Source organism: Myxine glutinosa, chromosome 1 (genome assembly GCF_964187855.1).
Source record: "Myxine glutinosa chromosome 1, kmMyxGlut1.1, whole genome shotgun sequence".
In the NCBI taxonomy this organism is placed as follows: domain Eukaryota; kingdom Metazoa; phylum Chordata; class Myxini; order Myxiniformes; family Myxinidae; genus Myxine; species Myxine glutinosa.
In genome coordinates this window covers 26153329-26225417 of record NC_136261.1, presented here as the reverse complement: position 1 = coordinate 26225417, position 72089 = coordinate 26153329, and the positions used below count along the sequence as shown (strand labels likewise).

General features: G+C 50.5%; 2 protein-coding genes across 2 annotated transcripts; both read left to right on the top strand.

Annotated features, from left to right (window-relative positions):
* Positions 1–40466: 40466 nt before the first annotated feature.
* On the top strand, positions 40467–58488 carry LOC137421945 (splicing factor 3A subunit 2-like). Its single transcript, XM_078769902.1, has 9 exons — positions 40467–40599; positions 42967–43117; positions 43226–43297; positions 45803–45849; positions 47246–47355; positions 50375–50424; positions 50591–50731; positions 52707–52775; positions 57348–58488. The coding sequence occupies exons 2-9, from the start codon at positions 42992–42994 to the stop codon at positions 57369–57371; spliced, it is 639 nt and encodes a 212-aa protein (XP_078626028.1). The 5' UTR covers positions 40467–40599; positions 42967–42991; the 3' UTR covers positions 57372–58488.
* Positions 58489–60386: 1898 nt separating this feature from the next.
* LOC137411467 (uncharacterized) lies at positions 60387–61716 on the top strand. The gene has a single exon (XM_078769907.1). It carries the CDS (start codon positions 60388–60390, stop codon positions 61384–61386), a length of 999 nt encoding a protein of 332 aa, XP_078626033.1. The 5' UTR covers position 60387; the 3' UTR covers positions 61387–61716.
* Positions 61717–72089: the final 10373 nt, after the last annotated feature.

Genomic DNA, 72089 nt, shown 5'->3' with positions numbered 1-72089 from the left:
TCTCACCCATTCGTGCACCGGCCCCAGTACGGGGTCTTCCCGCTGGGCCGCGCTCCAAGCCAAAGTTCCGAATTCCTCATCTGCGGTTAGTGGCAAAATTGGCCCTCTCACCCGGGTTGCCCGGACAACGAGGGTCGGGTCCGAATCGCCCAATTGTTCCCTCTCCTCGTGTCTCGCACAAAATTTGCAGTTTTCCCCCAGCCAAGGACGCCGAGAGAGTGCGTCCGCATTACCATGGGCCTTCCCGGCCCTATGGGCCACATCAAAATCGTACTGCTGCAACTTTTCCAACCACCTTGCAATTTGGCCCTCTGGTTCCTTGAACCGAAGGAGCCATTGCAAGGAGGAATGGTCAGTTCTAACCAAAAATTTCCGCCCGTACAAGTACGGGTGGAAATGGTTCATGGCAGCCAGCATAGCCAATAACTCTTTGCGAGTGACGCAATAATTTCGCTCGGGCCTACTTAAGGCCCGACTATAGTAACCAATCACTCTCTCCACGCCCTCCTGTGTCTGAGACAAAACTGCGCCCAATCCTTCCTGGCTCGCATCCGTGTCCAGGGTAAATGCCCCGTTGCTAGTGGGGTAAGCTAGAAGGGGTGCGGATGTTAGACACCCCTTAAATTTTTGGAAGGCCTCGTGGCACTCCCGTGTCCAATTAAATCGCGTCCCCTTCTCCGTAAGCTGGTGGAGGGGACGGGCCAACTCCGCAAATTTCGCCACAAAGCGCCGGTAGTAGGAGCACAGTCCCAAAAATCCCCGCACCTCTTTGATGGTACGTGGTGCGGGCCACTCCTCTACCGCTTTAATTTTGTCTGGGTCCGTTTTTACCCCCTCGCAACCGATGACGTGGCCTAAATAGGCCACCTCCTTGGCAAACAAGGTGCACTTACTCGGGTTCAGCTTCAACCCTGCCTGTCTGAGGCACCCGAACACCTGGTCCAAATTAGCTACTGCCTGGGGGAACGTTTTGGCATGTACTAGGACGTCATCCAGGTACACCAGGCATGATTGCCATGGCATGCCGCCTAGTACATGCTCCATCAATCTTTCAAAGGTGGCGGGGGCGTTACACAAACCAAACGGCATCACAGTAAACTGATACAGTCCCTTACCTGTGGAAAATGCCGTTTTCTCCTTCCCTGCCCTATCCATCTCCACCTGCCAATACCCACTCTTGAGGTCCAAAGTGGAGAACCAATTTGAGCCCGCAACGGCATCGAGGGTGTCATCAATCCTTGGCAGGGGATATGAGTCCTTGAGTGTCACGTTGTTTAGCTGGCGATAGTCCACGCAGAACCGCGTGGTCCCATCCTTCTTTTTGACCAGCACAACAGGTGACATCCAAGGACTTCCCGAGGGCTCGATCACGCCTGCGTCGAGCATTTTTTCAACCTGCCCGTCAGCTTCCGCCCTCTTGCTCCAAGGGAGCCGTCGGGCGGCCTGACGAATAGGCCGGGCCTCACCGGTGTGGATCTGATGTTTCACCAGGCCCGTACGTCCAATATCCTCGGTGGACAGGGAGAAGAGGTCCAAATGGGACCCAACCAGTTCGTGTAAGGCCTCCCTCTGGGTACCTCCCAACTCTACACTACTACGATTTACCATCTCGCAAATGGGATCGGGCCAATTCCTACTTCTTATTGAAGGCTCCCCCCGGGGCCGGCTCGGCTGGACGTTCTCGCCCCTCACTGTCGCGACTTCCACAACTGGGGTGCAGCCAGCTACCCTCGTGCCCCTTACTATAGTGCGTGGTTCTGTACTTATATTTATTACTCGGACGGCCACTACCGGTCCGTCCGTTTTTACAAGGGTGCGGCCCACGATTAAACCCGGTATGGACTGCGCTGCCACCGGTTCGACCAGGCCGCAGGACTCCTGCCATGTTGGGCGAGCTGCCCACCGGGCCGGCACTATCGCCTCGGCCCTTGGGGGAATGGTCACGGCCTCGGAAGCCTCCAGGTCCGCTCTCTCGGCCGTGCTCACTCCCCCTAACGGCAGCTCTTCTACTCCCACCTGCAGGATCCCCCGGCACAAGTCGATTTTACAACCGCTGGCAGTCAACAAATCCAACCCTATTAAACATGGGTCGCACACCTCCGCCACCCAAACATCTATCTCCCTCCTTACCGACCCTAATTTGAGGGTCACATAACCACGCCCTATGATCGGGGCCGTTACCCCGGTAGCAAGTTGCAAACTATAATTTTGCAGGCGCTGGATCTTATCCCAGCCACCTGCGCTCGAATCAAGGACCACAGGGCTGATGATCGTGGCGCTAGCTCCTGTGTCCACTACGGCGTCTACCCCCACGCCGGCAATTTTGCATCTGATTGTCAGGCTACCGGTTCCAATCTGGCCACAATAAATGACCTGTCGCGTCAATGAGGGCTCTCCTCCATCCTCTTCTGCCGAACACTGCCCTACGTGCCCGACACCTTCTAGTTTCCCGGGGTCTGGCGGGGGGGTGTCTGGGGTCGGCTAACCCGCTCCCCCCTGGGCGGAGTTGAGGACCTCAACCGCCGGGGATCATCCCGGCGCGTGGCTCGACAGTGCCGCGCCAGGTGACCCAGACGGTTGCAAGTATAGCACCTCACCTGATAAGGTGCTTGTCTCCGGAATTCCAAATTTCCCCCCCTGAAGGTCCGAATTGGATTACCCGCTCGTGGTCCACCGCGGGCCACCTCCGGGGCCGCCTGCCATGGTCCAGGTCCCGCCAGGCGCTGGTCCACCAGCCTCCGGACCATGCCCGCCAGGTCAGGACCCACGTCGGGGGCGGGCCCCCACGGGGTCCGCCCTCCATCGGGGGTCCCACCTGGCGGACCGCCATTGCGTGACGCTCGCTCCCCCGGGCCAGGGGCCTCACTGCTTACCAACGGGCCGCAGCGTCAGCCGCCTGGCTCAGAGTCTGCGGGCGCCACATGGCGAGCTGTTGCCGGAGCTCAATATCTGGGAGGGCCTGGATAAAATGGTCCAGCGCCAGGCTTTCCCGGGAATCCGCTGCCATGCTAGCATGTGCGATCCCCACTGCGCGGCGAATGTCGTGGGCAAGTTCCCCGATGGCTTCCTGGGGCTTGCGTTTTCGCAGCGCGAGCTGAGCTTTAACAAGCTCGCTCTGCTGTTCAACGCCGAATCGATTAATTAGGGCGTCGCGGAGGGCTGGCAGGGTGAGAGCACCCGGTGGTAATGCCGTCAGCACCTCCGCCGCCGCGCCGCGCAATGCGGCCACCAGGTGTACTCCACCTTCGTCCTCACCCCAACCGTTGCCCTTACACACACAGTCAAACTGCGCCAGGTACGCGCGTAGATCACTCTTGCCATCATACGGCGCGAGTGGGACCTTGTGGGACCACCTCGTATGCGAGTCGTTGCCCGCCTGCCGGACCCCGTGCGTCGCCCCTTGCGGGGTCAGCGCGGGGCCGAACCGGCCGGGCCCCCACAGTACATTACCCCCAAGGGGCTCTCGTGCCTCCCCGGTCCCTCTAAAAACTACCCCTGTTGGTGTCGATGCATGGGTCACACTTCCGCAACCCTCTCTCCTCTCTCCGTCGCTTCTTAATTTCGCTCACCCCTTCTTCCACTTCTTCTAATTTCTGCTTCACCTCCTTCATCTCCTCGTGCGCCCCCTTAAGTTCTTCCTCTAACTCCACTTAATTTTTTTCTATGTGCTCCCGCACCTCCCGCTCTTTAACCTCCATCACCTCTACCACCTTGTTCATTTTCCTCGTCAGGTCCTCATGTACCGTCTGACACTCTTTTTTAATTACCCCTACGTCCTTTTTCATCTACTTCTGTGTCGATTTTAAACCCTCTATTACCGCTGTGTTCTTCTTTACCTGGTCCCCCAACTCCTTTTGTCCCACTGTCAGTTGTTCTACTCCCAGCGTCAACTCCTCTATACCACCTTGCAATTTTACAGTCCCCTTTCTCACCTCCTTCTCCATGCGCTCCTTCCAGTGCCTCACCTCCTCGCGCACTCCTCCGACCTCCTCACTCACACCTCTTCTGATCTCCTCTCCCATCACTTGCATCTCCTGCCCAGATGCCACCCTCATCTGCTCCATTTCCTCCCTGTGAGCATCCAATTTAGTTTCTACCCCCATTCTGACCCCCTCTATCTGCTGCCCCATTTGTTTAACTTCCCTTTCTGCTTGGTGCCTCATGTCCCTCAATTTGCCTTCCATACTGTTTTCTAACCCCTCTAACCCCTTTTTCATCCCTTCCATTTGATTCTCTTGAGCGGCCATTCTGTTTTCTACCCCCGTTAACCACTCCTGTATTTCCCCTAATCTATTGTCTAATCCCTCTATTCTACTCCCTAACCCTCCGATCTGGGCCCCCATGTCCTCCCTCAATTTCTCGCTATTGGACCCCATGTCCTCCCTCAATTTCTCGCTATTGGACCCCATGTCCTCCCTCAATTTCTCGCTATTGGACCCCATGTCCTCCCTCAATTTCTCGCTATTGGACCCCATCCTTTGTTCTAACCGTTGGCTATTGGCCCCCATTTGGCCCTCCAATCGCTCACCCTGAGCATCCATCCGGTTCCCCATTACCCCCAATTGCTCACTCTGCAGTTTGAGGGACGCCTGCATTTGCACCATAAATTGCTCCATGAGGGCCTGCATTTGGGCCATCCCTCCCACTTGTGCAGCGGGTGCGGCCGCCGTAGCTATGTGCGAGGCGCCATTTTGCGCGCCCGCAACCTCGTGCGCGAGGACGCCATTTTGCGAACCTGCCGTCCTCACTGCTTCGCTCTCCTCATGTCCCTCAATTTGGTCCTGGATCGACCCTGCCTCACTCTCCTCTACCGGAACCCAGCCGTCTTGATCCGCCATAGCGCGACTTTCAAAATTCGGGTTTTTATTTTTGTAAAACAAAATCAAATTTCGCCGTTAATAATTTCGAGCGCGTGAAGCGCGCTTCGGGTCCGATCTCACTCCTCGACACCAATTGTTACAGACGCGGTTTTAGATGTTATTTTACCGAGCGGCGGTGTATTACCGCGTCCGAACAGTTACTCCCCGATTAGAACCCGATCCCGCCCAACTCACCCGATTCCACTCGAACGTTGGCCGAATCGCGCTACGCTAAATCAATGATGGAAAGGACACAACGGCTGGGGTAAATGACACGACACAAGGGGTACAGTTCTCAAGACCTCCGGAGGAGGATATAATTGGTGATGCAGAAAAGGGGTAGATTACACGGTAAGAGGTAAAGCACAGAAAAGATGGGCACTTAAACACAGTCTTATCTATCCCCGACAGACCACAGACAAACGGGACAAGACTGACTTACACGGGGATTGATGGCAGGGAAGGACAGGCAGTCGATAGCACAAGGTGCACCTTGGCTCAGGGGCAGAATCAACACGGTCCGGTCCAGAGATGCGGGGAGGTTTTGCAGCGCTCGGAGGTGGCGTCTTCTCTCTCCAAGCTGAGGGCGCATCTGACGTCACCTCCCTCTTCCTGCGCATGCTCAGCGGGGAGTGACACGCCCTCGGCTCGTTGTCTCCGCCCCAGATGGAATCGGTCCGCCGCTTCTATTGGGTGCGGGGGGTTACCGGGCTCCGCCCTTGACGAGGAGCTGACAGCGAGCCCCTGCGTGGTAACCCCGTCGGAGCACATGTTCAATGGCGGCTAACCAAGCCGGAGTGAGGACGCACACTCCCCGCGCCGCCGCCGCTGTTGTTGTTGTTGTTGTTGTTGTTGTACCATGAGGAAGAGCTGCGGGGAGGTATTGGGAGGTCCTAAACTTTCTAACGGTGCCATACAATCACATTCTGGTGCAACGAAGAGTCAGAATTAATGGAAACGAGTCCTTAACTGACATAGACTAAGAATAACTAGCAAGATGTCCTATAGTTGTCTACGTAAGATGCGGTGGACCTGGATGCGACATTTAATGGGGGAAATAGGGGAAGGTCGGGGCTACAGAGTGTTGTTTACAGAAAATGGGACTAGGGAATGGGGGATTGGGGATAGTTGGGAAGTATTGGGGAAATAGGGGAATATTTACAAGCGGATATGGATGGAGGCCAATCTCATATCCGCAACAATGTATATATATATATATATATATATATATATATATATATATATATATATATATATATATATATATATATATATATATATATATATATATATATATATATGGTTAATTTACCATTACCCATTAATATATATATGGATAATTTACCATTAACCATAAATGTATATTTGGTTAATTTACCATTAACCATTAATATATATATATGGTTCATTAACCATTAATATATATGGTTAATTTACAATTAACCATTAATATTGTTGCGGTTCTGAGAATGTGCAAATATTGATCAATAAAGGTTAAAGGTTTGCCCCCATAGTTAGTCCACATGCAACACGTAGGCCACCTTAGAATAATTAGTTATGCATAGTATGTGTAAGAGTAGGCCATTTCCATGAGTGATACCTGTGTTGTGTAAAGAAAGAAATAAGAGTAGGTCCCATCCATTTTGCGGCCCACCCTCCAAATCTACCTCGTTGGGCAGCATCCAGTCTGCGCCCCATTGTTGCTATTGCCCTCGCATTGGGATGCTCAAACCAGAGAAATGCCACGAGGTAGGCCTGAAAAGGGGGAGGAGCGCGAGGTCGGGGTGTGGCCACGTCAAGCAGACGTCAAGGGTGGAGCCGGTAAGAGCCAACGACCAACCAGGGCTCGGGTGGAATGGCATGAGGGGCGTGGAAGGAGCGCGGCTGGCAATTTCGAGAGGGTTCGCTGGGCGGCGCTATATCAACGCGCACGCAAAGCCCTTCCACAGGACTAATGAGAGAGGACTATTGGGAGAGGCGCTTTGTCTAAAGGACTCGTTGAGGATTGCTGTGTAAAGAACTCGCTGGGGAACTTTGACTGTGAAAGGTCTCGTTGAGAATTGGCTTTGATGGACTATCGGAAGTGACCGCCTAGCCCAGCTTACCGTTTCCCCCCCCCCCCCCCCCCCCCGTAATTGTCCGGTCCGCGTCGACGACACGCGAGGAACGCCGCCGTTTGCTCAACCCTCTTAGTCCTACCATCTTCTCCGCTGGGCGAGTCAGGGACCGGAGTGAGCTGTGGATGCCATTCCTGGACTTGGACCATCGCCCTGACCATCTACATCCCCGTGTGAGTGTCTGAGAGTGTGACTGAGTGTGAAACGGGCCCGTGTCCAGGGATAAGTAAGACTGTACTAAGGCTGCACTGTGTATTCTGCTTCTTCTTCTTCACTGTACATTGTGTTAATAAACCAATCTGTTCTTCCTTTCTTCTTAATCCGACCGTATTAGTGATTTCTTCCATTGGGTAAGCGTGGCACGATTACAACCGCTCGGATCGGGTTTAGTACCTGTTAACGGCCCGGATCACGCTCGCTGTTGCTCGACGTTTCCACTACAACCGTGGTTCGGGCGGGCTTATTTCCTTGCTTCCTGGGAGGCGCTGGTAATTAGGTAATAGGAACAATTCGGCCTACCACCCTATTCAGCGCTGACCGGAAGGAATGTAATAGCCCCGGATCACGTCGGCTAGATAAGAGACAAAGGGATTAATCCCCCTTGGTAAGGGAAGGCCGACGTTTGAGATCCGCAACAATTGGTAGTCAGGAGTGGGGATTTGGAACCTGGTACTAAAATTTTAGACCAAATTTTTGGACACCAATTGTGCATATTGGCCCGCAACAATTGGTGTCAGGAAGTGGGATTGGACCCGAAGTGCGCCTAACGCACTCAAAATTACGAGCGGCCGAAATTTTATTAAACAACCAAATTAAATCGTGCCATGGCTAGTCAAGACGGTCGGATGCCGGTGGGGTAAATGAGGAGGTCGAGGAATTAGAAATAACCCAGGACCCCCCGGGAAGAATGGGAAGAAGAGGAGAGCATTGGTGAGGGTGCAGCAGTAGGGGTGGCAGGCAAAGAAAATGGCGGCGCCTCGCACATGGGCGACGAGGGCCGTGCCCGCTGCGCAAATGGGGGTGATAGATGTGCAGGCCTTCATGGCGCAGATACAGGCAGCCATAAAAATGGGGGGGGGGGGACAAATTAGAGGGCCAAATGAAAGAAATGGAGGGCCAAATGAAAGAAGGGTTGAGTAATTTGGAAAACAAAATGGGGGAGCAACTGGGAAATCAAATTGGGGGATTAGAAAGCAAATTGGGTGGCCAATTGAAGGACATGGGGGGCCAAATGAAAGAAATGAAAGAGGGGTTAGTGGGGTTGGAAAACAGGATGGGCACCCAAGAGATCGAATGAAAGGGATGAAAGACGGTTAAAAGGGTGTGTAACAGAATAGGTGGCCAAATAAAAAAGATGGGAAAGAAATAGAGCGCAGGTCGGGCGAAAAGGTCGCAGTGGTAGCGCGATTTGAGAAGCGCAGGGACAGCGAGGTTGAGCCAAACACAGCCGGGTGGACCAGGGTAGAAATCGCGACACGGGGTATAGAAAAGCCAACGGCCGCCGAATTAGAAAGTTTTTTTTGTGTGCGCCAGCGGTCGTCGAGCTTAATAAGGAAAAAGAAATTATCGTTGAAATTGGGCTTGAGGAGACGGCAGAGGTGGTACATGAATTGAAGAAAGAAATGGAATGTACTCAAGGTCTTCTTTTTTTCTTTTTCTTTTTTTGTATACAAGATCGAGCCTCGTGAAAGAGCGAACATCAATCACACAGAAAGACAAACCGACACATAAAACATATAACATCGGGAGCGGTAGACAAGATGGGGAGAGAGGGGAAGGACACAAACACAACATTTGAGAGCAGTGACCGAGAGACATGGAGACATCGAGAGATCTGTGGGAGGGAGAGGGCTTTGGGGGGGGGGGAGGCATGGAAGGGGGGGGGGGGGGATGGGGGTGGGAGAGGAATAAAACATATGGACACTGCCAGGACTTCCAGGAAAGAAGTTGGCATTTCAAACAAGGTGGATCTGGGGTGAATTAGTGGGGGTAGAAAAGATCAAGGTTTTGGATGGGGGAAGATAAGAGATGGTGGTGAACAGCTGTTTTAAAGACCTGGAGGGAGGAGTGTGATTGAAGAGAGTGAGGAGTTTGTTCCAGAGGTGGGAGAAAAGAGGAATGAAAGAGTGAAGGTGAGCAGAGAGCCGAGATTTCGGCAGTTTAACCATCAGAGGGTTGCTGGCAGATCTTGTTAACCATTTACCATTAACCATTAATACATATATGGTTAATTTGCCCTTAACCATTAATTATATATATGGTTAATTTTACCATTAACCATTAATATATATAATGGTTAATTTACCATTAGCCATTAATATATATTATGGTTAATTTACCATTAACCATTAATATATATTATGGTTAATTTACCATTAACCATTAATATATCTATATTATAATAGCCGTAGATGATTCTGTCTGTCTGTCTGTCTGTCTATCTGTTGGGTGTCTGTCCGGGGTGTGGCTTACTCGGTTTGCAGAGTAGCTCCACCCATAGCTCCACCCATTCTGGGAGTGGCTATAAACAAATATCCACCATTTTATTAACTCGCATAGCTTTGAGTCCTGTTTTGTAGGCCCGTGGTGTCTTGCTCTCCCCCAGTTTTATTTCAAATCAAATTCGATAAATCATTTCATTTTTCACAGTCGCTAACATAGTTTTAGACTCGGTTGAAAAAAAAACGGGAAGAAAATCCAATGAAAGTTGCCGTTTATAGAACGAAATGAATTCTCAAAGCCTGTAACTTCAAGGCCATTGAGTCTCTCTCACGCCTTTATCTCCAATCTAACTCACCATATGATTTCATTTTTATCGATGGTTTTACTTTTAGACTCGGTGTCAGCAATAATTGAGAACAATCCACACACGCGGGAAAATGCAGAGATATATTTTTTAAAATCGCGTCATGGTGTATCATACACCGCCCAACATGACACCGCCGGCAATGTGTCGATATATATTAAAAATTCGCTTTTGCTTTTCCGTTATGATATATTACTATTTCGTTTGATGATAGTCGTCACAAAAACGTCAACAATGATGCCGACATATATTTCTTCGTTTTTATTTCATTCAACATATTAGCCGGAAGTAAAATATGTTTCAGGAAATTACCGAGAGATATTTCTTCGTTTTTTTTTATTAGTTATGTGCGCATACACTTTAAATAGGTTTATTTGAAATCTTTAATTTTCCCACAAACATTCCACACACGCGGGAAATGCAGAGATATATTTTTTAAAATCGCGTCATGGTGTATCATACACCGCCCAACATGACACCGACGGCAATGTGTCGATATCTATTTTAAATTCGATATATCATTTCATTTTTCACAGTCGCTAACATAGTTTTAGACTCGGTTGAAAAAAAACGAGAAGAAAATCCGATGAAAGTTGCCGTTTATAGAACGAATGAATTCTCAAATGCCTGTAACTTCAAGGCCATTGAGTCTCTCTCACGCCTTTATCTCCAATCTAACTCACCATATGATTTCATTTTTATCGATGGTTTTAGAGTCGGTGTCAGCAATAATTGAGAACATTCCACACACGCGGGAAAATGCAGATATATTTTTTAAAATCGCGTCATGGTGTATCATACACCGCCTAACATGACACCGACGGCAACGTGTCGATACATATTAAAAATTCGATATATCATTCATTTTTTCACAGTCGCTAACATAGTTTTCGACTCGGTTGAAAAAAAACGGGAAGGAAATCCAATGAAAGTTGCCGTTTATAGAACGAAATGAATTCTCAAACGCCTGTAACTTCAACTTCAAGGCCATTGAGTCTCTCTCACGCCTTTATCTCCAATCTAACTCACCATATGATTTCATTTTTATCGATGGTTTTGGACTCGGTGTCAGCAATAATTGAGAACATTCACACACGCGGGAAAATGCAGAGATATATTTTTAAAAATCGCGTCATGGTGTATCATACACCGCCCAACATGACACCGACGGCAACGTGTCGATATATATTAAAAATTCGCTTTTGCTTTTCCGTTAAGATATATTACTTTTTCGTTTGATGACAGTCGTCACAAAAACGTCAACAATGATGCCGACATATATTTCTTCGTTTTTATTTAATTCAACATTATTAGCCGGAAGTAAAATATGTTTCAGAAATTACCGAGAGATATTTCTTCGTTTTTTAAAATTAGTTATGTGCGAATACACTTTAAATAGGTTTATTTGAAATCTTTAATTTTCCACAATATAATTTACTTGCCATTTATCATTTGATGATTACGAGACAAATTCCTCTTGAGGATCGTGACAATTCATGCGCTGCGTGGAAACTTCTATTTCCAAAATGAATGAGGACGATCGATGAAGAACGCAGACTTGAACAGGATGCAGCAAGAAAACGAATGAGAGGGGCGAACGAGTCCATCGACGACGTCAATGCAAACTTGCGGGGTCACCCGTGGGAATCCACGGGCATGGATGTGTGTGACATTTCGACATATTGAGTTATATGCTGCACATTCATTTTTACAAAATGGTTACTGGCAAGTCATCAGATCCAGAAATGGTGTAAAAACCACCGTTTAGAGGCCATTTTTCCCCGCAAAGCGGGGGTTGGCCTTTTCGGGGACCGTGGTAGTTGTTGTTTTTTTGTCCCCTTTTTGAAGCAATGTTTTACGGCCGGATGCCCTTCTGACGCCAACCCTTTTTGCGCCTTCAACGACAAACAGGGAATTACCAGTGAACTGGTACTCAATTAGCCGACCTCGGAAGGATGACAGGCTGAGTCAACCCCCCTGGCATTAATTCGGCGATCGACCGAGATTCGAACCCAGGATCCTAAGCCGGCACCCTAGCCGCTAGCCCAACACCAGAAATGGTGTCATGAACACAATTATTTACGCACAAGCACAAAAGCAAGACGGGCCGATTTCCGATTCCGACGGGCCGACGGGCGAGACGGGCCGATTTCCGATTCCGACGGGCCGATTTGGAGCAAGAAAAAAGAACGAGACGGGAGAAAAAGGAGAGAAACGGAGACGGGGAAAGCCGATTGGAGAGGCGAGTGAGGGCGATTGGAGAGGAGTGTGAGGCGCGATTGGAGAGGAGTGTGAGGCACGATTGGAGAGGAGTGTGAGGCGTGATTGGAGAGGAGTGTGAGGCACGATTGGAGAGGAGTGATTGGAGGGGAGTGTGAGGCACGATTGGAGAGGAGTGTGAGGCACGATTGGAGAGGAGTGTGAGGCGCGATTGGAGAGGAGTGTGAGGCGCGATTGGAGAGGAGTGTGAGGCGCGATTGGAGAGGCGTGTGAAGGATTGCAGAGGAGAGGAGTGTGAGGGATTGGAGAGGTGAGGGATTGGAAAGGAGAGGGATGTGAGGGTTTGGAGAGGAGAGGAGTGCTAGGTGGAGAGAGGAGAGTGTCAGGTGGAGACAGGAGAGTGTCAGGTGGAGACAGGAGAGTGTCAGGTGGAGAGGAGTGAGGGGTCACATATTATGTGAAATAACTAAATTCACACCATTTCTGGATCTGATGACTTGCCAGTAACCATTTTGTAAAAATGAATGTGCAGCATATAACTCAATATGTCGAAATGTCACACACATCCATGCCCGTGGGATTCCCACGGGTGACCCCGCTAGTCTTACTATAATTCACCAAATGTCCGTCTGTCCGTCCGTTCCCAGGTACCGCAAAAACGGCTGAAACGATCGCAACGATATTTTTGGTGGGTAATCCTGGGACCCCTGGAGTAAAATAGGTTATATTGTTTTTCCAATTTCAGCTTTGGTCTCCAGCATTTTCAGCTTTGGTCTCCAGCATTTTCAGGTTTGGTCTCCAACATTTTCAGGTTTGGTCTCCAGCATTTTCAGGTTTGGTCTCCAGCATTTTCAGGTTTGGTCTCCAGCATTTTCAGGTCCCGCCTAACGTTATTTTCCCACACCTCTGGATACGCTTCGTTTTCTTTTGACCTTACTGGTCGTGACGTGAAACGCAATCGGTGGATAACTCATGACACCCAGGAACATATCGTGCTTGCCGACTCTGTTCACATCACTTCGGGGTACACTTGACATTTTACCTCTGGGTACACCAACACCACATCGTAAGCATTATTCATATCCACGAAACGCCTCCACATTACCTCAGCGTAATTCAAACCGTGAACACAGCGAATATTGGGGAGTCCATTGATCGTGTTCAAGGGATGACACTATTTCCTTATTCATATAAGGCCTTATTCATATATCATATTGAAGGAGCTGTGCTCCAACTCGAATCGAAAGAATGGAAGCGACAAAAAGCTGGAATTCGTCCGAGTTTCTTTATTGCATCAAATCAACTCGGGTACTCTGAAAAGCCCGTTTATTGGGCAGCATTATATACAAGCACTTGAATATCTCATGCCGGAGCGTTTGCCCTTAAAAGGCGCGACTGGGCGTGTCCGGGAGACCTGGGCGAGTCTGGACAAGCCCGGGAACGGCGAGACTGGGTGTTGCCGGACGGGCCGGGCGTGCCTGGACATGCCCGGGAACGGCAAGACTGGGTTTTGCCGGGCGTGCCTGGACATGCCCAGGAACGGCGAGACTGGGTGTCGCCAGACGGGCCGGGTGAGCCCGGGAAAGGCGAGTCCGGGCATGCCCGGGAAAGGCGAGACTGAGCGTCTCCGGGCGGTCTGGGCGAGCCCGGCACAGCGATCGCTCCGTGGTTGCGTCCTCGGCAGGTGTAAGGCGATTGTGTATGTTCAGCGGCAACCGCTACACATGCCCCCCCCAGAATCGACTTGCACCGGCAGGGTCAATTTAAGGGGGGTCCTGATGACCCGGCCGCAGCGACCCCTGGAGGGTCGTGGGGGGGGGGTCCGGTGTGGGGGTGGGTGGTCGAGCGGGAGGCACCGTGGACGGGGGGCGGCCTCGCCGCGGAGGGAGGGCCAACCGAGGTGATTGGTCGATGTCCACGTGCGCCGGCTTGAGGCGGTCCACCAAAATCCGGTCCGACCTGCCACCGACGTCGATGACGAAGGACTTGTCGTCCCGTCGCAGGACCCGGAAGGGTCCGTCGTACGGCGGCCTGAGTGGCCCCTGGTGTGCGTCATGACTGTGCGAAGCACTGGGAAGACGTAGGCCTGGGGGTCACCGTGGTGGGACGTTGGCACGGGGGCAAACCGTCGGGCGGTCTCCTGGAGGTCCGAGCGCTGGCGAGCTGCGGACCAGGGACTGGTGGCGTCGGGCACGAATTCGCCCGGGACGCATAGCGGCTGGCCGTAGACCAGCTCGGCGGTGGACGCCCGGAGGTCCTCCTTGGTGGCCGTGCGGAGGCCCAAAAGGACCCACGGTAGCCGGTCGGTCCAGCCGCCGTCCTGAAGGCCGGCCATGAGCGCGGCCTTCATGGAACGGTGGAACCGCTCGCACAACCCGTTGGCTTGGGGGTGGTAGGCCGTGGTACGGTGGAGCCTGACCCCCAGGTTGCGGGCGACCGCGCCCCGCAGCTCGGAGGTGAACTGCGGCCCGCGGTCCGAAGAGATGTCCGCCGGTGCGCCGAAACGGGCGACCCAGGTGGCAATGAAAGCCTGCGCCACGTCGGCGGTGGTGGTGGAGACGAGGGGAACGGCCTCCGGCCACCTGGTGGTCCTGTCCACCATGGTGAGCAGGTGTGTGAAACCCTGTGATGGGGGGAGGGGGCCCACCAGGTCCACGTTGACGTGGTCGAAACGCCGTTCGGGCATGGTGAAAGGTGCAAGCGGGGCCTGGGTGTGTCGGTGGACCTTGGCCTGTTGGCAGGCCATGCAGGTGCTGGTCCAATCGCGGACATCCCGTCGAAGACCGTGCCAGACGAATCGCGCCGACACCAGCTTCTGGGAAGCTTTCCGGCCCTGGTGGGAAAGGCCGTGGAGGGAGGCGAAGATGCGGCGTTGCCAGGTAACGGGCATGATGGGGCGAGGCTGGCCTTGGGAGACGTCGCAGAGCAGGACAGTGTCGGCGCAGGGGACGTCGGCCAGGCGGAGGGCTTTCACCGTGGTGTCGGTGGTCTGGTCAGCCGCTATAAGCGCGAAGTCCACGCCGAGGTAGACCACGTTCACGCTGGCCTGAGAAAGACAGTCGGCCACGGCGTTGACTTTGCCGGCGACGTGCCGGATGTCCGTGGTAAACTCCGACACGGCGGAGAGGTGGCGCTGCTGGCGGGCCGACCACGGCTCCGTGACTTTGGCCATTGCGTAAACCAATGGCTTGTGGTCGACGAAAGCCGTGAAAGGTCGGCCCTCCAGGAGGTGGCAGAAATGGCGAACGGCCAGGTGTAGACCGAGGAGCTCGCGGTCAAACGTGCTATATTTGAGCTCGTTCGGCCGGAGTTGCCGGCTGAAAAAAGCGAGTGGCTGCCAAACCCTGTTCACCCATTGCTCATGTACGGCGCCCACCGCGTAGTCGGAGGCATCCGTGGTGAGGGCGATGGGAGCGTTGAGCACCGGGTGAGCGAGCAGTGTTGCGTCGGCGAGGGCCCGCTTTGAGCTTGTAAATGCCGCTTCCATGGCTGCGGACCAGACGACGTCGTGTTTGGCCGGCTTGCCCCGGAGGGCTTCGTAGAGGGGCCGCATGAGCTGAGCAGCGCGGGGCACGAAGCGGTGATAGAAATTCACCATTCCGAGGAACTCCTGCAGGGCCTTGATGGAGCGGGGATGCGGAAACGCGGTGATGGCCTCGACCTTGGTAGGCAGCGGCACGGCCCCGTTCTTGGTGATGTGGTGGCCCAAAAAATCAACGGCCGTCGTGCCGAAGTGGCATTTGGCCGGGTTGACGATTAGGCCGTGCTCGCTGAGGCGCCCGAACAGTGTTCGGAGGTGGAGGAGGTGCTCGGCCCGGGACGCGCTGGCGACGAGGATGTCGTCCAGGTAGACGAAGAGGAACGGCAGGTCGCGCAGCACGCCATCCATCAAGCGCTGGAACGCCTGAGCCGCGTTCTTGAGGCCAAATGGCATTCAAAGGAATTCGAATAAGCTGAACGGCGTGATGACGGCCGTTTTTGGGACGTCGGCCGGCCTGACAGGTACCTGGTGGTATCCCCGTATCAAATCGATCTTCGAAAAAATGATCCGTCCTGCCAAACGGGCGGAGAAGTCTTGAATGTGCGGGATCGGATACCTGTCGGGGGTGGTAACGTCATTAAGGTGGCGGTAGTCGCCACATGGGCGCCAGCCGCCCCCCGGCTTCGGTACGATGTGTAGTGGCGAAGCCCACGCGCTATCGGAGCGCCGCACGATGCCGAGGTGTTCCAAAGCGTCGAACTTGGCTTCGGCCATGGCGAGCTTGGCTGGGTCGAGGCGGCGGGCTCTGGCGTAGACCGGCGGGCCCGTAGTTGGTATGTGGTGCTCGATACCATGTCGTACCGCGACGGCCGAAAACGTCGGCCGCGTGAGGGCCGGGAACTCCGCGAGCAGGCGAGCAAACTCATTCGCCGCCGGGAGGGCGCATGCTAGCTCGGTCGGCGCAGAGCTGCTCAACATGCATGCCAGGGAGCTGAAGGTCTCGGTGTTGACGAGGCGACGCCGTTTGACGTCAACCAGCAGCCTGTATGCGCAGAGGAAGTCGGCGCCCAGCATAGCCATGGGCACGCTTGCGGTCACAAAAGTCCAATGAAAGCGCTGGCTGCCGAAGCAGAGGGTGACGTTGCGCGGGCCGAAGGTGCAGATGGCCGATCCATTGGTCGCCACCAAGGAGGGGCCGCAAACCGCGGACTGCCTGTCCTGATCGGAGGCGGGTATGACGCTCTGTTGGGCGCCGGTGTCACACAGGAAGCGCCATCTGGACGCTTTGTCCCTGATAAAAAGTAAGTTGCCCGTGTGGCCGGCGCTCATGGCTGGTAATGAACGCCGGCCTGGCCGTTTCCCGACTTGCCGAAAGTGCACGGGAGTCGGCATGGCCGGGCCTTTTGTCCGAACCTGGCATGGTAGTAACACCATGCCTGGTCAGGTGTAGGCCCCAGTCGTCGTGTTGGAGGCGGTCGGCGCGGCGTAGCGGCCGCCAATTGCACCGGCAGTTCGGCCGCCGACCGTGCCGGGTGCTCGGGCGCCATGGGCGTTGCTTCGGACGGTGGCGGGCTCCAGGTCGCTGCCCCGATGCGTTGGCCTGCCGAGGAGATCTTGTCGGCTTCCCTGGCGAGGGCGCGGGGATCCGTGATCTGCGTGCTTGCCAGGGTGAGGCGTACCTGGCTAGGCAGCTGACGGAGGAACAGCTCTTGAAAAAGGAAATCCGGGGCGTGCTCCCCGAGCAACGAGAGCATGTAATCCATTCGCTCGGATGGGCGCGTGTCGCCGAGCTCGGGCAGGTCGAGCAGGCGCCGTGCGTGTTCCGCCGATGAGAGGGCGAAAGCATCGAGGAGGAGCCTCTTGATCGCGCTGTACTTGTCGGCGGCTGGCGGGTGCTGGAGGAGGCTGAGGGCGCGGGCCGCGGTGGCTGAGCCGAGTGCTGCTACCACATGATGGAAGCAGGTGTCGTCGGCGGTGATGCCTCGCAGGGCGAACTGGGAGTCCACCTGGGCGAACCAAACCGCCGCGTGAGCCTCCCAGAAGGTAGGCAGTTTGAGGGCAACTGCCGTGTCCACGTCGGTAGGTCACCAATGAAGGAGCTGTGCTCCAACTCGAATCGAACGAATGGACGCGACAAAAAGCTGGAATTCGTCCGAGTTTCTTTATTGCATCAAATCAACTCGGGTACTCTGAAAAGCCCGTTTATCGGGCAGCATTATATACAAGCACTCGAATATCTCATGCCGGAGCGTTTGCCCTTAAAAGGCGCGACTGGGCGTGTCCGGGAGACCTGGGCGAGTCTGGACATGCCCGGGAATGGCGAGACTGGGTGGCGCCGGACGGGCCGGGCGTGCCTGGACATGCCCGGGAACGGTGAGACTGGGTGTCGCCGGACGGGCCAGGCGAGCCCTGGAAAGGCGAGTCTGGGCATGCCCGGGAAAGGCGAGACTGAGCGTCTCCGTGCGGTCTAGGCGAGCCCGGCACAGCGATCGCTCCGTGGTTGCGTCCTCGGCAGGTGTAAGGCGATTGTGTATGTTCAGCGGCAACCGCTACAATATCATATATTCATTAGAATGGAGCCAACGTATATGGTTATGTAGTTATGTTTGTTTATGTTTGTTTATACGTTATGTTTGTATTAAAGCGCGGCGTTACGCGCGCTGCTTGTGAGCAAGGAGGAAGCGGACAAGCGGTAACATACAAACGTCTTTATTGTAAGACCACACTGTAACACTTCCGGGCTGGTCGCCCGGTGTATATCATGAGGCCACGCCTACCCCTCGGGCGTGGCCACCGCCCACTTGGTGCGTGGAATGATGTCACCACGCCAGTGGGCTTTTGTGTCCGCCACACGCGCCCCCCCAGAATTCCCGCGCACCTGGAGGGCCAGTTTGCGGGGCAGATGAATGACCCGGCCGAAGCGCCCCCTGGCGATCGGCGGCGTCCGGGGTGCAGGGATACCAGGTGGGATGCCCCTGGCTGCCCCTGGGATGGGTGCAGGACCGGGGGGCGCCGTGGCGGCGGGGCTGGGCGGTGCCGGGGGTCCGCCCGCAGGAGGGCGGCCCCGACGTGGGGGTCGGGCCACTGGCGGTGGATGGTCCACATCGAGGTGGGCCGGCTTGAGGCGGTCTACCGAAACGCGGTCAGGAGTACCGCCGATGTCCAGGGTGAAGTGCTTCGCCCCGGTCTCCAGCACGCGGAAAGGCCCGTCGTACAGGGGCCGCAGTGGTGTCCGATGGGCATCGTGGCGGACGAAGACGTACTCCGCCGTGCGAAGCTCCGGGGCGACGTGCGTCGGTGGGTGCCCGTGGCATGCCGTTGGCACCGGGGCGAACCTCTGGGCGGTCTCTTGCAGAGCGGAGCGCTGCTGTGCCGCGGACCATGGTGCCGTGGAGTCGGGGAGGAACTCGCCCGGCACCCGCAGCGGTTGCCCGAAGACCAACTCCGCCGCGGATGCGCGCAGGTCCTCCTTGGGCGCTGTCCGGAGGCCCAGCAGGACCCAGGGGAGCCTGTCGACCCAGCCGCCGTCGCGGAGGGTGGCCCGGAGCGCGGCCTTCAATGAGCGGTGAAATCGCTCACACAGGCCGTTAGCCTGGGGGTGGTAGGCCGTGGTTCGGTGCAGCCGGACCCCGAGCCCCTGCGCAACCGCCCCCCAGAGCTCCGAGGTGAACTGGGGGCCGCGGTCGGATGAGATGTCTGAGGGGGCGCCGAACCGGGCGACCCAGGTGGCGATGAAAGCCTGCGCGACATCGGCCGCCGTTGTCGACGCCAAGGGCACGGCCTCCGGCCACCGGGTGGTGCGGTCCACCATGGTGAGGACGTGGGTGAAACCCCGCGAGGGGGGCAGAGGTCCCACCAGGTCCACGTGGACGTGGTCAAACCGGCGTTCCGGCACCGTGAACGGGGCCAACGGGGCCTGGGTGTGCCGGTGCACCTTGGCGCGCTGGCACGCGAGGCATGTCCTGGCCCAGCCGCGGACGGCCTTCCGGAGGCCATGCCAGACGAACTTGTCGGCGATCAGCCTTTGGGAGGCCCTCGCGCCCGGGTGGGACAGGCCGTGGATGGCGTCAAACACCTGGCGCTGCCAGCCCGCGGGCACAATGGGGCGAGGACGCCCGAGGGAGACGTCGCACAAGAGGGCCGCGCCCGTGCCGTCGAACGGCACCTCGGTGACGCGGAGGCCCGTGACAGCGGTCCGCAAGGCCTGGACGTCGGGGTCAGCGGCCTGGTCCGCTGCCATCCGGGCATAGTCGATGCCGAGGTGGACTGCGTGGGCGACGGCCCGGGAAAGGCAATCCGCCACCGGGTTGTCCTTCCCCGCGACGTGCTGGATGTCCGTCGTGTACTCGGACACGGCCGAGAGGTGACGCTGCTGCCGGGCCGACCACGGCTCGGTGACCTTGCCCATCGCGAAGATCAGCGGCTTGTGGTCGACGAAGGCAGTGAACGCCCGGCCATCGAGCAGATGGCGGAAGTGCCTGACCGCCAAGTGAAGTCCGAGCAACTCGCGGTCAAAGGTACTGTAACGGCGTTCGGGCGGGCGAAGCTGCCGGCTAAAGAACGCCAGCGGTTGCCAAGCTCCACGCACCCATTGCTCGTGCACCGCGCCCACCGCGTAGTCCGAGGCATCGGTGGTGAGGGCGATCGGTGCATCGGGCGCCGGGTGCGCGAGCATGGTGGCGTTAGCCAAGGCGAGCTTCGCGCCCGTGAACGCCGTGTCCATATGCTCGGTCCAGGTAACGTCGCCTTTGCCCGGCTTACCTCGGAGAGCTTCGTGCAGGGGGCGCAGGAGCTGGGCGATACGGGGCAGGAACCGATGGTAAAAGTTCACCATGCCCAGGAACTCCTGCAGCCCTCTGATCGTGCGGGGGCGTGGAAACCCCTTCACTGCCTCCACCTTGGCCGGCAGGGGGACGGCTCCGTGCCTGGTGACACGGTGCCCCAGAAAATCGATTGTGGCGGCGCCGAACCGGCACTTTGCGGGGTTCACAATCAGGCCATGCTGGCCCAGGCGTTCGAAGAGCGTGCGGAGGTGGCGTAGGTGCTCTTCGCGGGACGCGCTGGCGACGAGGATATCGTCCAGGTAGACGTAGACAAAATCCAAGTCGCGCAGGACGCTGTCCATCAGTCGCTGGAACGCCTGAGCCGCATTCTTCAGACCGAAGGGCATGCGCAGGAACTCGAAGAGTCCGAATGGCGTGATGACCGCCGTCTTCGGGACGTCCTCCGGCCTGACGGGGACCTGATGGTAGCCGCATATGAGGTCCACCTTCGAGAAGAAGGACCTGCCCGCCAAACGGGCGGAAAAGTCCTGAATGTGGGGGACGGGGTAGCGGTCGGGAGTCGTGGCGTCATTGAGACGGCGATAGTCCCCGCACGGTCGCCATCCCCCGCCGGGCTTCGGCACGATGTGCAGCGGCGACGCCCAAGCGCTCTCTGAGCGCCGAACGATGCCGAGTCGCTCCAGGGTAGCGAACTCCGCTTTTGCCACCGCCAGCTTCGTCGGCTCGAGGCGGCGTGCCCGGGCGTAGACCGGTGGCCCGACGGTGGGGATGTGATGGGCCACCCCGTGCTTGACGGCCCCCGCCGAGAAGGTGGGCCGCGTGAGGGCCGGGAAGCCGGCGAGGAGGCGGGTGAATGCGTCCGCTGCCGGAAGCGTACAGACCAACGTGGCCGGAACCGAATCGTTCGGCAAGCCGCTTGGCAAGCCGCTCGTTGAGCTGGGCAACGCACATGCGAGCGAGCTGAACGTCTCGGCCTGGACAAGCCGTCTGCGCTTGACGTCGACCAGGAGCCCATTAGCGCACAGGAAGTCCGCGCCAAGCAGTGCCATGGGCACGTCGGCGGTGACGAACGTCCATCGGAAAACCTGCCCTCCAAAACGCAGAGAGAGGCAGCGTTTTCCGTACGTACGGATGGGCGTCCCGTTCGCGGCAAGCAGCGCGGGGCCCCCACCCGTGGCGTGCTTGTCTGACGTGCCGGCGGGAATGACACTCACCTGTGCTCCCGTGTCGCACAGGTAACGGCGCCCGGAGAAGGTGTCCGTTATGAACAGCAGGCTGCTCGAACGGCCGGCGCTCATCGCCACAATTGAGCGCCGGCCCGGGCGTTTCCCGACCCGTTGAAGGAGCATGGCGGATGACACCGCCGAGCTTCGTGGCCGAACTTGGCGTGGAACCAGCACCAGGTGGTGGAGCTGGAGGAGCGCGGCTGGCTCCGCCAGGCCGGTGGAGTCGACGGGTTTCCCCGCGGTGGCGGTTTTCGCCGCGGCGGTGGACGGGGCGTGGCGGCGTTCACGAGGTGCGTATCAGCGTGCTGTAGAAGATGATGCTGTGGAACAGCAGCGTCGAAGGCCGTGACGGCCACGCCAACGCTCGCCCGCGTGTCCGAAGCGGCGAAGTACTTGTCCGCCTCGGCCGCCAATGCTCGGGGTTCCGTTAGCCCGGTCCCGGCCAACGCGAGGCGAACCTGCGCTGGAAGTTGGCGACGGAAAAGCGCCCGGAATAGCGAACCGGGGGCTTCGTCGCCCAACAGTGACAGCATATGGTCCATTCGGACCGACGGGCGCGTCTCACCGAGCTCGGGGAGATCCAGGAGGCGGTCGGCCTGTGCGTCGTCCGTGAGGCTGAACGTGGCTAGGAGTAGCCGCTTGAGTGCCTCGTACTTGTGGCCGTCCGGTGGGTGGCGAAGGACGGACACAACTCGAGCGGCCGTGCCGGGCCCGAGGGAGGCGACGACGTGGCAGTAGCGCGTGTCATCGCCGGTGAGGTGCCGAAGCTGAAATTGGGCTTCGGCCTGGACGAACCAGACTTCGGCCTGAGCCTCCCAAAATTCCGGAAGTTTGACGAAGGCGGCCATGGCGATGGCGTCGCGTGTGGAAGGATCGCTCCGGCAGATCCAACGTCGAGGGTCACCAGTAAAGCGCGGCGTTACGCGCGCTGCTTGTGAGCAAGGAGGAAGCGGACAAGCGGTAACATACAAACGTCTTTATTGTAAGACCACACTGTAACACTTCCGGGCTGGTCGCCCGGTGTATATCATGAGGCCACGCCTACCCCTCGGGCGTGGCCACCGCCCACTTGGTGCGTGGAATGATGTCACCACGCCAGTGGGCTTTTGTGTCCGCCACAGTATTTTGTTTGTTATGTTATGTTATGTTTGTTTATACGCAACGCAAACGTCTTCTTCTTCTTCTTCAAATAAAATTACCACCCTCTTAATTAATATAACATATAACCATGTTAATTACGTTTAGACCACTGAGACCCCTCATACCTTTGATGACCCTTTAATTACCCCAAGACCCTTAAGACCCCTGAAGACCCAAAATACCCTTAAAGACCCTGAAGACCCCGAAGACCCAAAACACCCCACAGACTCAAAATACTCTTGAAGGCCCAGACTCTCAAAAAGACCTTCAAAACCCAAAACACCCCAAAGACCCAAAACACCCCGAAGACCCAAAAGACCCGGAAGACCCAAAAGACCCCGAAGACCCAAAACACCCTGAAGACCCAAAACACCCTGAAGACCCAAAACACCCCGAAGACCCAAAACACCCGGAAGACCCAAAATACCCAAAACACCCTGAAGACCCAAAACACCCTGAAGACTACAAAGACCCTTAAAGACCCTGCAGACCCAAAATACCCTTAAATACCCCGAAGATCCAAAATACCCCAAAGACTTTTAAAGACCCAGAGGAAACAAACAAAAGACTCTTAAGACCCAAAAGCCCCTGAAGACACCGAAGACCCAAAACACCATGAAGACCCAAAATACCCAAAAGACACCGAAATGGTCAAAGATGCCTATCCCTCTGAAACGACGTGTGGTGAGGCGAGTCACTCGAGTATATGGTTAATTTACCAAACAATTGAGTCTTTATCGATGCAGGTGGACATCCAGTCTGAATATAGCTTGGAAATAGAGTATGCAACATGATACAGCACCTCAACATGCACTGCACCAGGATGAGCATTTGTAGTTGGATATACCTTTAGTTCAGGGATGGATCTCCGAATAGACCACTTATCCTAGTTGCTGGCACAACAGGTGTTACATTTGAACCCAAAAAGCGTGAAGGTGACAAGTTACTTATTAGCAATAACAAAATCAAATTTTCAAATTTAGTACTAAATTACTCTTCAATGTGTAGAATCACAATTCAACACAAAAAAAACAGAAACTAGAACAATGCGACTGTGTCGCCAATATGCCTCTGCATAGTTCCACAACGGGTAGATGCCATCACTCTGCATATGTATGGGTAGCGGGTCACGTTTGTGAAGTTTCGTGTTGATCGGATAAGGTTCGTTTTTTTATCCAAGATAGCTGCCAAACCACGTGACCTATGACATCATCATTTTCAAACTATATGCAACAGTGCTGTTAGATGAAATTTGTAAAAAATTTGCATCGATAGGGTGAGTGGTTTCAGAAATATAATTATTTAATATTTTCCTTCAATCCAATATGGCTGCCAAACCATGTGACCTATGATGTCATGAATTTAATATTTCAATACAAATGGGTCATAGATCATGTGCATGCAATTTCAGATTTTTAGGATAAGGAATTCGATTGAAACATTTTTGGCTGGTATACCACATCACCTATGATGTCATCATTATCATGCTTTCGTTCCCCATTGGGAGTACTTGACAATGCGCCAAGTTTCAAATTTTCCCATTCAGCGGTTTCTGAGATATAGTTTTTTAATTATTTGGTTTTAATCCAAGATGGTTACCATACCACGTGACATATGACGTCACAATTATCATAAAAACATTCTGCATGGGTGTCACTCCTACCCTGAAAGTTTCGTCTCAATCGGGCATGTGGTTGCTGACAAAAACGAGGTTTAGCCCGTACATACGGACGGGCAACCCGAAAACAAAAGGCATAAAAAATGTTACAGTAATGTACTAAAAAGTTAATATTCAGCATGTATGTACATTTGGATTAATTTGGTTACCATGGCAACATAGTGCAATGCTTCAAAACATTGCCATTTCTCACCAAATTGTGTACAGTGCATCACCAAATTGTGTGCAGTGCATCACCAAATTGTGCACAGTGCATCACCAAACTGTGCACAGTGCATCACCAAATTGTGCACAGTGCATCGCCAAAGTGTGTATACAATGCACTGCCAAATTGTGTACAGTGCATCACCAAATTGTGCACAGTGCATCACCAAAGTGTGTACAATGCATCACCAAAGTGTGTACAATGCATCGCCAAATAGTGTACAGTGCATCGTCAAATTGTGTACAGTGCATCACCATAGTGTGTACAATGCATCACCAAGGTGTGTACAATGCATCACCAAATTGTGTGCATTGCATCACCAAATTGTGTACAGTGCATCGCCAAAGTGTGTACAGTGCATCGCCAAAGTGTGTATACAATGCACCGCCAAATTGTGTACAGTGCATCACCAAATTGTGCACAGTGCATCACCAAAGTGTGTACAATGCATCGCCAAATTGTGTACAGTGCATCATCAAATTGTGTACAGTGCATCACCAAAGTGTGTACAATGCATCACCAAGGTGTGTACAATGCATCACCAAATTGTGTACAGTGCATCACCAAAGTGTGTACAATGCATCACCAAATTGCGTACAGTTCATCACCAAATTGTGCACAGTGCATCACAAAAGTGTGTACAGTGCATCGCCAAATTGTGTACAGTGCATCAGCAAAGTGTGTACAATGCATCACCAAATTGTATATAGTGCATCAACAAATTGTGTACAGTAAATCACCAAATTGTGTACAGTGCATCATCGGATTGTGTACAGCGTATTGCTGAATTGTATACAGTGGATCGCCAAATTGTACACAGTGCATCGCCAAAGTGTGTGTACAGTGCATCGCCAAATTGTACACAGTGCATCGCCAAAGTGTGTGTAGAATGCACCGCCAAATTGTGTACAGTGCATCACCAAAGTGTGTGCAATGCATCACCAACTTGTGTACAGTGCATCACCAAAGTGTGTACAATGCATCACCAAATTGTATATTGTAGCGGCTACCGCTGGGTTTTCACAATCGCCTTGCACCTATCAAGGACGCGGAGCGATCACCATGCCGGGCTCGTCCAGGACGCCCGGGCAGGCTCGCCCTCAACTTGCCAGGCCGCAGCCAGGACGCTCGGCCACGCCCCCTCTCGCCTTTCCTGGGCAAACGCTCCGGGATAATGTGTGTATATATATTGCTGCCCGATAAACGGGCTTTTCAGAGTACCTGAGTGTTTTGTTTGAATAAAGCAACTCGGACGAATTCCAGCTTTTTGTCGCGTCCATTCTTCCGATCGACGTGGGAGCCCGAGCTCCTTCATTGGTGACCTACCGACATGGACACGGCAGTCGCCCTTAAACTGCCTACCTTCTGGGAGGCTCACGCGGCGGTTTGGTTCGCACAGGCGGACTCCCTGTTCGCCCTGCGAGGCATCATGGCCGACGACACCCGCTTCCACCATGTGGTAGCAGCGCTCGGTTCAGCCACCGCGGCCCGCGCCCTGAGCCTCCTCGAGAGCCCGCCAGCCGCTGACAAATACGGCGCGATTAAAAAGCTCCTCCTCGACGCTTTCGCCCTCCCATCGGCGGAACGCGCACGGCGCCTGCTCGACCTGCCCGAGCTCGGCGACACGCGCCCTTCCGAGCGAATGGACTACATGCTTTCGCTGCTCGGCGAGCACTCTCCGGCATTCCTGTTCCGGGAGCTGTTCCTCCGTCAGCTGCCTAGCCCGGTACGCCTCGCCCTGGCAAGCACGACGATCACGGATCCCTGTGCCCTTGCCAGGGAAGCCGACAAGATCTCCGCCGCAGGCCAGCGCATCGCAGCAGCGACCTGGGGCCCACCGCCGTCCGACGCAACACCCATGGCGCCCGAGCACCCGGCACGGTCGACGACCGAACTGCCGACGCAATTGGCGGCCGCTACACCGAGCCGACCACCTCCAGCACGACGACCGGGGCCTCCACCTGACCAAGCGTGGTGTTACTATCATGCCAGGTTCGGACAGAAGGCCCGGACATGCCGACCCCTGTGCACCTTCGGCAGGCCGGGAAACGGCCGGGCCGGCGTTCATTACCAGCCATGAGCGCCGGCCACACGGGCAACTTACTGTTCATCATGGATAAAGCGTCCGGACGGCGCTTCCTGTGCGACACCGGCGCCCAACTGAGCGTCATACCCGCCTCTGACCAGGACAGGCAGTCCGCGGTTTGCGGCCCCTCCTTGGTTGCGGCCAACGGATCGGCCATCCGCACCTTCGGCCCGTGCAACGTCACCCTCTGCTTCGATGGCCAACGCTTTGCTTGGACGTTTGTAACCGCAAACGTGCCCATGGCTCTGCTAGGCGCCGACTTCCTCTGCGCACACGGACTGCTGGTGGACGTCCAACGGCGTCGTTTAATCAACGCCGAAACCTTCAGCTCCCTGGTATGCACATTGAGCAGCTCCGCGCCGACCGAGCTGGCATGCGCCCTCCCGGTGGCGAACGAGTTTGCTCGCCTGCTCACGGAGTTCCCGGCCCTCACGCGGCCGACGTTTTCGGCCGCCGCAGTACGGCATGGGATCGAGCACAATATACCAACCACGGGCCCGCCGGACTACGCCAGAGCCCGCCGCCTCGACCCAGCCAAGCTCGCCGTGGCCAAAGCCGAGTTCGACGCTTTAGAACACCTTGGCATCGTGCGGCGCTCCGATAGTGCATGGGCTTCGCCACTACACATCGTCCCAAAGCCAGGGGGCGGCTGGCGCCCATGTGGCGACTACCGCCGCCTTAACGACGCTACCACCCCCGACAGGTATCCGATCCCCCACATCCAAGACTTCTCCGCCCGTCTGGTGGGACGGGTCATTTTTTCGAAAATTGATCTCATACGGGGATATCACCAGGTACCTGTCAGGGCGGCCGACGTCCCTAAAACGGCAGTCATCACGCCGTTCGGCTTATTTGAATTCTTACGGATGCCGTTTGGTCTCAAGAACGCGGCTCAGGCGTTCCAGCGCTTGATGGATGGCGTGCTGCGTGACCTGCCGTTCCTTTTCGTTTACCTGGACGACATCCTCGTCGCCAGCACGTCCCGGGCCGAGCACCTCCTCCACCTCCGAACACTGTTCGGGCACCTCAGCGAGCACGGCCTCATCGTCAACCCGGCCAAATGCCACTTCGGCACGACGGCCGTTGATTTTTTGCGCCACCACATCACCAAGAACGGGGCCGTGCCGCTGCCAACCAAGGTCGAGGCCATCACCACGTTCCCGCGTCCCCGCACCATAAAGGCCCTGCAGGAATTCCTGGGAATGGTGAATTTTTATCACCGCTTCGTGCCCCGCGCTGCTCAACTCATGCGGCCCCTCTACGAAGCCCTCCGGGGCAAGCCGGCCAAGCACGACATCGCCTGGTCCGCAGCAATGGACGCGGCCTTCCAAAGCTCAAAGCGGGCCCTCGCCGACGCAACACTGCTCGCTCACCCGGTGCTCAACGCTCCCATCGCCCTCACCACGGATGCCTCCGACTACGCGGTGGGCGCCGTACATGAGCAATGGGTGAACGGGGTTTGGCAGCCACTCGCATTTTTCAGCCGGCAGCTCCGGCCGAACGAGCTCAAATACAGCACGTTTGACCGTGAGCTCCTCGGTCTACACCTGGCCGTCCGCCATTTCCGCCACCTCCTGGAGGGCCGACCTTTCACGGCGTTCATCGACCACAAGCCGTTGGTTTACGCAATGGCCAAGGTCACGGAGCCGTGGTCGGCCCGCCAACAGCGCCACCTCTCCGCCGTGTCGGAGTTTACCACGGACATCCGGCACGTCGCCGGCAAAAACAACGCCATGGCCGACTGTCTTTCCCGGGCCAGTGCGAACGCGGTCCACCTGGGCGTGGACTTCGCGCTTATGGCGGCGGACCAAACCACCAACACCACGGTGCAAGCCCTCTGGGCGGCGGACACGGGCCTCCGCCTGGCCGACATCCCCTTCGCGGACACTGTCCTGCTCTGCGACATCTCCCAAGGCCAGCCTCGCCCCATCGTGCCCGTCACCTGGCAACGCCGCATCTTCGCCTCCCTCCACGGCCTTTCCTACCCGGGCCGGAAAGCTTCCCAGAAGCTGGTGTCGGCGCGATTCGTCTGGCACGGCCTTCGTCGGGACGTCCGCGATTGGACCAGCACCTGCACAGCCTGCCAACGGGCCAAGGTCCACCGACACACCCAGGCCCCGCTGGCACCTTTCACCGTGCCCGAACGACGTTTCGACCACGTCAACGTGGATCTGGTGGGCCCCCTCCCCCCGTCACGGGGGTTCACACACCTGCTCACCATGGTGGACAGGACCACCAGGTGGCCGGAGGCCGTTCCCCTCGTCTCCACCACCGCCGCCGACGTGGCGCAGGCTTTCATCGCCACCTGGGTCGCCCGCTTCGGCGCACCGGCGGACATCTCGTCAGACCGCGGACCACAGTTCACCTCCGAGCTGTGGGGCGCGGTCGCCCGCAACCTGGGGGTCAAGCTCCACCGTACTACGGCCTACCACCCCCAAGCAAACGGGTTGTGCGAGCGATTCCACCGCTCCATGAAGGCCGCACTCATGGCCGGCCTTCAAGACGGCGGTTGGGCCGACTGGCTGCCGTGGGTCCTTTTGGGCCTCCGCACGGCCCCCAAGGAGGACCTCCAGGCATCCACCGCCGAGCTTGTCTACGGCCAGGCGCTACGCGTCCCGGGCGAATTCGTGCCCGACGCTACCAGTCCCTGGTCCGCAGCTCACCAGTGCTCGGACCTCCAGGAGGCCGCCCGACGGTTTGCCCCCGTGCCAACATCCCACCACGGTGACCCCCAGTCCTACGTCCCCCCAGCACTTCGCACAGCGGAGTATGTTTTTGTGCGTCACGACGCACATCGGGGGCCACTCCGGCCGCCGTACGACGGGCCCTTCCGGGTCCTGTGACGGGACGACAAGTCGTTCGTCATCGACATCGGCGGCAGGTCGGACCGGATTGCGGTGGACCGCCTCAAGCCGGCACACGTGGACGTCGACCAACCACCACGGGTGGCCCTTCCGCCGCGGCGAGGCCGCCCCCCGTCCACGGTGCCCCCCACTCGACCGCCCACCACCACACTGGACCCCCCCCCACCCCCCACGACCCGCCAGGGGTCGCTTCGGCCGGGTCATCAGGACCCCCATCAAATTGACCCTGCCGGTGCAAGTCGATTCTGGGGGGACGTGTGTAGTGGTTACCGCTGGGTTTTCACAATCGCCTTGCACCTATCAAGGACGTGGAGCGATCACCATGCCGGGCTCGTCCAGGACGCCTGGGCAGGCCCGCGCTCAACTTGCCAGGCCTCGGTCGGGATGCCCGGGCATGCCCGGGCAGGCTCGCCCTCAACTTGCCAGGCCGCAGCCAGGACGCTCGGCCAAGCCCCCTCTCGCCTTTCCTGGGCAAACGCTCCCGGATAATGTGTGTATATATATTGCTGCCCGATAAACGGGCTTTTCAGAGTACCTGAGTGTTTTGTTTGAATAAAGCAACTCGGACGAATTCCAGCTTTTTGTCGCGTCCATTCTTCCGATCGACGTGGGAGCCCGAGCTCCTTCAATATACTGCATCAACAAATTGTGTACAGTAAATCGCCAAATTGTGTACAGTGCCTCCCCAAATTGTGTACAATGCATCACCAAATTGTGTGCAGTGCATCACCAAATTGTGCACAGTGCATCACCAAAGTGTGTACAATGCATCACCAAATTGTGTACAGTGCATCACCAAATTGTGTGCAGTGCATCGCCAAATTGTGTACAGTTCATCACCAAATTGTGTACAGTGAATCACCAAATTGTGTACAGTGCATCATCGGATTGTGTACAGTGTATTGCTGAATTGTATACAGTGCATCGCCCAATTGTACACAGTGCATCGCCAAAGTGTGTATACAATGCACCGCCAAATTGTGTGCAGTGCATCACCAAATTGTGCACAGTGCATCACCAAAGTGTGTACAATGCATCACCAAATTGTGTACAGTGCATCACCAAATTGTGTGCAGTGCATCGCCAAATTGTGCACAGTTCATCACCAAAGTGTGTACAGTGCATCACCAAAGTGTGTACAACCCATCACCAAATTGTATATAGTGCATCAACAAATTGTGTGCAGTAAATCGCCAAATTGTGTACAATGCATCACCAAATTGTGTACAGTGCATCGTCATATTGTGCACAGTGCATCACCAAATTGTGTACAGTGTATCATCGATTTGTGTACAGTGTATTGCTGAATTGTATACAGTGCATCGCCCAATTGTCCACAGTGCATCGCCAAAGTGTGTATACAATGCACCGCCAAATTGTGTACAGTTCATCACCAAATTGTGTACAGTGAATCACCAAATTGTGTACAGTGCATCATCGGATTGTGTACAGTGTATTGCTGAATTGTATACAGTGCATCGCCAAATTGTACACAGTGCATCGTCAAAGTGTGTGTACAATGCACCGCCAAATAGTGCACAGTAAATCGCCTAAGTGTGTACAGTGTGTGGTTTTGTTTGCTGCTGTATTTGCGACAGTTTGGTGGGAACGTTTTAAACAATCTCAGGTCTTCTCTGAGAAGATCCCATTCCTCTGTCGATACAGGTGGCCCACTGGCCACTGCACGTGACCAACCTGATGGGCAGCCCACAACACAGGGGACACCGATGGCGGAAGGATTATACCACACCACGGTCAGGAAGGTCTCCTAACTGCTCTCCATATTCCGTTAGACCAACCGTCTTGTCATCATAAAATGAAGCTGGTGTATCGACACTTTTATGCGCTGGACATGGACAAGTCTGTTGAGCCCATCACCGCCAGGTGTCATTACCGCTCCTGCATGAAAAAAGTCCACCACAGTGTTTTGCCCAAATAAACCACAGACCCACAGGAGACAATAGGCATGCAACTTGCAACAGATGTGTTGAAGTATGAATGACAACTCATTCTTGTCCTTTGGGAATGCATTACATCTTTAATACACCTATCTAAGCCTTATTGCTGGAGAATGAACATTCTGAAAGTCTACAAAATGTTTTCTTTAGCTTGTTTATTAATGTTAGACCCTTGGACGGTCCTACTTCTGTCAGTCAAACTGACCCTGCTCCACAATTCCAGTCTCCAGTAAACGACGAGCTCTTAACGACGTCATCGTCTTACTGTAGGAATTGGAAGAGTCAAGAACCGCAAAAAGCACCCCATAGCAGAGAGTTGTTTGGGATCTGGCAGAGTTGGCCATTTTCCGCTCAGGGGCACGTCGTATCATGTCAAAAGATCTGAGTGTTACAAGGTATCTCCTTACACAGCACCCATGACCCCTTGTACACTCAAAGGTTCACACAATGATTCCTCTGGAGATTAAAATCATGGCACCACAGTGTCAGGCTGTCCTGAATCCCCTCACATACCAACCGAGCTTTCGCGTCCAATGGATATCCCTGCTTCGTCGTGTCCTTTCTCCACCTCATCTGAGCTGAATGTGGACCAATGACCTCCACTTACACTACCGGTCAAACGTTTTAGAACACCTCAATTTTTCCAGTTTTTATTGAAATTTACGCAGTTTAATGTCTCAATGTACTCTGAAATTAAGCATAGAACAAATAAACAATTGGAGATAAAAAAGAAATCATAGAATCATTTTGTTCAACAAAATTTTATTTAAATTTTTGACTCAGTAAAGTAGCCACCTTTTGCAGATATAACCGCCGAACACACTCGCGGCATTCTTTCTACAATGGAAATCAAATATTGTTCGGGAAGTTCTTCCCAACACTGTTGCAGAAGTTCCCACAAATGTGTTGCACTTGTAGGTTGATTTGCTTTCACCCTTCTGTCCAGTTCATCCCAAACCAGCTCGATGGGGTTTAAGTCTGGAGACTGTGCTGGCCATTCCACGATTTGAAGCCTACCGTCTTGTTCTTTTCCTCGAAGGTAGTTTTGACATGGCCTGGAGGTGTGTTTAGGGTCATTATCTTGCTGTAGGATGAACCCCAGACCAACTAGGTGTATACCAGAGGGTATTGCATGGTGCTGCAAAATGCTGTGGTAGCCCTTTTGGTTCAGGGTGCCAGTCACTCTGTGCAAGTCGCCGACTCTGGATCCAGCAAAAGAGCCCCAGATCATCTCGCTTCCTCCTCCATGTTTGACAATTGGTGTCACACACTGAGGAACCATCCTTTCGCCTACTCGATGGCGTACAAAAACCCTGCGTGATGAACCAAAGATTTCAAATTTTGATTCATCGTTCCATAAGACCTTCTTCCAGTCTTCAGTAGTCCACTGGTGGTGCCTCATGGCCCAGACAAGCCTCTTTTTCTTATTTTGCCATCTTAGCATTGGCTTTCTTACTGCCACTCGACCTGTCAAACCTGCAGCTGGAACTCTTCTCTTCACAGTTGAAACTGAGACTTACTTACTTCGACCAGTGTTAAGCTGTGCTTGAAGCTGTTGTCCTGTGAGCAGCCTATCACGCAAGCTGTCGACTCTCAGAAACTTGTCTTCTGATTCTGTTGTGGCTTTGCGTCTGCAAGACCTCTTCCTGTCAGAGTTTCCTCAAGTTTCCAATATACTACTTCCTGCAATGAAATGTTGCCCACATAATGCTTCAGAGGGTGTAATAACAGTCTGTTCCAATACTGCTTTTATACAGACAGGGGGTTTGTAATCAAGTAATCAGCAGAGGTTGGGACACCTGTAGGAATAATTGTTTGCATCAACTTTCAAGGCTTAATTTACTTACATTGCTGCAGAACAGCTGTAAGTTGTTAACCCATTACTTGTTCCCTGAAGGCCCTTTTTTACAATATAACTGTGCAATTTACATTATTTTCCCGTTTTTGCAAACCTAAACTTTTTTTTTTAACCTCGAGCAGTTTACTGCTTACCTTTGTACCATTTCAATTTATTCACTGGACTTAAATTGCTTAAATTTCAATAAAAACTGGAAAAACTGAGGTGTTCAAAAACTTTTAACCGGTAGTGTAGCCACCAAGTGAATTGTGCATCGAATGAAAACTGAGTAATGGCAATCTGAACCCTAATGTTCTGATACTAAACACTTCAATCATTACGTGCTAGAGTTCCAAGGTTCTGTGTCAATGATGTACATGTATTCTTCTTCTTCTTTCACGGTCACAGTTATTCCCACATTCTTGTGGTGTTGGACGGGGGAAGCTTGGCCCAAGTAAGGTTGGGGCAGGAATTTGTAATTTATTCATGGCGCCAGTGCAAGTTTGCGTACTTTTCGTGAAGGACACCATGGGGTCTTCAACACCCACCAACTAATGGCAGCGGATGAGCTGCCCGTTAAACGTCCATCCGATGGATGACACACACTGATGAATCACCCTGCCTATGAAACACCGGGATGACAGTTTATAGCTGCCGCCTAGAGCTGGGTTACCGATCACAATTTTCTCGGAAGCATTACAAGCATTCACCTGCACCTCTCCCTACACTGTGCACCACACCCTCTTATTCTCTGCTTCTTTCTCCCCCTCCACTTTTTCACATTGGAACCAAGGTAAGCCCAACCAAGTGAATTGTAGTTCTGCTCCGCCATTTCACTAAGGTCAAAAAGTAGCCAGCATTTCACTAAAGGTATCGCTCTGCCGTTCTGATTGGTAACAGTGGAGTGCTGGGAAGCATAGGCCTTATCTGGGGTCATTAATTTGCCGGAAAGGTAAAGCGGATTTATACACTGGACCCTGCCTAAACTAAGCAGATCAGATGCAGCGTCTGTGGTTGCTTAGCATCCCATTGTGCCACGGAGTTATCTGCGGCTCGTCGGCTTCAGGGTCATCTGCCGGAAAGTGGGTCCGAGAAGCCCAGTAACAAAAACAAACAAAAAGTAACAAAAGGTGGGTCCGAGAACCCTCGCCGAACCCGTAACAATAGGGTATGAAAGTAGTTTGGGATATTTAAGTTGTATTTTACCAAAATGAAAAGTACAGCACAGACAAATCAGAACTTTCCAGCATTGTACATTTGTGAATTGAATTATAATGAGCTCTCCGACATGGGACTTTAACATAGGAGGAGGCAATTCGGCTTATCAAAGCCTGCACTATGATTGCCAACCTATATTTGTTTGGCAGTGCTCGATCCTTTTTAAATGCCAAGCACACCAAGCAATTGATTTAGGAATAAAAACAAGTTGTACAGGAACTACAGATTGTTCTTATTCCCAAATCAAATCTCTTCCCCATAGAGGTGATGAGAGTTCACGGCCAGCAAGCTCATTAGTATCTCAGAGCAAGAGGCTGAGATGTAGGGCCTTCTCTATCACTAAAGACAGGTTTTTGGGTGAATGGTCACACATTATCATTCCTAGGTCTTTGATCCCCACACCTTATTTTCCTTTTACCTCTACCCACACCCTGTAGGTTGTGTGTTTCTCGAGCTAAGTACAGTAACCAAGCAATTTTGATTGAAGTTGGTGATGAAACGTTTTGTATCAAACAGGAAAGTGGGAGATAAAGAAAGGGGAGGAAACACACCAACCTGGAAGTAATTGGATCGGGTTAGGTAGTGTTAAGGAGGCTAGAACAAATTGCAGGTAGGCAAGGGAGATCACGTGAGATGGTGGTGTACCACGTGCTTGAATCCCTGGAGGAACAAGTGGGATGCAACAGCCTCAGGCGGGCAGTTCCATAAATGGGAGGAAAGAGGAACAAAAGAGTGAATGTGGGTGGCAAGCCTGTATGTTGGGGGGTGTACCATTTTACTTTTTATTTTTTTGTATACAAGATCGAGGCTCGTGTAAGAGGTAACAATGATCACAAAAAGACAAACTGACACATAAAACATATGTTAAAGGCAGCAGGAGACAAGATGGGCAGAGAGAGGGAAGCACACAAGTACAACATTTGAGAGCAGGGACATCGGGAAATCTGTGGGAGGGAGAGCGCTGGGTGGAGGAGGCATGGGAAGGGGGGGGGGGGCGGGGGCGGGAGAAGTAAAAAACACATGGACAGTGCTAGGACTTTCAGGAAAGAAGTTGGTATTTCAAAAAAGTAGATCTGGGGTTAATTAACGGGGGTAGAAAAGATCAAGGTTTTGGATGGGGGGAGATAAGAGATGGTGGTGAACAGATGATTTAAAGACCTGGAGGGAGGAGTGGGATTGAAGAGAGTGAGGGAGTTTGTTCCAGAGGCGGGAGAAAAGAGGAATTAAAGAGTAATAATGAATAATTAATTAATATTAATTTTATTAACGAAATTAATAAATTACTAAAATTAATAATTAATAGTGAGCAGAGAGTCTTGATTTTGGCAGTTTAACCATAAGAGGGTTGCAGGCAGATCTTGTGCGACCTGTAGGAATATTTGGGGGACAGAGCCCAGAGAGAGCTGGGGAGCAAGGCCGGAGTGGAGTCGGTAGAAGACAGAAAGACCACCAACCTGCCTACGGTGAGTTTTTTTTTTTTTTTTTTTTTTGTATACAAGATCGAGGCTCGTGAAAGAGCGAACATTAATCACACAGAAAGACAAACAGACACACAAAACAAATAACATCGGGAGCGGTAGACAAGATGGGGAGAGAGGGGGAAGGACACAAACACAACATTTGAGAGCAGGGACCGAGAGACATGGAGACATCGAGAGAACTGTGGGAGGGAGAGGGCTTTGGGGGGAAGGCATGGGAAGGGGGGGGGGGGGGTGGGAGAGGTATAAAACGTATGGATACTGCCAAGACTTCCAGGAAAGAAGTTGGAATTTCAAACAAGGTGGATCTGGGGTGAATTAGTGGGGGTAGAAAAGATCAAGGTTTTGGATGGGGGAAGATAAGAGATGGTGGTGAACAGCTGTTTTGAAGACCTGGAGGGAGGAGTGTGATTGAAGTGAGTATGGGAGTTTGTTCCAGAGGCGGGAGAAAAGAGGAATGAAAGAGTGAAGGTGAGCAGAGAGCCGAGATTTCGGCAGTTTAACCATCAGAGGGTGGCTGGCAGATCTTGTGCGACCTGTAGGAATATTTGGGGGACAGAGCACAGAGAGAGCTGGGGGAGCAAGGCCGGAGAGGAGTCGGTAGAAGACAGAAAGACCACCTACCTGCCTGCGGTGAGTGAGTGAAAGGCCCTCAGAGATAGCTTCATTGCGGGAGATTCCAATGATTCTGAAAGCTTTGGATTCAACAGCGTGAAGCCGAGCCAGGTGTGAGGCAGGAGCACCAGCCCATAGGGGAGAACAGTATTCCATTGAGCTGCGGATGAAAGCCTTGTATGTGGTGAGGAGCTCAGGTGTGCCTAGGAAGGACTTCGCACGACGGAGGAGAGTGAAAGTGAGACGGAGAGTGAAAGTGAGTGAAAGGCCCTCGGAGTTAGCTTCATCGTGGGAGATTCTTCCATGAATACATTACTGGAAGAAGGTGTGCATCTTAGAGGAGCAGAGGAGGGTCAGAGGGCTGATGGAGAGAGTGAGAGAGACGGAGATGGGCTCGACCCGGAGGGAAGGTCACAAACTCTGGGATGTGAGAGCAACAGACCTTTTGCTTTGGCCTCATTGTGTGTACTTCCACAAAACTCAGACCAAATTATGTTTTCTTAACCACACTACAGATGTATCAAACCTATTAAAAAAACTTGTCATTTGGGAGTCACAAATGGTAAGGTCACCTAGTGCATCCCCTAATCTACAAGGCAGGAACCAGCTGAGCTACATGGTCATTGGGCATGTATTTTTAACCTCAATGTCAGTAGATGATCGGTTTCTTTAAAGTTTTGTTGTACTTACACAATTATTTGACAAAATACATAAGATTCTCTGATGTATAGATAAATAAAATTGGTTTATTCATTAAATTTTATTGTATAGATAATGTAAATGGGTATTTTTATGGATTCCCCAAATAAAGATCATAAAAGAGAAATCAATGTGTATACAGCATTTGATTGCTGATTTGCATAACTTGTGGGGTCACAACTTTGCCGCTGATGCAATGTCACCCATCTACACTCTCTGCCATAAACAAGACCGATAATCTAACAACGGCGTAGCCGGGCTTGGCTCTGCTGAGTGGAGGATCTGCTGTTCCCATCATGTGACCAGATCCTCAGCTATGATTGGTCGACGTTTGTGACGGACATAAATACATACACCGGACGGACAGACATACGCCGTTCTGAACGGCATTGCCCTACGGGCTACGTCGTAAAAACCCAATATGAAGAAATCATAATGTAATTGTTGAAGGACTGTTCCAGCGTGGATTAGAAGCATCTTTTTGACACGAGGGATGTGCAGAACACTTGATTGTAAGTTTCCACGTAACGTAATTGCCTTGTGCAATAATCGTTCAGTATGTGCAATGCCATGTACTGTTAGGTTTTTAGAGTTGTTTTTTTAGAGTCTTTTTGAGATGCCAGTGTGTGGACTATCCAAACACTTGTTACATTCTAATCCATTATCATGCCACCTCTGTCAGAAAATGATGAGTCAAATCATTGGACAACTTCAAGCAGGAGCTTTGATTGATCATGTTGCAAGGCTCTTTAACATGGTGAGGAAGTGATTAGGACCTCAGAAGATGTTATCAGGCCACTGATCAACAAGAGATTTGCCAAGCAGGGTACGCCACTGATCAACAAGAGATTTGCCAAGCAGGGTACGTACCAGCCTCAGGATAACGACCCTCGGTCAGAACCAATACATTCGCACGACCCATATAGCAATCAGTTTGAAACTTCGCAGAGTACTGGAAACACTCCCTCAACCTAACAGGATAAATGTCAATGACCTCTTAAGGTGTCTCCGTGATGCAGGGTAGGGATCCAAATAAAGGATGTGGGGAGGATGGGGTGGACAGTATTCACACAGAACTCTCAGGTAGGAAAAACTGGAAATTTGTGGAGGAGGTGGTTTAACTGCGGGTAGAAAAGATCATGGTTTTGGATGGTGTTTGATCTGAGATGGTGGTGAATATCTGTCTTGAAGACCTGGAGGGAGGAATGAGATTGAAGAGAATGTGGAAGTTTATTCTACAGGTGGGAAAAGAAGAGGAATGAATGAGTGGAGGTGAGCAATGATTCTGGATTTTGGGAGTTTAGCAGAAGGTGGTTGATGGTGGACCTTGTGCAGGTTGCAGAAACCTGAGGGGGGTGGGAGGGGGAGGGGCAGGGGCTGGGGAGAGGGGAAGGTGAAGGGGTAGGGGACAAAGCACGGAAAGAGCAGAGAGTGCAAGACCATATAGGAGGTGGTATTATACTGAGAGACCAATGACCTGTCTGTGATGGGAAAGTGATTGGCCCATGGATTCAGCTTCATCGTGGGAGATTCCAATGATCTTGAAGGCCTTGGTTTCCACATCGTCAAGCTGAGCAAGGTGTGATGCTGTGCTGAACAAGGTGCGAGGCTGTGTTGAGCAAGGTGTGATGCTGTGCTGAACAAGGTGCGAGGCTGTGTTGAGCAAGGTGTGGGGCTGTGCTGAGCAAAGTGTGTGTGAGGATGTTCTGAGCAAGGTGTGAGGGAGTGCTGAGCAAGGTGTGAGGATGTGCTGAGCAAGGTGCGAGGATGTGCTGAGCAAGGTGTGAGGCTGTTCTGAGCAAGGTACAAGGATGTGCTGAGCACGGTGTGAGGCTATTCTGAGCAAGGTACAAGGATGTGCTGAGCACGGTGTGAGGCTGTTCTGAGCAAGGTACAAGGATGTGCTGAGCAAGGTGTGAGGCCGTTCTAAGCAAGGTGTGAGGCTGTTCTGAGCAAGGTGTGAAGTTGTGCTGAGCAAGGTGTGAGGCCGTTCTAAGCAAGGTGTGAGGCTGTTCTGAGCAAGGTGTGAGGATGTGCTGAGCAAGGTGTGAGGCTGTTCTGAGCAAGGTGCGAGGGTGTGCTGAGCAAGGTGTGAGGCTGTTCTGCGCAAGGTGCGAGGATGTGCTGAGCAAGGTGTGAGGCTGTTCTGAGCAAGGTGCGAGGATGTGCTGAGCAAGGTGTGAGGCTGTTCTGAGCATGGTGCGAGGATGTGCTGAGCAAGGTGTGAGGCTGTTCTGAGCAAGGTGCGAGGATGTGCTGAGCAAGGTGTGAGGCTGTTCTGAGCAAGGTGCGAGGATGTGCTGAGCAAGGTGTGAGGCTGTTCTGCGCAAGGTGCGAGGATGTGCTGTACATCTCTGGGATATCATTGATTCTTGCGTTCGAACTCTGCCAAGTCAGCCACAGAAAAAAAGTATTGCCTTTTTTATTTTACCCTCTGTCATCTCAGTCTTCCATGAGCCTCGATCCGGTATAGAAGGTGGGTGAGGGATAAGAAAGTCTCTCGGGTTTGTTCAACGATTGCACAGCTTTAATATCAGCACCATCCTCTAATTCCATTAGCTCAATCTCAAATTATAACGTCACCTGCTTGCCATCCTGAAGTCGCTGGGAAAGTCAACCTGCGGCTTGCTCACCTTTACTAAACACCTCACCACATGACTTGCTCTAATGACAGACATTGAAACGCTACAGATACAGATCAGACATCAATAAGAAAACTAACTCAGAAAACGAGCTTATTGTGAATCAATCTCTTGTAAAACAACACTGTAGAGTGCGGAGGGTTTTCAGTACCCATAATGCATTGCTCGGGCGCCATATTGGTTGGCAAGCTAAACAAGCAAGAAAAGGTAAACAAGACCAAATATTTAGCGTAACCTTCCATTGCAGTAAGTCAGAATAACGAGATAAACGTGCTAGATTGTAGAGGTACTGATGCCATCGTTGCCAGGAAAGTGAATACACACAACATGGCAGCGCGCACGGCATTATGGGATAGCTGAAACCCCCAATAGATCGAAGAGTTGAAGTCTTGAAGAGGTGGCAGAAAACTCTTATTGAGAACATAGTGTAATTAAAATATGATCGATTTCATTAATATGTCGTGCAATGTGGATGCTATCATAATTCTTGCGTTTTCGTATTAGAAATAAAATATGAACGTTTAACAACAATAACAACACAAACCAACCGACCAATGCGATGCGTCGTTGTTGCGCTGTGGCGCTAGCGGAGTGCTTTGCTTCGTGGCGGCTGCAGACGACCTGGAAATAGTTTATTTTGATTGTACATCATCCAGAAAGCACAATATAACGTGCTTTATCATACGGTGGGCTCTTTGTTGCTTTATGAAATGAAAAATATTCGTGTTGAAACTCTAGCCGTGGATGAATGAATCGATATGCGTGTTCGGCCTATTTATCATATGACATATGTATGTATTGGCCACATGAACTGATGAAGCCACGTTTGATTTTACTTCATGTAATAAAACTTTCCATCGACTGCTTTTCATTGTATAATCCACCATAAGTGTGTTTAACGATGGTGAAGGTTACATATTCATATTGTGCTCAACCTCAGGTGATCCAGGAAGCACGATCTCTCCACACTCGAGAATGAACTCTCAAACCTGTCTCCCTCCTCCAAATCCTGGTGGCATCTGGTCAAATCTGTTTCTGGTGTTTGTTCCCCCTCCATCCCCTCCATCCCCTCCATCCCACCTCAAATGGCTGCACAGCTGACCCCGCACATGAAAAGCTGAATGCCTCAACTCTGTGTTTGCCTCTAAATCTTCTTTCCCAAACCCGTCTCTCTCTGTTCCCACCGCACCCAGTCGTACCGAGCTGCTCCTGGACTCTGTGTCCTTCTCTCCTGACAAGGTGGAGAAGTTTCTGTCAAACCTCGACTCTGATTCTGCAACTGGACCAGACAGCATCAGCACATGTGTCCAAAAATCCTGCTCTGTCGCTCTATCTCACCCTCTCTTTTGCTCAAGATCATCTGCCATCTGCTTGGAAATCAGCAAACATTACAGCTTTACACAAAAAATGTGCAAAAACAGTTCCTTGCAACGACAGACCAATCAGCTTGCTCCCAATAATCAGCAAGGTCATGGAATCAATCATCGCTTCTGATATTAAATCCTTCCTCTTCTCCAATGGCTTGATCTCTGATCATCAATTTGGATTCAGACCAGGTCATTCTACTCTGGACATGCTGCTTCGACTGTCTCAACAATGGATGGAGGTCCTCAATGCCAAACAGGAAATCAGAGCCGTCTCCCTTGACGTATCACGTGCCTTCGATACGTTCTGGCACGCCGCTCTGCTCACCAAACTCTCCTATGGTATCCATGGAAATCTCCATGCATGGCTTGCAGACTTCCTCTCCTGTCATTGTCATCTTGTGGCCTTGAATGGAATTCTCTCATCTCCTCTTCCTATCCAAGCTGGAGTTATTCAACGCAGTGTTCTGGGCCCTTCAAGGCAGCGATTGGAATCTCCCGTGATGAAGCTGATTCTGAGGGCCTTTCACTCGCTCTACCGGAGGCAGGTTGGTGATCTTTCTGTCTTCTACCAATTCCTCTCTGGTCTAGCTCCCCCAGCTCTGTTTATTCTCTGTCCCCCAAATATTCCTGCTGAGTCCTCAAGATCTGCCAGCAACCCTCTTCTGGTGAAACTTCAAGACTCTCTGCTCACCTTCACTCTTACAATCCTCTTTTTTTCCCGCCTCTGGAACAAATTCCCACACTCTCTTCAATCTCACTCTTCCCTCCAGGTCTTTAAATCATCTGTTTCAGCAAGCAACAAAACGGCTACCCCTGTTAAAACACCCCAAATCCAACTCCTTTAAATTCCCTGTTTTCTTTCCTGAAAGCCCTTGTAGTGTCCATATTATTTATCCCGTGAACCCCACCCCTCTCTCTTCCACAAATCTCCTGATGTCCCTGTTCCCCACTGTTGTTGTACTTCCCTCTCTCACCCCCTCTTCTCCCCTGCTCCCTCTGTTATATGTTCTGTGTTGTGCTAGATGTCATACGAGCCTCGACAATGTATACAAAAAGAGAAAGTTTATTATTACCTCGCCACCAAAGGTCGATTGAGGTTATGTTTTCACCCGTCTGTCTTTCTCTTTGTTTTGTCTTTGAGCAGCATATCTCGAAAAGTTATTGACAGATTCGGACGAAACTTCCAGTTAGGTGTGAGACAAGGATGAATTGACTAGATTTTGATGAAGATCCGGATCCAGATCCAAGAAATTTTAAGTGATTCTTCACCATTGAGAGAAAGGACTAAAACCGGCATGATGTCTCTTGAAGTTGTGGAAGAGTTATGATGAAACTTGCTGGATGAGTTTGGTAGCTGAGAAGAAGAAGCCGATTAGATTTTGGTGTGTGACAAGGACCAATGGTCCTGATGTAGTTCCGCTCTATCAGTGGGATACAAAATGAAAACTGTTAAACCTGGCGGAGGTATCGGCTCTACTAAGTGCCGTTATTTGGAATGAGTTTATGGTGTATGTGTGGAATGACTGGAAGAGTAGACGAGGTTTAAATTGAGTTTGCATGATGTTGATGATAAGCGTCATTACCTCTCGTTTATCGGTGTTGCCCTCTTCCTGGCTATGTGATGCTTTCTTGTAATGATTTCCACTGTAACAATGTTGTGTCATGTCGTTTCACCTGTCATTGCAGGGCATACTGAAGTGGGGTGACCACGATGGATTTCCAACACAGGCCAGGTGGAAAGACCGGAGGGGGAGGCGTTGCCTCTTTCTCCGAGTCCAACCGGGACCGCCGAGAAAGACTGCGGCAACTCGCTCTTGAGACTATTGACATTAACAAGGTGCTGAGATTGCCCCAGAACACCTGTATTGATCATTCATTCTTAATAAGCTCTTGTTAGATAAGTTAGACTCAAATATACTGATTCCACTTTCTTTTACCGTCTCAGGATCCATATTTTATGAAAAACCATTTGGGGTCTTATGAATGCAAGCTCTGCCTGACTCTTCACAACAATGAGGTGAGATGTTTATCTCGGTGAAAAAATGATTGCATTCCACAACATGGTCAAGGATGGTTGTGGACGTCTATTTCTAGTTTAGTTGCTGGATGTAGTCTATAGTAGTGTGAATTGGCAACAGAACCTCCCAGAAATGATGCAAACCAGAAGCCAGGTTCTGTGTATGAGCGGACGCACTGGATTATTAGAGGGTTCCTATGGGGCCTGGAAGTCCTTGAATAGCATGGAATTTCGTTACCTCAAATCCAAGGCTATGAAAGCATGCATTTTTCCCGTTTTGCTTAAAAGAGCCTGGGAAAGCCATGGGAAATGAGCAGTCGTGACTTTTTCTTTGTTTAAATCTGAGAAAATGGTTTTGCATGATCGTGGAAAAACAGAGGGAATTCACGGAATCAGGCGACTTGAACCGTTAAATTGATTGTGACACGTGACTAATAGTGAAATACACCATTTAGGGGCACTGTATATGAAGAGGGGTGGAGACACTCATCTGGGTATGGTAGGCTGGATCCCACCCCCCTTTGGAAAGTCTGGGGAAGAGGTTCGGTGACAACATGAAACGGAATTTAGCTTTTTTTGAAAAATGAAAAGGCATTTTTTTTAAACGGGAAATCATTGTCTCTAAAATTCATAATCGCCTTCATTTGAAAACTTTTTTTTTCTTTTTTTTGTATACAAGATTGAGGCTCGTGTAAGAGCTAACATTAATCACAAAAATTCAAACGGACACACAAAGCATATAATAAAGGGAGCGGGAGACAAGATGGGGAGAGACGAGACAAGAAAACTTTTTTTAGTTGTTGGAATAAAATACTCCTGAGCACCCCCCAAAAAATTGTTTTTATTTAAGTCCTCTCAGAGAATAAGGGAAGGTAATGAATGAATGAATGAATGAATGATCGTTTTTAAGGCCATTTTCCCCGCTAGAGCGGGGGTTAGCCTTGCGGGCCCCATGACAATCATGGTTCCCTGTTTGAGGCAATGTTTTTATGGCCGGATGCCCTTCCTGGCGCCAACCCTTAGTCGCCTCTTACGATGCGCAGGGATACGGTGTACCTATTCTAAACCAGGGTACACACCGTGATCATTCATCCCAGTAAGCTGGTACTCAATTTGCCGACCTCGGAAGGATGACAGGCTGAGTCAACCCCCCTGGCGTTAATTCAGCGATCGACCGGGATTCGAACCCAGGATCCTAGGATCCCAAGCCAGCACCCTAACCGCTAAGCCAACACCAGGCATAATAATGCACCAGAATAAGGGAAGGTAATGCTAGAGGATAATTAGAATGGCATTCAGTATAGCGCATACCTCCGCCAGGCTGAACTGGTTACCTTTCGTGTTCCACTGATAGGCCGGGTCTGCTTCCGGACCTAAACCAAAATCTAATCGGCTTATTCTTCTCACCTAACCAACTCGTCCACCATGTGTCGTCTGAATCCGTCCAGAACTTTATGAGATCTCGTGCTATGTGTCGTTTTTGGCTTCACCATTGAATCCGGCTTCGATAATTACCTCCGCCGGTGGATGGAGGTTATGTTTTTTTCAACGTGATTCGTCATCATTGAGAGATCGAGTCAAAAACGATATACAGCAAGATATTTCAAAACGTTGTGGATGAGTTATGACAAAATTAGGTGGATGAATTGGTTAGGATCGTGGAAGAGTTATAACACAGAATGCACCAGAACATACCAGAAGAAGAAGAACATAGAACATAGTGGAAACACAAACACCATGGTAAAGGCACACAGCGGAGGGATACGTTATTTTTGGTACCAAGGAGCGAGGCTCATGGAAGAGAAAGATAGAACTGGCAGTGTGACAAACATGAATGACATGAACGAACAGGAAAAGAGGAGAGAGAAGGGGGAAGGAAACTGGAACTAGCAAGTAAGATGGTTGATTTAGGAAAGGTTAATGGTCATAATTGGGGTTGAGAAGAAATGGCGGTGCACTGTTTTCTTGAAGTCCTGGATAGAAGAGTAAGACAGAACTGCTTCTGGAAGGTGGTTCCATGGACTGGAGAAGCGAGGAATAAATGAGTTGAAGTGTGGTTAAACTGTCTTGGAAAATGCAGGAGTAGCCTGGAATTTTAGATAGGCCGTGTACGAACCCTGTGTATAGCATTTGTATCGGTGCAATGTACAATTACTGCATGGAGAGTATTCTGACATCACAAGTGAGACCTCCAAAGGGAAGACCTTTCCTGGTGGGTTGAATGGTTTTGTACGTCAACACAGTCGCTCAAGATCTTCCAGACATGAAAGGTTACATTTTGTGAATTTTTAATATGGGTCATGGAACGGCACATTAAATACAGTACAAGTCCGAAGTTCAAGTGCGGTACTTTCTCCTCTTATCTTTCTTCACTGAAGTTATGCTGTTGCAACTAGCTTGGCATGTTAATAATTTGGTAAACCTGAGAAAAGCGCGTGTTGTGAAATGCTCTTTGACTTGGTGTGATGGTTGACCAATGCATTTTTTTTTTTTTTGCATGTGTAGGGAAGCTACCTGGCACACACTCAAGGCAAGAAACATCAAGCCAACCTGTGAGTACAATCATAACCTCATGCTCCAAATTGATGATTCAATTTGCAAACCATAGCACAGTTTATACACTTGGGAAAGTAGGTTTATCTGTCTGTTGAAAGATAAAACTAGAACTGCACTCGGTAGAGCGCATTCCTCCGCCAGGCTTCACAGCTGGTTTTGTATCCCGCTGATGGGCCGGATCTGGATTCGGACCTGAACGAAAATCGAATCGGCTTGTTCTTGTCACCTTCCCAACTCATCCACCATGTTTTGTCATAACTCGTCCACAACTTTTTGAAACATCATGCTTTATATAGTTTTTGTCCCCTTCTCTCAATGGTGAAGAATCACTTTAAAAATTCTAGGATGCGGATTTTGATTTTCACCAAAATCTAATCATTTCGTCCTTGTCACACACCCAACCTGTCCACCAAATTTCTTCCAAATCCGTCTTCACAACTTTCTGTGGCAGAGGTAATAAAAACTTCTGGGGGCCAGAATGTGTGGGCCCTCCCCCCACCCCCAGAAGCTGTGAAAGGCCCTAAATGCTAGAAAGTGCATTTGGAGCCATTTTGGGACATTTAGCTGTGGTGAGTGGAAATTTGCATCATCATGTACGTGATATAACTGTAGCTTTTCTTTCCCATATAGATAATGCGAGCAAATCTGGACCGAGTTTAAAATTCAAATTCTGATAAGTAATGAAGTGTTTTTTTTCCCATAATATTGATTTTAAATTTTGGCATCTGAAGGAAATAGGATTTACACAATCCTTTGCAGAAGGTTGAACCGATCAGATGGCAGAAAACATGATGAAGACAGACTGTGATGATGGTTCCATCTTCAGCGTATTCACGATCACCATCATGACTTGCAGCTGTTTTTGATTTCGGCTCTGTTGTTGCTGCTGTCACTTTCGTAGGCCGTTTGTTGAGGAAGTTTGTTTTGGGTAAACTTAGCTGTCTGGTTGCACTTTATATTAAGATGAGCAGAAGTGGTAAAAAAATACAGCGATATTCCAAAAGAAGCCTTTTATTCTTGGCTTGTTGAAAGAGCTCAAAATTTGGGGAGTGAGGGGTGGAGGGGGAGGGGGGGTTGTATATCTTAAAGGGAAATAAAAATTTTTTCCGAGTGACTGAGGCAGTGGTCTGTTACCTATACACCGTCCGGGTTCAAACCTTCGTTTAATTGAAAAAATTTCAATTTTCCTGTAGGTTTGGATTTGAAGCAACCTTTACTTAAAAAAAAATTATCAGTGGGATATTCGTTATGAGAACATACGAGCAGCACCTATAGATTGTGTCATGATTTGTTAGTGTATGCAAACCACCTTTTATTTAGTACCCTGCAATAGGAGAATTGTCCCATATAGAACATCCAGTGCCATCGGTGTGCCATATGCACTTCTTGCAGAGCCCGGAGAGCTGCAAAGGAAGCCAAAGAAGCTCCAACACAGCCTGCACCTGAGAAGGTGAAGGTAGACATCAAGAAATTTGTAAAGATAGGCCGTCCAGGCTACAAAGGTGAGCTGTGGATTTTCTTCTCCCCATACTTTTATTTTATAAAGATTTACTTGTGATTGCCAATGTTGCAAAACATTTTTAGTTCACCCCCAGGGTACAGTGTGAAAAGTTTGGCAGGAAAAGAGCAGTAGGAGGGGTTAATGTACTTGTACATGAATTTATAAGTATAGTAGGCAGTGGACAAGTCTACATTGTACAAGGGCTTTGAACCTGGGGCCATTGCATCATTCGCCAAATGCTTATATTAGAACACCAAACAGGCCTACCTTCGCAAGGGCTCCTCTATTACCAACTGACATTTGTTTTTAACAAAGTATGCTCTAAATTTTACGAGTGTGTGTGTAAATGTAATGCCTTCTATTGTTTTTGTCCAAAACAGGTAAAAATATGAAGACATTTTGTGCTCTCTCTTTCTCCCTCTCTCTCTTTATTGTGCTTGCTCTCTTTCTCACGCTTGCTCTCTCTTTATTGTGTTCGCTCCCTTTCTCGCTTTCTTCTGTCTTTGTCGTGCTCTCTCTCTCTATTGTGCTCACTCTTTCCCACCTTCATCTATCTTTCTCACGCTCGCTCTCTCTTTCTTGTGCTCACTCTTTCTCGCCTTCATCTGTCTTTCACACGCTCGCTCTCTTTATTGTGCTCGCTCTCTTTCTTGCTTTCATGTCTTCCTTGCGCTCACTCTCTCTTTCTCGTGCTGGCTCTCTTTGTAGTCTTCATCTGTCTTTCTTTTGCTCGCTCTCTCTTTTTTGTGCTCGCTGTCTTTGTAGTTTTCATTTGTCTTCCTCACGCTCACGCTCTTTTTTTGTGCTCGCTCTCTTTGTAGCCTTCATCTGTCTTTCTCGTGCTCGCTCTCTCTTTAATGTGCTCGCTCTCTTTATCGCCTTCATCTGTCTTCCTCGCTCTCACTCTCTCTTTTTTGTGCTTGCTCTCTTTGTAGCTTTCATCTGTCTTCCTCACGCTCTCTTTTTTTTGTGCTCGCTCTCTTTGTAGCCTTCATCTGTCTTTCTCGTGCTCGTTTTCTCTTTATTGTGCTCGCTCTCTTTCTCGCATTCATCTGTCTTTCTCGCGCTGGCTCTCTTTCTCGTGCTGGCTCTCTTTGTAGCCTTCATCTGTCTTTCTTGTGCCCGCTCTCTTTACCGCCTTCATCTGTCTTCCTCGCTCTCACTCTCTCTTTTTTGTGCTCGCTCTCTTTGTAGCCTTCATCTGTCTTTCTCGTGCTCGCTCTCTCTTTAATGTGCTCGCTCTCTTTATCGCCTTCATCTGTCTTCCTCGCTCTCACTCTCTCTTTTTTGTGCTCGCTCTCCTTGTAGATTTCATCTGTCTTCCTCATGCTCACGCTCTCTTTTTTTTGTCCTCGCTCTCTTTGTAGCCTTCATCTGTCTTTCTCGTGCTCGCTTTCTCTTTATTGTGCTCACTCTCTTTCTCGCGTTCTTCCGTCTTTCTCGCACTGGCGCTCTCTTTCTCGAGCTGGCTCTCTCTTTCTCACCCTATGAGAAAGGACTACGCTATGAAAGGTCACTGCTCATTGTTGTTCCACAGATTTTGCGCACACAGTGAGGTTATTATCCCCAAGCTTTTTGGAAGAAAACAAACGGGGTGCTATTGTAATCTGCTTTGTCTGTCCATCTGTCACACTATCTCCTAAACGGCTGGGCAGAAATTCACCAAACCTGGCAGTTATGCTCTAAGATGATCACCACATGGCAATAATGTGCAAAAGCAGTACAATTTATGGCTCCACTCTAAGGGGTGGAATCATAAGGTCAAATACCAAAAATGTTTTTTTTATGGAACATTGTATATATGCAATCAGCATTGGTAAATGCATGATATATGTAATGGTTTTTTTTGGCTTTTGCCCCCAGTTCATGCCCCAGAGGGTGGAGACTTTGGTCACATGTGTCAAAACAGGAGATTAAAAAAAAATTAATCACTTACAAAATCTAAGATTTTTCAAATATATTGGGTGGTCTTGCATATTGGGTGGTCTTGTGCGTTATTCTGTCTTTCTGTCTGTTTGTCTGCCTGCCAAACGCAATATGTCAGGTCACAATATTAAACCGATCTTCACCAGATGTTAGAGTTGGTCATAAGGAAGAAGTTTATTGATTTTGAGATCAAAGGTCATCTTCAGGTCAAATATCTAAAATTGTCATTTTTCATCCGATTGACTTGAAAATTGCTCAGCATTTGCACATTGTCACTAAATTGGGAAGCCAACTATTTTTGAGGTCAAAAGGTGAACTGAAGGTCAAACTTCCAAAATCATCAATTTTCATCTGATTAACCTGGAAATTAAAGGGCAATTGCATTCTACATCACTGAATTGGAAAAACAACGTTTTGTGATCAAAAGGTCAATTCAAGGTTAAATGCCTAATATCAATTTTCATCTGAAAAATCATCAATTTTAATCCGATTGACCCGAGCTATGATTAAGATCGTCAATTTTAATCTTAATGAAATGGACAATTTGATGTATCCATAGCAACTTTTTCTTTTTATGAGGGGTGGATTTTGCAAGTATTGTGCTCTGCATGACGTCTTCTTGTTTTCTTGTTTTTGATATTGGTTTATTCCTGGTGAAACCTTTTGCTATGTTTCAACAATGCTTTTTCGGTAGGAAGTGTGGGGATTTGCGATGCTGCGCCATCGACTTCGCTGGAGTTGGATTTACCTAAGCGTAGTGGCCTAACTTCAAAGTGTACTAGTTCCAATTTGTTTCAGCACTTTGGGGGAAACCGGTGATTGATGCTTTTTGCAATGGTGGATGCCTGCAACACATTACTCGGATTCCGATTTCCAGATATGAATTCGGACATCAAATCCACCTCTACTGGTGGTTTCCTGAGCAACTCCCATAGACTGTCCTTGAAACCACATGAGCCTGTTTGTTCTTTGCATCCTTCCACAAATGAAAGAAAAAGTGTATCTTTGCATAGAAACTTTAATTTGATTATCGTTCAGCATGACAATGCAACTTTGTGCTGCTATCCCACCTCCCTTCTTTCTCCTTCGTGTAGTGACCAAGCAACGAGATGGTGACACCGGGCAACAGTCATTGCTCTTCCAGGTTGGAGCTCAAAGCAATGGAAATGCATCTCATATTTAAACTGTAGTTTGCTCTTTGTGAACACCTTTTCCACGAACGCTTTATTGTTATTATTATTATTATTATTATTATTATTTTTCATGAATCTTGCTCTTTACCTGGCCTGCACTCTGCTTCCTTCCCAAAGATTGATTACCCTGAGATTGTGGATGGTGTTCTGCCACGTCATCGATTCATGTCTGCATACGAGCAGCGTGTCGAGCCCCCTGACCGCCGCTGGCAGTACTTGCTCTTCGCTGCAGAGCCCTACGAGACGATTGCATTCAAGGTATGAAAGCAGGTTGAAGAGATTGTTGTTTGGTAATAACAGAATGTTTCTCTGTGTATGATCGCTGTTACATGACCTTTGAGTGGAAACTTTACTGCTGTTGCATTACTAAAGTGTCCTCAGCGTTACAACGTAACAGCAATTTCAGCGTCCAAACGGCCCCAAGACGCTCCAAACTGGATTGAGGGCCTTTCTTCGTTCATTTGGAATGCAGGGCGGCCAATCTGGCAGCGACGAACATCTTGCTTAGCTGGGGGTCCTAATCCAACATAGAACCCGAGCGGAGGTTCATAGCTGGCGAGAAGGTGCATTTAATGATGAGCGTTGAGCACTCCAAAACCTGAACATCCTCTAAAAGGATTTATAGTGAGTCTGCTGTTCTAAACCAGTGATGTATGGCAATTGGGGGCAATAGGAGATATTACAATTAAGGTACAGCATCTCCGGTGCCCGATTAGAATATCATTTTGCTTTGAAACGTCACATCCGATACATACATTCTATAAGCACAACAGATGAATACCCCGATTGGGGGTACGGAACATAAAAGTTGCTCTACAAAGGTAAAACATGTATTCATAAAAATACCAAGAAATAAAAGCTGACCTTCTGTACTCTTGCCTCATGTTCATATTTTGATCTCAAATCTAAATTCCTTGAGTATATAGCAATAATAACACATTTGACTTCACTGTTCCAATACTTATTGAGAGCACTGTATAATTGAACACTGGACAACACAAATTGCCTTTTTGGCTCTTTCAAAACTCTTCCGTTTAGCAGTACTTGGACAAAATATTATGGCATTTTACATCATCTCGACCAATCAAATTTGCCGTTCACAGACATGTGAACAAAAAGGACATTTGCCATGTCCTTTTTGTCAAGACTGCTCGGGGTAAGGTGTTCTATGAACCCTCTCGTTGACAAATATTTTTAAGGGTGTAAGCAAAGACGGTAGATCGGAGGTACTTTGGAAGGACAAAATAAACTATGTTAATGTATTACCTATTTTGACAGGGCACCGTACTGCTTTAGAAGGGGAGGAAACTTTATATAGAGTGGTGTGGTGTTGTACCCCCTCTAATTCATTCTGAATTAAATTGTTGGCCAAATACTCGAATTTGGGCCTTTAGGTTGTCCCACCAAAGACTAATTGAGGAGAAAGAAGATTTTTTAGTACTCATTTCAGCCCAGAAATCACGAAAGGAGTCTGTAAATAAACTATCTTATAAAAGTTTAACGTTAAACTTCCAGTAACTATTTCTGTATGTGGGTCAAGGAAAAGAAAGATCTAAGGTTACCATATGGTGGTCTGAAAACAATGACGGAAAACAACCTGAAGAGACCGCGACGTTCCTAAAGGGTACATTAATGTACCAGCGGTCGAGTCTTGCCAAAGACACCCGGCCATTGGCACATCGACACCAGGTATACTGGACTATGTTGGGGTGATGCAATCGCCAAACATCCAGTAGACCGGCCGTCTTAAAGAAACGGGATAGGTCCGCATGGGACTCGGGGTGGGGTTCTGCAGAGTTTCTGTCCTTCGAAGGGTCAAAGGTGCAATTAAAGTCACCACCAATGCACACACATTGGTCGCGATCAACTGATTTCAGGTGGTTTACCATGGAGGTGAAGAAGGCCTTTCGGTCCCTGCTCTCACTAGGTGCGTACACATTGAAAATGGTGCAGCGGTCTGGTATGTTAATATGTAGCAATTGTAACTCTTGGAAATGCCGATTAACACCTCAGCTTCTGTCAGTACTGCATTTTCCGAAGCTTGCCTGTCTGAACACTTGACCAATGATACTGTTGTTGGAGGATTAAATACCATGTCCTGTTTTATCTGTCATCTCCTCACACCCATATTCATATACTTTATGTGTACCCTGCTGCACGACCCCTAAAGTGTAAAGTCACGACCCCTAAAGTGTAAAACCCAGAACAACCTGTAAATACTTTTGGTGTGCAGGTGCCCAGCAGGGAGATCGACAAGGGTGAGGGGAAGTTTTGGACGCATTGGAATAAAGAAACTAAACAGGTACTGTGATTGATCGTTTGATGGTCTGGAGGGAGCATTTATAATGCAGCTTCTGACAACAACTTACAACTTAGTTTGATGCCATTTAAAGTCAAATTTTATCTTTGGTTCCATACGAGTTGTAAGTAGTCGGTCGTTGTTGCTTTAGCAGTCACCGTCGTTTTCCGTCGCGTCTTTTTTTTTTTTTTTTTTCTTCCTTTACATTGGCAAACATTGGTTTTCATTGAAAAAGTTTTAACAAACCTCATGACACCTGAATTTTGAGTATTGTTTGTATCGCTTAGGCCAGGTCAAGCATCATGTACTTCCAGAAGGATCTGCAGGCCATTCGTCTGAACGCCAGCCTCAAACATTCCACGTAGCTCAGTCGAGTCCACTGCTTCATATTGGCTATCCAGGTGATTCTTGGTCCAACTTTAGTTCTCTTTAATAATCGCTCGGATGGCCAATATAAAGCAGTGAACTGGACTGCTTTAACCACCATTAGTGTCCCATCTATGGCCACCACATCAACTGTTCTACCACCAAGCACAAATGGTGCGGAAACGGAACACTGTGGAGATCCCTCCATGAAAGACGGAATTAAATGGGTATCACGCCTGAGCAGTATTTAGCATGCTCCTGTATTCTGAACGTGATCGAAACAATGCCAGTTATCAATACTATAATTAATTCTCGAGTTTAATCCTTCCAGAATGCTAACTAACCTGAATCGTTGGCGAGGGAAAGATGGCATGAAGAGACGCACATATGCTGCAGAAATATCTCATTGAATAAAATATCTAGACACTTAACAGAGTCCCAGACAAAGACACAATAAATAATCACAATATTAAAAAACGAAATTAACCCAGACTATGGACAACACACAACAACACACACAACAACCAAACACATAACTGGGTGAGATAGTTGGGATTGGCACTTTGTCCCCAGAGTGAACACAGTGGATTCTCTTGGCATGCTAGAGGAGGTGGCAAAGTTCCCTAGATGGAGCGTCTTGGGAGTGTGAATATAACTTAGAGAGAGAGAGAGAGAGAGAGAGAGAAAGAGAAAAAGAAAGAAAGAGAAAGAGAGAAAGAGACAGACAGACAGACAGAAAAAAAAAGCAAAAAAAAAAAACAACGATCGATCGATCGCAGAGTCCCCAACCTTTAGGAATTCATCCACCACCCCTCAAGGCATTGCCAGCATCGCAATTGCATGCCACGCTCATGCATGGAGACTGTCTCGTTCAATCTGATGACATCGATCCTTAACCATTCGGCACCGTGGCTGCCAAGCAGTGTCGGGCCTTGGCATGCTCATTGCTCTTCAGCACTTAAGAGGGCCATGCAGGAGGGGGGGATGTCAGAGGGTTGGTGGTGCCTCCTCTTCCCCCATGGTTTGCGAGAGGAGGAGGGGAAAGGTGTGCTGAGGCATCGATATAGGGGATGACCGGAGCGTTTCCCTCTCACCCGCCTGGCTGCTTAACGTGAGAGATAGTCTAAATTGGATAAGGCTCATCTCCCGCACGAGTCATACACCACAAAAGTATCTCAAGCATGTGTCCTTAGTATGTGTTGAAATGTCATATAAACGACAAGAAACAAACGGTGTTCAGGCCTTAAATTATACGAGTCCTTACCCCTACCTCGTAAACAAACTAGAACGACACTTCGGCTTGACGTCAACCGATGTGCCTCTGCCCACATTATTACATCATTATAATACTTGTACCAAGTTTGATTTTAATCCATTCAGCTGTTCTCAAGTTATCACATTTTTACCTGACATGACCTCTGACCTTTGACCTCTTGACCCCAAAATGTAATCTGTTCATGCTTACATCATTATACATATTTGTACCAAGTTTTAATTCAAATCTCTTCAGCTGTTCTCAAGTTATAGACATATTACAGAGTTTGACCTTTGACCTCTTGACCCCAAAATCTAATCAGTTTACCTTTACATCATCTATCTATAATTCCAGTAATCTCTGTCTGTCTGTCTGTACGTCTGTACGTTTGTCTGTGACCGCTGTTTCTCGACAACCACGGGTCCGATATACTTTTAACTTGCCAGGTATATTGCTGGGGACCCGAGGATGTGCCTTTTCAAGGTTTCATATTAATCGGACAATTACTTACCGAGCTATGTCCAAAAAACGATTCAACCAATCAGAGAGCAGCGAACGATCGCGTGTGCCGAACGTGGCGGGCACACTCTGCCTCGGATGGCACATTTGAGAGCGTATTCATTTATTTCACGTTTGCAAACTATGTTGGCGTTAAACTATGTTTTACAACTAATAAAAACGAATTTGCGATTCATTCGCTTTCCTGCGCGTTTGTGTACGCGATGGCGATTTCTTTACCAAACTCCGGAAGCCGTTCGCTTTGGACCGAACCATTGCATGTAAATAGAGGGGGGGGATTGTCACCACTCGCAAGCCGTTCGCTTTGGACCAAACCATTTCATGTAAATAGAGGGGGGGGGGATATAATTTTAGATATAGATATAGTACGGGCATGCCCTAGTTATACATAATTGTACCAAATTTGGTCAGAATGCCATCACTGGTTCACAAGTTATCGTGGTAACAGGATTTTTTTTACCTAACATGGCCTTTGACCTCGCATGCCCAACATCTAATCAGTTCATCTTTACCTCATTATAATACCTGCACCAAGTGTGACTAAGATCCCTTCAGCCGTTCTCAAGTTATCGCGGTAACGAAAACCTGTCATGGACAGCCGGACAGACGGACAGCCAGACGGACAACTTGAAAACATAATGCCGTTAAGTTAACTTTCTTTTTTATTCACTGCAGACAAGGCCTAAGAAAAACAAAAACCTTGTGCCATGCCAATAAAATGAATTGACAAACGCTGTATGATTTTGTGAACGTAAAAACCTTGCTTGTTTCTTTTTAACTGAAAAAGGGTTCCAATAAAGGGTTTACATGTGTGTGGTTATATGTTCCCGAGGTGGATAAGACGGCAGTGCTTTGACTGGAGCTGCGGAAAATTCCAAGTCCAGCACTTTATTACTCTCGCCAGAGGAGAGGGTATAATTGCATTTGAGTCTGTTTGTCTGTTTGTTACTTGCCGGAATAGATTCCGGCAAGTATGTTGATCGGTTTGTCTGTTTGTTCGCAGTACTACGTCTACACCGTTGCACGTAGAATCGCCAAACTTTACACACATATTTGTCTTGCCCTGGAATAGACTGTGCCCAATTTTTAACTCTCTCGGCCCAAGGCCTCCATTATGACTTCATAATTCGATAATTTGACAAGTACAAAACTTCATCCAATCAAGATGCAATTTCTTGAGCGACATGACGGCATAAAGTGGTGGAAAAAAAAATAATGATGACGTCATCGGTCACGTGTTTCAGCCACCATCTTGGAAAAACCGAAAAACTTTGCACCTCTATATCTCCGAAAGTTCTGAATAGAAAAAATTGAGACATGGCTCATTGTAAAGAACTCTCCATGGGGAATAAAATATGTTAATGATGATGTCATCAGTCACGTGATTCGGCCGCCATCTTGGAAAAACCGAAAAACTTTGCACCTCCATATCTCCGCAAGTGCTGAACAGAAAAAATTGAGACATGGCTCATTGTAAAGAACTCTCCATGGGGAATAAAATATATTAATGATGACGTCATCGGCTACGTGGTTCGGCCTCCATCTTGGAAAAACTTTGCATCTCTATATCTCCGAAAGTGCTGAATATAAAAAATTGAGACATTGCTCATTGTAAAGAACTCTCCATGGGGAATAAAATATGTTAATTATGATGTCATTGGTGCCTCCATTATGACGTCATAAAAAAGTACATTCCGGCAAGTCCTCGGTCTCTGACCGATTTTTCATCTGTTTGTTACTTGCTGGAAAAGATTCCGGCAAGTATGTTGATCGGTCGGTTTGTCTGTTTGCAGCACTACGTCTACACCGTTGCACGTAGAATCGCCAAACATTGCACACGTATTTGTCTTGCCCTGGAATAGACTGTGCCCAATTGATGACGTCATCGGTCACGTGGTTCGGCCGCCATCTTGGAAAAACCGAAAAGCTTTGCACCTCCATATCCAAAAGTAATGAACAGAAAAAAAATTGAGACATGGCTCATTGTAAAGAATTCTCCATGGGGAATAAAATATGTTAATGATGACGTCATCGGTCACGTGGTTCGGCCGCGATCTTGGAAAAACGGCAAAACTTTGCACCTCCATATCTCTGAAAGTACTGAATAGAAAAAATTGAGACATGGCTCATTGTAAATAACTCTCCATGGGGAATAAAATATGTTGATGATGACGTCATAGGTCACGTGCTTCGGCCGCCATCTTGGAAAAACCGAAAAACTTAGCACCTCTGTATCTCCAAAAGTGCTGAATAGAAAAAATTGAGACATGGCTCATTGCAAAGAACTCTCCATGGGGAATAAAATATGTTAATGATGACGTCATCGGTCACGTGGTTCGGCCGCCATATTTGTCCTAAATGGCCAATAAAAAGTAAATTCCGGCAAGTCCTCGGTCTCTGACCGATTTTTCATTTGTCTGTTTGTCTGTTTGCAGCACGACGTCTACACCGTTGCATGAAGAATCGCCAAACATTGCACACGTATTTGTCTTGCCCTGGAATAGACTGTGCCCAATTGATGACGTCATCGGTCACGTGGTTCGGCCGCCATCTTGGAAAAACCGAAAAACTTTGCACCTCTGTATCTCCGAAAGTGCTGAACAGAAAAAATTGAGATATGGCTCATTGTAAAGAACTCTCCATGGGGAATAAAATATATTAATGATGACGTCATTGGTCACGTGGTTCGGCCGCCATATTTGTCCTAAATGGCCTATAAAAAAAGTAAATTCCGGCAAGTCCTCAGTCTCTGCCCGATTTTTCATTTGTTTGTTTGTTTGTCCACACAGAATAAATATGATTTTCTCTGCAACCGTTGGTCCGACTGACAGGAAATTTTCACCATCGGTGTAACTCCACCTGTATAGTTTTTTTATGATAATTATGATGTCATCGGTCACGTGGTTCGGCCACCATCTTGGAAAAACCAAAAAACTTTGCACCTCTTTGCACCTCCGAAAGCGCTGAATAGAAAAAAAATTGAGACATGGCTCATTGTAAAGAACTCTCCATGGGGAATAAAATATGTTAATGATGATGTCATAAGTGCCTCCATTATGACATCATAATTCCACAAGTACAAAACCTCATCCGATCAAGATGAAATTTATTGAGCATAATCTAGGAATAAATTAGTTCAGAAAAATAATAATGGTTACGTCATCGGTGACGTGGTTCGGCTGCCATATTTGTTTCAACACAAAAGCCTTAAAAACCACTGAAAATACATCCTGGTGAGGGTTTGCAATGTCTGATTGCTCTTTGTAGTTTCTCCATGTTATGCATACTAGTTGGTTCTCATCGTGCCACCTGTTTCACTGAGCATTGTTAAAGACACATCTTCGAAAGCTAGGAATACTGATAGCGTAGCTCATACATCCCAACACATGATATTGTCTCCGAATTGGCATGTTAGTTTGGTGCTTTGGTTTGATAAAATGCACATTTTGCATTAAAATCTAGAGATGTAAGTTCCATTTGAGAGTTTGGTTTGTTGGAATTGTAAACTGAATTTTAAGGTAAAATTCTGTTCTGTAATTTCAGGGAAATGTTACATTTTATCACCTTGACACTTATCTGTTCTTTACGGTTATTTTTGTCCTTGCAGTTTTTCTTGCAATTCCATTACAAGTTGGAGAAGGTGGTACCGTTACTTGCAACATCACAACCACCACCACCTCTGTCGATCATAAAGTCTCGACCCACACCTCCTCATCCCCCTGGCATGCCAAGTGGCCTTCCTCCAGGACCACCACCATCTGTGCCTCCACCACTTGGTGGAGTCCCTCCACCTCCCCCAACTAGCATCCCTCCACCACCACCACGTGGTTTACCTCCACCACCACCACCACCAGGTGGACTTCCACCAATTCCAACTATGCCTAACCCTGAAGGCATGAGTCAACCCATGATTATACCACATTCTGGCCCTCCTCCGGGAACGAATGGTCCACAAGCTCCACCTGGTCTCCCACCCCATAGTGGCCCTCCAGCTCCACCTTCTGTACAACCTGGACCTCCAGGCCACATTACCCCACCTATTCGCCATGCTCCACCGACTCGTACAGGGCCTCCACCACCACCAGGTGCCATGAGTCACCATGGACCTCCAGGTTTCTCAGGGCCCCCTCCCGGGCCACCTCCAGGACCTCCACGTGGACCTCCACCTGGACCACTACGTGGTCCTCCTCCTGGGCCACCAACTGGTCCTCCTCATGGTCCCCTGCCAGTTCCTACATCTGGTCCACTTCCCGGTCCACCTCCAGGACAACAAACTGGTCCACCCATTGGACGCCCGACTGGTCCACCCATTGGACGCCCGACTGGTCCACCTCTTGGGCCACTGTCCGGTCCACCCCTCGGGCCTCCGACTGGTCTGCCGCATGGGCCTCCGACCATTCCGCCTCACGGTCCCCCAACCGGTCCGCTTCACGGTCCACCAACCGGTCCGCCTCACGGTCCCCCGACCGGTCCGCCACACGGTCCCCCGACCGGTCCGCCTCACGGTCCCCCGACCGGTCCGCCTCACGGTCCCCCGACCGGTACGCCTCACGGTCCCCCGACCGGTCTGCCGAGCGGTCCGCCTCACGGTCCCCCGAGCGGTCTGCCTCACGGTCCCCCGACCGGTCCGCCTCACGGTCCCCCGACCGGTCCGCCTCACGGTCCCCCCGACCGGTCCGCCTCACGGTCCCCCCGACCGGTCCGCCTCACGGTCCCACGACCGGTCCGCCTCACGGTCCCCCCGACCGGTCCGCCTCACGGTCCCCCCGACCGGTCCGCCTCACGGTCCCCCGACCGGTCTGCCTCACGGTCCCCCCGACCGGTCCGCCTCACGGTCCTCCGACCGGTCCACCTCACGGTCCCCTGCCAGGTCCGCCGCACGGTCCTCTGCATGGCCCCCCGACCGGTCCGCCTCACGGCCTCCCGACCGGTCCGCCTCACGGTCCACCGACCGGTCCACCTCACGGTCCCCCCGAGCGGTCCGCCTCACGGTCCTCCCACCGGTCCGCCGCACGGCCCCCCGACCGGTCCGCCGCACGGCCCCCCGACCGGTCCGCCGCACGGTCCCCCCGGCCGGTCCGCCGCACGGTCCGCCGACCGGTCCGCCGCACGGTCCCCCCGACCGGTCCGCCCCACGGTCCCCCGACCGGTCCGCCGCACGGTCCCCCCGACAGGTCCACCGCACGGCCCCCCGACAGGTCCACCGCACGGCCCCCCGACCGGTCCGCACCACGGCCCCCCGACTGGTCCTCCGCACCACGGCCCCCCGACTGGTCCTCTGCACCACGGCCCCCCGACCGGTCCTCCACAGCATGGCCCTCCGACCGGGCCTCCGCAGCATGGCCCTCCGACCGGTCCTCCGCAGCATGGCCCTCCGACCGGTCCTCCGCAGCATGGCCCTCCGACCGGTCCTCCGCAGCATGGCCCCCCGACCGGTTCTCAGCAGCATGGCCCCCCCGACCGGTCCTCAGCAGCATGGCCCCCCCGACCGGTCCTCAGCAGCATGGCCCACCAACCGGTCCTCTGCAGCATGGTCCCCAAACTGGTCCGCCGCATGGTCCCCAAACCGGTCCGCCGCACGGCCCCCCGACCGGTCTTCCGCAGCATGGCCCCCCGACCGGTCCTCTGCAGCATGGCCCCCCGACGGGTCCACCGCATGGCCCCCCGACGGGTCCGCACCACGGCCCACCGACGGGTCCGCAGCACGGCCCACCGAGCGGTCCGCAGCACGGCCCACCGACCGGTCCGCAGCACGGCCCACCGACCGGTCCGCAGCACGGCCCACCGACCGGTCCGCAGCACGGCCCACCGACCGGTCCGCAGCATGGCCCACCGACCGGTCCGCAGCATGGCCCACCGACCGGTCCGCAGCATGGCCCACCGACCGGTCCGCAGCACGGCCCACTGACCGGTCCGCAGCACGGCCCGCCTCATGGTCCGCAGCATGGCCCGCCACATGGTTTGCCGTCTGGGCCACCGCATGGTCCGCCGACAGGACCTCTGCATGGTTCGCTAACAGGTCCACCCCACGGTCCCCCGACAGCTCCACACCATGGCCCCCCGACCGGTCCACTACTCGGACCGCGTCCTCCATCCGGTGCACCGACCGGTCCACCAACTGGACACCCACCTGGTCTTCTTCCCCGACCTCCAACTGGTCCTCCACATGGACCTCCAAGCGGTCTCCCACCAGTTTCCCTTCCTGGACCCTTATCTGGTCCTCCTCTAGGTCATCCTGCTGGTGTCCTTTCTGGACTTCCAACAGGTCCACCTACTGGTCCTCCACCTGGTGCACCAAGTGGTCCTCCACTTGGCCTTCTCTCTGGTCCCCTACCAGTACCACGTCCTGTCCTTTCAGGTCCTGGTGGCCTTCGAGGTGGTCCAGGAGCTCCTGGTCCTCCTGGTTTGCCACCCATTCATCACGGGCATCCATCACATGGTCTTCCTCCCCCTCTGCCTCCAAACAGCGAGTAATGTGTTGTCGGTATCTAAGTTGTAGGAAACAAAGTGGAAAGTAGTTGAGAGGGGAGTGAGAATTGTTGTTGAAAAATATGAGGAATTTAGTAAAGGAGTGAAGATGCTAAATCTTGAGATGACACTTTTCTGGGAGTATTTTGTAAAGGTTAATGTGAGAGGCAGTTTTTTGTGATTTGAAATAACTTGGTGCAGAATTATCATTATGCTTAATATGTTTTGCAACTTCTGTGTTTTTGCCTTGGTCAAAGTAAATTTGAACACTCGATAGTTGCCGCACGCTTGTACGTTGTTGTTTTTCGCAAATAAACAATCTGCATCGATGTCGAATCATTTGTTGTCATTGATATTGATGCCTGGGCTGGACATCATGCGGCTCGTTGCTCTAACCTGGCCTTAAACATTCCTCTGTTCTCGATCCTGCAGGAGCACATCAAATTGCTTTTATAGCTAACAAGCGTTACGCCTAGGTCCCCCGTCGGGGAAGTGATGCGAGTTGACAAAGTGGAACATGCAGAAAACATGCTATGATATGATATTTCGCTCACAAGGGTCAGACAGACATGGAGGTGGCCATCTTGGATTTTGACGTGGCTGTTATGTAAAACCAATCAGGTCCACACAACTTTAGTCCAACGGGTTGGTTTAATTGCATTTAGATCATAACATCATCCTGTAAAGTAGAAAATACAATAAGTATACGATGTGACATCTCATGGGTCCATTCATATCATTCAATGCAAGCAAGCTAGATATTCTATGCAGGCATACCGTTAGCGAGTCTACCAGATGTAACATGTCACAGGAGAAGTCTCGGAGCACCGTTCGCAGCAGCGGGTCTTATAGTCACGCCCCTAGCGGTGTCAACGAGCAGCGAGCATCACCCCGGGTTCAGTACGAATACGATTTCACTACATTCTCCCCCCCTGTCAGAATTATACGGCAGCGCGGCTAAAGCGAGTGAGCGTCAGCACGAATAGGGTGCGGAACATCGGTCGACCCAACCGTATCGGGCCGGGCGGCGAATTTCTCTGCCAGCACGTGTCCGAAATTCCCCGGGTACGGCATCACGTATCCCTGTGTCCCCGGCGTCAGAGGCGCCAACAGGGTCGGGTGACGAAGGGGGTAACTCCAAGTCGTCGGGCCCAGGTAGTCTCGGCGAGGGGAGGGTCGGTAGACTTTCGGCGATGGGAGCGTCGGGAGAGGCCATAGTCTCATAGATGGGTTCGATCGGTTCGTCCGATTCCCTACTTAGGTCGTCGACCCCGCAAGGGGCAAGGTGACGGACGGAGACAGTAGTCTCACGGCCATCAGTCGTCATCACACGAGCATGCTCAGGATTAGCCTGGAGAATCTGCACTTTGTCCACTAGGGGGTCGTACTTGCTCGCGCGAACCGCCCATTTAAGGTAGGCCGGCCCGGGCCCAGCGAGCCAACTGGGCAAAGACTGTATACACCCCGAGCTCCTGGGGTGGTGGAAAAGTCGCTCGTGGGGAGTTTGGTTGGTTGCCGTACTCAGGAGAGCCCTGATCGAGTTCAACGCCGCAGGTAGCGACCAAGCCCATTTATCGAGGCCCCGGCCGAGGGTCCGGAGGTGGAGCATGACGGCCCTCCAGATAATCCCGTTGAAGCGTTCGATCTGCCCATTAGCCTGGGGTCTGTACGGCGTGGTGTAACTAGACGCAATGTTATTTTGGAGCAGATAGCCGCGCACCTCCTGAGATAAGAAGACCGCACCCCGGTCGGTATGGACATAGGCCGGGTAACCGAACATTGAGAACAAGTTCTGTAAGCATCGCATCACCGTGGCAGCAGTCATGTCCGCGCACGTATAAGCAAAGGGGAATCGCGAGTACTCATCAACGATAGTGAGCAGATAGCGAGAGCCGCTCGACACCGGCAATGGGCCCTTGAAATCCATCGCCAAGCGTTCCCACGGGCGTGTAGCCTTCACCAGAGTCCCCATGGGAGGGTTATAGAAACGCGGTTTGATTTCCGCGCAGATAGCGCAGTCGCGACAGATACGGCGGATATCGTCAATCGAGTATGGGAGATTCCCACACCGCACAAAATGAGCGAAACGCGTTACGCCGGGATGGCCCGCAGTGGCATGCAGCACCCGTAGGCCCTCCAAAGAGGTGATACCGGCACATGTAGCCGGTCGTGATAAGGCATCGGCGGCCTGGTTATCCTTCCCCGGGCGATATTTGATGGTGTAACAGAAGTCGGCGAGTTCGATACGCCAGCGAGTGATTTTCTCGTTCTTAATGCGCTGGGCGTGTAAGGTGTCGTACATGAACGCAACGCTTTGCTGGTCCGTGATGATTTGGAAGCTCCGCCCGAGTAAGTACGGGCGCCATCGCCGAATAGACTCGACGATCGCATACGCTTCCTTTTCAACGGACGAGTGTCTCCGCTCAGCAGTGGTAAGAGTCCGTGAAAAGGAAGCCACGGGACGCCCCCCTTGGGAGAGGGTCGCCGCGATGGCCTGATCCGAGGCGTCACTTTCGAGGACGAATGAGCCGCTCTCGTCGATTGTCGCCACGGCGGCTCGGGCGATGTCGGCCTTAAGGCCTTCAAAGGCCGTCAATGCCGCCGGACTCAGGGGAAAGGTGTCGCAGGCCACAAGGGGGCGAAGTTTCGCGGAGAAACTTTGCACCCATTTGGAGTAATGGGCGAACAGCCCAAGGGCGCGCTTCAGGGACGCCCGATCGCAGGGAGGGGCCATGTCGAGCAAAGGTCGCAGACGCTCCTTATCCGGAGCGACGGAGCCATGGGTCACGGTGTACCCCAGAAGATCTATCGTGCGTAGGGAGTATTGGCACTTATCCTCGTTCATAGTTAAGTGATACCATTGCGCGACCTCAAGGAAGCGCTTCAGATTAGCATCATGGTGCCCTTGGTCATATCCACAAACCGTAAGATTATCGAGGTAGACGAAAACATCGGTTAAGTGCTCCCGCGCAACGAGGTCATCCATGGCCCTCTGGAAACAAGCGACCCCGTTCGTTACCCCAAAAGGCAATCGCGTAAATTGGTACAACCGCTGCCCCGACTCAAATGCGGTATAGATACGATCCGCCCGAGAGATAGGGATCTGGTGGTACGCACTACGGAGATCGAGAGTGCTATAGACCGAATACTGGGACACCTGTTGCACTAGCGCGTCCATCCCCGGAAGGGGGTAGGCATCCAGCTGTGTAAAGCGGTTAATCGTTTGGGAATAGTCGATTACCATGCGTCTGCGATGGGCCTCGCTGCGCACCACCAAGACCTGGGCGCGCCACGGCGACCTACTAGGTTCTATGATGCCGTCTTTCAAGAGCTGAGCCGTTTCGTCCGCAATGAATTGCATGTCAGCGCGAGAGTAGCGTCGTGATTTTACCGCGACAGGGGTGCAGTCGGAGGTTAGATTGGGGAACAGCGAAAGCGGCTGGACGTCCATTTGCGCTAGGGCGCACACCGCAAGCGCGTCGTCCGCCCCCACAACAAGAGTGTCAGGCCCACCAAACTCCATTACCAGACGTCCATGCAGCTTAAGAAAATCGTGTCCTAACAGAATATCAGCACATAATGCGGGTAAAACCATAAGGTGTACATCAGGGAAAACCCGTCCCTTTAGCACGAGTTTCAATCGGCATTCCCCCTTCGTGCTGAGTCGAAGCCCCTGGGAAGCCATGAAGATCCGTCTCGTAGACCTCCAGATCCGCCATCCATGCCTGAGCACCAGTCGCTGGTCGATAAAACTATCCGTAGATCCTGAATCCACCAAGGCCCGAACACAATGGCCTTCGACCATGAGGGGAATAAGGGCTTGAGCCAGGCCAGACGAGGCTGCTGGGAGCGGGACTGAGCCCCCCGAATGGGTCGGACCTGCCTCGCGGGTGGATCCTACGCCAGCAGCAGTTTTGCGGTCGTGGCCGGAGTCTGTGTTGACCATGGGGAATCCATTATCGTCATCAGAGGGCTTTCCCAAGCATTCCAGTGTTTCGCGATTCAAAAACTGACAATTCTGATGGGAAAAGGCCTCCGTAGTATTTGAAATCGCCTTTTGACACTTTTGGCAGAAAAAGGCTTCCGTAGTATTCGAAATCGCCTTTTGACATTTTTGGCAGCAAAAGGCCTCCGTAGTATTTGAAATCTCCTTTGTCGGGGCGTGGGCCGCCGTTAGCTCGTGGACGACTCGAGGAGAACGTTCCGCTGGGGCTTGGCGATGCATCAAAGCCCCTTGCGTGGCCCGGAGTTTGGTCAAGGACACGTCCTTTGTGCCCGATGGAGAATGAGACGGTGGTGGCTGTCCGGTGACGCCCGCCAAGGACGTCTGAGCGCCCAGGGGCCCGCAGAGAGGGGCCCTCCCCTTCGAAGTCGGGTAAGGCGCCGGGTGTCGGGCTCGGCTCGCGGGCTCCGCAATGAGCCCATTCAAGGTCGCCGCGACCGCGACCGCGCGAGTCAATGAGCCGCGTGCCGTTTTCCTGCACACTTTCGCGTAATGTCCCTTTTGCGAGCACAAATGGCATATAGCGTCTCGTGCCGTACACACGACCCGGGCATGACGTGGCCCCCCACAGAAAAAGCATGCGGCCCCGCGTAAAGCCTTGGGTCTGGTCGTAACGGCAGCCGTCAGGGCTGGGTCTTCCTCCGGAGCATCCCGGAGTTCAGCGAGCGGATCTGCGTCCTCGGCGGTAGCACTCTCTGGCCGGGCGTGTAGTGTGGTGCCCGCCAAGAGGCGCGTGCGATCATAGGTGTTCGATTGCATCCGCGCTTCGGTGTATACTATCCCTTGCTCGAGTGCCGTAGCGAATGTCAGGTCGGTCTTCTCCAAGAGTTTGAGCCTTAGTTCCTGGGAGGAGACCCCTGCAACGAAGGCATCTAAAAGACGATCATCCTGAGCCTGCGCGGGATTCCGTGGCTCCCTGACGCTGTCCAGCAAAAGCTGCCGGAGCTCCTGGGCGTAGTGGTCCATCACCTCGTTGGGTTGCTGACGTCGCGTTTGCAGCAAATATCGTGCATACACCGGGCTTTTTTCCTTTATGTACAGCCGTTTGAGCTCCGCGATGGAGAGGTCATACGTCGCGCATTGAGCGGTAGCGTTGTACACCCGGTAGTCGATTCTTGAATGGAGAATCGCTAGCTTCGCGGCAGCCGTCGGAGCGGTCTCAGGCTCATCAAAAAGATTCTCCAATTGTCTGAGCCAGTGCTTCAGCTGCAAGCCACCATCCGGGGCTTGCGGGTCGGCGCAGAATACGGACACCGTCAGCGTCTTGTTGCCAGCCATGTCGGTAGATCTTAAATGCAATTAAGTGTTGTGTAAAACCAATCAGGTCCACACAACTTTAGTCCAACGGGTTGGTTTAATTGCATTTAGATCATAACATCATCCTGTAAAGTAGAAAATACAATAAGTATAGGATGTGACATCTCATGGGTCCATTCATATCATTCAATGCAAGCAAGCTAGATATTCTATGCAGGCGTACCGTTAGCGAGTCTACCAGATGTAACATGTCACAGGAGAAGTCTCGGAGCACCGTTCGCAGCAGCGGGTCTTATAGTCACGCCCCTAGCGGTGTCAACGAGCAGCGAGCATCACCCCGGGTTCAGTACGAATACGATTTCACTACAGTGGCGACCCAATTTTCAATAGCGTTCTTCCTTATGCCTAGATACACCCACACACCAGAAGGTACTTCGCTTATTTTTCAAGATATTTCGCTCACAAGGTTCAGACATATATATGGTGGCGGCCGTCCTGGATTTTGACGTGGCGACCCACTTTACAATCGCGGTCTTCCTTATGCCGAGATACACCCACACACCAAATTAGAAGTTGGTACTTCGCTTATCTTTCAAGATATTCATCTCACAAGATTCAGACATACATGGCGGCGGCCATCTTGGATTTTGACGTGGCGACCCAATTTTAAACAGCGTTCTTCCGTGTGCCGAGATACACCCACACACCAGATTAGAAGTTGGTACTTCGCTTATTTCTCGAGATATTTCGCTCACAAGGTTCAGACATATATATGGTGGCGGCCATCTTGGAATTTGACGTGGCGACCCAATTTTCAATAGCGTTCTTCCTTATGGCGAGATACACCCACACACCAAATTAGAAGTTGGTACTTCGCTTATTTTTCAAGATATTCATCTCACAAGGTTCGGACATACATGGCGGCGGCCATCTTGGATTTTGATGTGGCGACCCAATTTTCAATAGCGTTCTTCGTTATGGCGAGATACACCCACACACCAAATTAGAAGTTGGTACTTCGCTTTTTTTTCAAGATATGCAGGTTACAAGGTTCAGACATACATGGCGGTGGCCATCTTGGATTTTGACGTGGCGACCCAATTTTCAATAGCGTTCTTCCTTATACACCCACACACCTATAGAAGAGTTCCTTATCCATATATGATGAAAGGAAGACTCCACTTCTGTTCGGTTTAATAGGTTTATTAAACTTTAAGGGGAAGGGCAGAATGTACTAACTCAAGATAATCACTTTACTAAGAAAGAACTGAACTGTTAACGAAGCTTCTCTGTTCAGCCGGTCTTGGCATGGCACAAACTTCTCATCCGCGGATCTTCTCCTTCCCTCTTGGCCAGCGCAGCTCTGTCTCCTTCAAGCCACATTTACCTTATATTATCAATGTTCACTTCCATATATGGTATGGGATTTAAGACTCCGAACAGACTCCCCCGGCTCAGACAGTGGAACAGTCTGGGTTCTATCTTGGAGAATCCTAAGGACCATTTCTTAGACAGCTGTCACATTTTAAAGTGATAAAACACCTTTTTATCGAACCATAGGTCACTCCTTCCTGACCCCTCCGAACAAGAATGTTCCAAGCTTCATTTCAAGAGAAAAACACATTTTAACAAGAGCGAAGGAGAATCTATCTATAATTCCAGTAATCTCTGTCTGTCTGTCTGTACGTCTGTACGTTTGTCTGTGACCGCTGTTTCTCGACAACCACGGGTCCGATATACTTTTAACTTGCCAGGTATATTGCTGGGGACCCGAGGATGTGCCTTTTCAAGGTTTCATATTAATCGGACAATTACTTACCGAGCTATGTCCAAAAAACGATTCAACCAATCAGAGAGCAGCGAACGATCGCGTGTGCCGGCGTTGCGAATGGACCAAACCATTCCATGTAAATAGAGGGGGGGGGTTCTGTGGTCGTTGTGAATGGACGAAACCATTTCATGTAAATAGAGGGGGGGGATTGTCACTGTACTCGCAAGCCGTTCGCCGTTCGCTTTGGCGTTGCGAATGGACCAAACCATTTCATGTAAATAGAGGGGGGGGATATAATTTTAGATAGATATATAGTACGGGCATATATATAGTACGGGCATGCCCTAGTATAAATAATTATATATATGCCTCCACAATTCCTCATTTTTTTCTTTTTGTTTATATTAATCATTAATCTAAACATCAACCTATTTAATATTCGACCCACAAATTTGATAATCCAATTTTCCCATTCATAAGGCATACACCGTCATTCTTTGAGAATATGATCACAAAACATTTCTCTTTCCATATTAATAATGCAATTCACTTCATCTATCTATAATTCCAGTAATCTCTGTGTGTGTGTCTGTGTGTATGCGACCGCTGTTTCTCGACAACTACCGGTCCGATATACTTGAAACTTGCCAGGTATATTGCTGGGGACCCGAGGATGTGCCTTTTCAAGGTATCATATTAATCGGACAAGTAGTTACCGAGCTATGGCGATTTCTTTACCAAACTCCGCAAGCCGTTCGCTTTGGACCAAACCATTTCATGTAAATAGAGGGGGGGGGGGATTGTCACCGTACTCGCAAGCCGTTCGCTTTGGACCAAACCATTTCATGTAAATAGAGGGGGGGGATTGTCACCGTACTCGCAAGCCGTTCGCTTTGGACCAAACCATTTCATGTAAATAGAGGGGGGGGGATTGTCACCGTACTCGCAAGCCGTTCGCTTTGGCTTTGCGAATGGACCAAACCATTTCATGTAAATAGAGGGGGAGGGGGGGGGGGGGATATAATTTTAGATATATATATAGTACGGGCATGCCCTAGTTTGTATAAAGCATACAACACTTCACATTTACCAAACACAATAATTTCAGTTCACCATAAAAATAATAAAACATCTGCAACATTTGGCAATACGTTTGCTTTGACACAAATGTTGACTCTTTTTTTTTTGAAAAGAGGGGTCTGATCAGTCGTGTTTGAAATTCAAGTATGAAACATTATCTTCTGATGTCTTCATGGCACCTACACTATTTTATGTAGGATTTCCTGCTGTTGTGATAGCTGGGCAGAGTCACAAACTGACCCTGCTTTTCATATAACATTCTTGCCACTCTTGCTGTGAGCCATAGTAGATTTGAACAAGGCCTTCATCCAATTGTCGTCGACTTGCCTCCTCACTCATCATGAGTATGGAGCAAGTATTGATGTGATGTTGATTGGCCAGCAAGATGTGGAACAGGGATGCCGGATGCATCCGCAATGATGTTGGGATCAGGGCGTTCAAGTTGTCCATGGTCCATACCAGGAGCAACCAGCAGAATCGTGCACAGCTGTTGTGAAGAAAAGGCACAGCCGTTCGCTTGTAGCTCCATGCTGGCTCCCCGGAAGTTGGTGAAGTACTAACACACGTCACCGCATCCCGTAGAAGTTGCAGGTAAAATGTCGTCGTCCTGCAATTGCTGATGTAATGAATGTAGGTGAACAAAGTCGGTGATCACCCTGCTTTCATATGTTGCAGTGTGATCCAGGCCAATGGTCACATAAGTCTCCCTTGGTGAAGGTAAGCATCCATCTCCAAGTTACAAAGGAGAATGTCTTCATCATTCTTTGAGAAGGAGGGTGTATGCCAAGATTAACTTCATTTTTAGCCACAAATTTTCTTTTTCGAACTTCTTTCCAGTTGTCGTTATCACTCCATTTGAAATGGGACCTGGTCTTTCCTTTACTCAGCCATATTTATATCTGCTCGCCACACAGATTGAATCAGATGGGGTACATTGTAACATGAAATCACTATATTTTAACTAATCATGTATATCTTATAACAGCTTCACATGAATAATATTCAAATCAGGTATGTGTTTTATATTACTAAACTAAGAATAACATCCACAATTGCTTTTAGGTTAATATAATTCAAAAATTAAACTCATGCAGTTATTTTAACACTACTCAAAGAAAATAAATGCATTATTAGTTGAGTGTATATAAGTAAAATCCCTAACAGGAATATCTAATTCCCAACAAATCTTGCAAACAGCAAACTATGCATAATGTATTATTTAGCATAGTCCTCCCCACTTTGTCTTTTAATAGTGTAACTTATGGTGATATGAGTTCACTGACTCGTAAAACGGACACCATTCACAATGGTTTGTTATGTCCTTATCTTAGCTCTACTGTACTCATTTGCACCATCACTTGATTCAATCTTTTAATCTCAACATTTATGTTGCCATAAAAGTCTTCCTCTTGTGGTTCCACATGTACTACTGTGTTCAAAAAGTATCCGACCTTTATTTTTCGTGCGTAAAAAAAAAGAAGCTAGGGAGGCTTTGATTGGTGCACGTATGTAGGTGATCCTAATGCGCACGCATGAATTTTTTCCCACCTGCAGAAGCTGTCATTCGACGGCAGACCGCCGATGAGTGAGGACATGTAAGTGAGCGGCGTCGGATTTTCGTTTTTGACAAAATGACGGAAAAACTTGAACAACGCTACTGCATCAAATTTTGTGTAAAGCTTGGCGATTCCCAAGTGGAAATGATCCGCAAGATTCAACACCGTTCATTCCATTATGAAGGAGGATTTAGGCTTCAGGAGAATCTCAGCGAAGTTTGTACCAAAGCTGCTAACGATTGAGCAGAAGCAACTCCGTTTGGAGATCGCACAGGACATGCTGGAGACTGTGAACAGCGATCCCAGCTTCCTCAACACAGTGATCACTGGTGATGAGTCCTGGGTTTATGGGTACGACCCAGAAACCAAGTTGCAGTCATCACAATGGAAGCATCCCACATCCCCGAGGCCAAAAAAAGCAAGGCAGGTCCGCAGCAATGTCAAAGTCATGCTGACCGTCTTCTTCGACTCCAGAGAAGACATCATGCGGAATGCGACGGACCAGCTGCGCGCCATCCCAAAAGAGGCGTTCCAGCGCTGCTTCCGACAGTGGCAGAACCGTTGGGAGAAGTGTGTGGCAGCCCAAGGGGACTACTTTGAACGAGATTATTATAAAAAAATTTTTATCTGGATGCGAGTATCTTTTATGAAAAAAGGTCGGATACTTTTTGAACACGCTACGTATTTCCTCATTTGTTGCTTCATTTATTTCTGCATGTGGTGCTTCATGCACTATCATAGCGTTATTTGTTATCTTATTCAAACCCACCGTTACTAAGGTTTTCAAGCAAGCCACCACTAAAACTATTGCCAATATAACTACTAATCCAACAAACAAGTATTGGAGTATCTTAGCTGCCACTCCGAATGTGTTTTCCAACCATGCAAAGGCACCCCCTTTCACATAATCGTGATATCTTGCTCCCTCTTGTCTTATTGTATCGGCTATGTTATAAATATCTCCCGAATTATCAGGTATATATGTACAACAATCTGTACCAATCACTGCGCATGTACCTCCTTTTTCCGCTAATAGCATATC

What these genes read in the sequence shown, in the direction of transcription:
- LOC137421945 (XM_078769902.1), top strand. Translation starts at nt 42,992, where the DNA reads ATGGATTTCCAACACAGGCCAGGTGGAAAGACCGGAGGGGGAGGCGTT. An exon ending in AGGCCGTCCAGGCTACAAAG is followed by an intron (nt 47,356 to 50,374) that starts GTGAGCTGTGGA and finishes TCCTTCGTGTAG; the next exon opens with TGACCAAGCAACGAGATGGT. An exon ending in GGAATAAAGAAACTAAACAG is followed by an intron (nt 52,776 to 57,347) that starts GTACTGTGATTG and finishes GTCTGTTTGCAG; the next exon opens with CACGACGTCTACACCGTTGC.
- LOC137411467 (XM_078769907.1), top strand. Translation starts at nt 60,388, where the DNA reads ATGGCCCCCCCGACCGGTCCTCAGCAGCATGGCCCACCAACCGGTCCT.